This window comes from Lynx canadensis, chromosome D1 (genome assembly GCF_007474595.2).
Source record: "Lynx canadensis isolate LIC74 chromosome D1, mLynCan4.pri.v2, whole genome shotgun sequence".
Classification (NCBI taxonomy): domain Eukaryota; kingdom Metazoa; phylum Chordata; class Mammalia; order Carnivora; family Felidae; genus Lynx; species Lynx canadensis.
In genome coordinates this window covers 107,919,799-107,988,079 of record NC_044312.2, presented here as the reverse complement: position 1 = coordinate 107,988,079, position 68,281 = coordinate 107,919,799, and the positions used below count along the sequence as shown (strand labels likewise).

The following is a 68,281-nucleotide window of genomic DNA, read 5'->3' as shown; positions in this document are numbered from 1 at the left end:
TTCAACCCACACGATCCGCCACTTTGGCTGCACAGATCTAGCGAGCTGCTCTCTCGGGCCAGCAAAGAAAAGCGCCAACCCCCAACCCAGCGGGAGCAGGGGCTTCGTCTGCTCTCAGCACGAAGGGACGAGGCCTCAGCCATTTGATGAGAACGGCCGATGGGGTGCACACAGCACACAGAGCACACAGAAGGAAGGCTTCTGCGAACTCAAAAACACAGACGTGCGCGGGACTTCCACAATGAAAATTTAAGAGAGGAAGTGAAAACGGGAAGGGTCCTCTGAGAACAAAAGCAGCATTCCAGAAGATCGATGGAGGGGCTCACGCACCACGTAAAGCCAAAATGCAGAGAGATGAGAGCACGACTAAAGACAATTGGCCGCGAAATCGGATTCAGGACCCCAGATCATTGGGTCGGTCACAGGGTTTCTAAAAGGAGGAAAATGAACAAAAGGAGATGTTGTAACTGAAGGAGTGTAGAAGGGAGAGAAGAACCTTGAGATCTGAAAGGGACGTGGGCAGAAGTGATAAATAAAGAATTACACACCGCGATGCAGCCCAGTGAGACGTCTGAGCTCCTCAGATTAGAGGCAAGTTCTTTGGAACCTTCCAGATCGAAAGAGCCCTTGACAGGCCCCTCTTCCATTTCTGCATCCCTGCAAGTGAGAGCGGAGGGAACCCATTTACAAACCCATGAGGGAAGGCAGCCCGGGAAAAGGAAGGCTCCTTCAGAGTAACCAGGAAAACAGAGAAAACAGACCAGAGCCCTGAAAATCAAATCAGACGGAAGTCTCACCAGAGGAGAAGACAGAGTGCGAGAAACAGGGGTGAGCCTGCCGGCCTGGTTAGTTACATGTCAGCAGATGATAAGGTGACTGAGGATAGGGTGGGATCATTTGGAAGGGATTCTCCAAAGCCAGGAAACAGACTGTAAGAGACAAGTTAATACTAAATAGCCTAATGGGGCACCCAGGGTGTTCCATTGGTTGAGTGTTGGATTTCAGCTCAGGTCATGATCTCATGATTCGTGGGTCCGAGCCCCATGTCGGGCTCTGTGCTGCTGCTGCCCTGCCCCTCTCCCGCTCACCCTCGCGTTCTCTCTCTCTCTCAAAAATGAACAAGCATTTTAGGGTGGCTCAGTTGGCTAGGTCTCTGACTTCGGCTCAGGTCATGATCTCACGTTTGGGGAGTTCGAGCCCCACATCAGGCTCCTTGCTGACAGCTCAGAGCCTGAAGCCTGCTTCAGATTCTGTGTCTCCTTCTCTCTCTGCCCCTCCCCTGCTTGTGCTCTGTTTCTCTCTCTCTCTCAAAAATAAATAAACATCAAAAAATAAATAAATGAAAATAAACTTTAAAAAAATGAATAAACGTTTAAAAAATGATAATAATAAACAGCCTAAAAATGGAACTAAAATTTCTAAATGACATCAACAAAACCCAGGAATTGAGTTAAGGGCAGCAGCAAGGCAGCAGGAGAGGGGAAGTGAAGTGTTCCAGAGTTCTCTTTCTGAGGGGAGTGGGGGCCAAGTGGGCAAGTAAGACGTCAGGGGGTTGGGTATTTGTAACCTTTAACTTGAATACGGCAAGAGGGTATTAGAGATTTTTTTTTTTTAATCTTAATGTTTATTCTTTGAGAGAGAGAGAAAGAGAGAGAGCACGAGCAGGGGAGACACAGAATCCAAAGCAGGCTCCAGGCTCTGAGCTGTCAGCACAGAGCCTGATGCGGGGCTCGAACCCACAAACTGTGAGCTCATGACATGAGCCGACGTTGGACGCTTAACGGACTGAGCCACCCAGGCGACCCTGGAATTAGAGATTTAAATAAGGTTATTTAGGGCTAAAGTTAACCACGAGCAGAATCCAGGAGCCCAGTGGAACCTCTGAACCTGGAGCAAACAGGGTGGAGGAGGCCGGAAATAAAAGTGAAGCTGTTCAAGCCAGTGAAAATGAAGAAAGGAAAAAACACAACAACAAAGTCAAGTCATTGGAAAAGCCGTAGCATTCCACCCCCCCTCTGCAGAGCGCCTTGCTGTTTTCTGGAAGGTGGAAAACACAAAATACGTTTCCCAGACGCAGCCCCGTTCTGCCTGTGACCTTGCTTCCCCCCAGCAGCCGCACCTGAGGGACATCTGAGGACAAAGGCGGGGCCAGGCCTGGCTTCTGCTTTCAGGCAAACGGGGTGTGTGTGGGGGGGTGCTGGGCTCCCCGGGGCAGAGGCAGCATAGAGCAGCCTCTGCTAGGGCGAATCATGGCCAAGTCATGCCATCTTGGAGCCCAGAGTCGTGGCAGCCATGTCCCGACCCCTGTGTCCAGCAGAGACAGTGTGGCCCTGGGCCAGCCTCGAGCTCGGTCCCCAGTTTCTGGGTTGTGCTGGAAACAGCGGCTCCCTTTCTGGCCAGTTCTGTGGCACCTCTCAGGCAGTCACTCCTGAAAGTTCAGCCCCAAACCTGCTCGTCCCGTGATTTCTAACCGTTTTGTAAGCACCTGATTCCTTGTATAAACCCCTCTCCGCTTGGGGCGCCTGGGTGGCACAGTCGGTTAAGCGTCCGACTTCAGCCAGGTCACGATCTCGCGGTCCGGGAGTTCGAGCCCCGTGTCGGGCTCTGGGCTGATGGCTCGGAGCCTGGAGCCTGTTTCCGATTCTGTGTCTCCCTCTCTCTCTGCCCCTCCCCCGTTCATGCTCTGTCTCTCTCTGTCCCAAAAATAAATAAACGTTGAAAAAAAAAAATTTAAACCCCTCTCCGCTTAAGCCTGATGATTTCTGTTACTTGCAACTGAACTGTGACTGATACGAAGAGAAGCATGGACAAAAAAGAAATACATCAATTATCACAATAAATGTGAATGGGCTAAATCCTCCTATTAACTTTGAGGTTCGGACTGGGGAAGAAAGAAGGAAAGAGAGAGAAAGAGGAAGGAGGAGGAGGAGGAGGATGGAGGAGACAGGGAGGGAAAGAAGGGTGGAAGGGGGAAGCGAGGGAGAGGGAGGAGGAGAAGGGAGGAAGGGAGAGGAGGAGGGAGAGAAGGAGGGAAGGGGGAGGAGGAGGAGGGAGGGGGAGGAGGAGGAGGGAGGAGGAAGGGAGGGGGAGGAAGGGGGTGGAAAGGGGGAAGGGGGAGGGAGGGAAGGAGGAAGGGGGAGGGAGGCCAGAAGAAAGGAAGAGAGAAAATCCCATTAAGCACAACCACTTTGGGGGGCGCCTGAGTGGTTCATTCGGTTAAGCACCAAGCATCGGCTCAGGTCATGATCTCACGGTTTGTGAGTTCAAGCCCTACGTGGGGCTCATTGCAGTCAGCGCAGAACCCGCTTCGGATCGTCTATCCCCCCTCTCTCTGCACGTCCCCTGCTTGCACGCTCTCTCAAAAATAAATAAATATTAAAAACACATACACACACACACACACACACACAACCCCTTTGGAAAACCATTTGGCCCCCTTTATAAAGCTAAACCTATGGCTGTCTACCCTGTGGTCCAGCAATTCCTTGCCTAGGTAAATTCCCAAGGGAAATGAATGCATATTTCTGCCAAAAGGCGTGTACAAAAGTGCATATCACAGGGCTACTCATAACGGTCCCCAAACTAGCAATAACCCAGATGTCCATCAACAGCAGAGTGAGTAAAGAATGGTATATTCATGCAGTGGGCTGCCCCAAAGCAAAGGAGCATTGGGAGCGTTGCCCCCCCCCCAATAATATGGCTGAATCTCGCAAACGTAACATTAGGAGGAAAAAGGCCAGACAGAAAAGAGCACGTACTGTAGAATTCGATGTGTGTGAGGTTCAGGAACAGGCAATAGAACACACGCCAGCAATAGAAGTCAGAATAGTGGTTACCTCTGGGAGGGGAACGAGAGAGACTGGGGGCGCGGGGGGTGAGGACGAGAAATGTCCTGTCTCCATCCGATCAGGTTGCTGCCTGCCTGGGGATACATCCGCCTAAAGTGTGCACGAAGCGGGACTGATGGCAGGACGAAGCTATGCTTCGGCCGACGGGGTGGCCACACAGGAAGAACATAGTTCTCGATGACCTCGTCTGACCCTGCATCATCTCCAGACTCTTGGCTGACATTTTCCCATTTTCTTGAGAGCATTCCAAATGATACCGCTTGGTAGCTGGGGTGGGCCATTCCCAGGTCAGGACCCTCAGCCCCCCAGGCCTCTGTGGAGCAGCTGAGGCTCATTGTCAAGGGCAAAAGTCTCCCTCCCAGGGTGGATACTGTTGACTGGTCATTCCCCCCTCCTCCTTCCTTCTGAGGGGACTTCTGTCCTGGCTGGGCCACCTTCCCCACCCCGGCCTTTGAGATGAGCTTCGTTTTTGCCAGGTCGGTCCCGGGGTTCCTCGATGCGAAGTTGGGAGCATGGGAACGAGGGTCAAGGAGAGAGCGGGTTTGGGGGACTTCTGAGTGAGCTGGACTGGAGAGTCCAGGGAGGGGAGAGAGAGCCGGGGCGGGGGTGGGGGGTGCCTGGGACCCGACAGACCATGAGAAAATAGGAGGAGAGATTTCACACGGTACGATTGGGGTTCCTTTGTCGTTTCTTGGAACTATTAGCGGAGGATATTGTAACACCTTCTGGAACGCGAGTCTGGCCCCGCACAGAGGCTGGACCGGAGGGCACGTCTTATCTAACCTCCGTTGACGTCCCTGCTTCCCAAGGAGCTGAGATATCCGAGGCGGAGGTGGGATTGGATGCATCTGGGCAGCTTTCTAGCTTATTCTCCTGGGACATGCCCAGAACAGACATGATGGACCAGGTATGTAGGGGACAACGATTCCACAGCTATGGAAGCCAAAGCTGTTTGTTTGTTTGTTTGTTTGTTTCCTTCTTCTTCTTCTTTCTTTCTGGGAAATCTCCCAACCCTATTCATGTACTTCAGTTACCTTTTGTACCAAAAAGTGTGGAGCGAAGCAGGATGTAGTAGCCTGGAGAAAAACGGAGGAAACAACCCAGGTTAGGGACATTTCTGGAAGGAATGGAGAACCGTGTTGGGTACCGTATGGCACGAGTTCAGCGTGCTGGGCAAAGCCGGAAGTTCATCCAGACAGCCTTCAGGCCCCTGGGTCTGAGCCCTCAGGAGCTCTTTCTGGGCTTTTAAAAACAAAAAAAACCTTTGCAGCTTTTTTTTGGCTCCCCTCTTTCGCCAGCAGCATCTGTTGGTGTCCCTCCCTCAGGAGACGAGGCTTCTCGTGACCTCGAGGACATTTCTGTCTCTCCCCTGGGGGTCTCAAACTCCAGCGTCCAAAAGAAGCCAGGCAGGTGATGTCGATGAGTGGCCTGGGCCAGGCCTGAGGCCGCAGAGAGTGGGCGGGGCGTGTGGTGAACTGGGTGCCCCGTGGGGAGGGCATGGGACAGCTCAGCCCTGGCCGACACTTGTCACCGGCGAATGAAGAGGTATACACAGGACGTGAGATGCAACAGACTGACGGTACGCGGAGCTGCCCTCTCTGGGAAGCTTCTTGATTCTTCTTCCGCGTCGATCTCGCCCTCCTCTTTTCTTTAAAGTGTTTTTTTTTTTTTTTTTTAAATTTACTTATTTTTGAGAGAGAATGAGACAGAGCACAAGCCAGGGAGGGGCCGAGAGAGAGGGAGACAGAATCCGAAGCGGGCTCCAGGCTCCGAGCTGTCAGCACAGAGCCCGACGCGGGGCTCGAACTCACAAACTGCGATATCATGACCGGAGCTGAAGTCGGAAGCCCAACCAACTGAGCCACCCAGGTGCCCCCCCCCTTATTTTAAATTTTTTTTTTTTTTGTATTTATTTTTGAGGATCTCGCCCTCCTCTTAATGGTTGAAGAGCTGCCCTGCCCCTCGTGTGATCCTGGTCGCATAGTTCCTGAGCGACAGGATGCTAGCTACTGCCACCACAGTGTCGTGTAACACATCATCCCCAAAGCAGGGGGCTTAAATGACAATGATTTGTGCACGGGACTTCTCGGATTGGTTGGGGCTTAGCTGATCTGGCTGGGCCGTGGCTGCTCGGGCAGCTCAGCTCACGTGTCCCTTACCCCCCTGAGGCTAGTGGACCAGCTGGGACGTGTGTCTCGTGACAGAAGCACAAGAGGGTGAGCAGAATGTACTAGGCCACTCGGGACCTGGCCAACTGTCCCTTCTGCTCCTAGGCCATTGGCCGAAGCAAACCACACGAACAATCTCAAAGTCAGAGAGCAGGAAAGTGTCCCCCACTCGTGGCCAGGACATAGCAAGGGTGGGGACACTCAGGAGGTAGAATCGGGGCCAACATTTCAGTCTACCACGTGGAGGGGGCACCGTCTGTTTCTGGTCAGTGCTTTTCACGTGGCTGACTCATTGGGGCAGGACGTTTCCTGAGTGGCCCCTGGACCCCACTGGGAGCCATCGCTGAAGGAGGGGGTCCAAGGAGCCCAAGTGAAACGTATCAGCAAATGCTTAGGTCCAGCTTTTCTGTGCAGAGGAGAGGGCAGGGGAGAGAAGGACACTCCTGGGGGCACGGGGCACACAGCAGGTGGCTTCTTGGTGATTAGTGAGGGGGCTTAGGGGTCTGTCTTCTGTCCAGGAGGGAGGAATTAGATTTTCCTTGGGTGGAGGCAGGAAGGAAACCAGAACGGATGGCAGGGGACCTGGGGGGCTTTGACATCCCTTCTTGAGGACTTGCGGATTCCCCTCCAGAGTGCAGAAGCGCTGTCCAAAGGGACGGGCAACAAAGCGAGTCTGTATTTGGTCTTGAAATGTATTTCTTTTGTTTTATATAATTTTTTTTCACGTTTATTTATTTATTTTGAGAGAGAGAGAGAAAGAGAGGGTGCAATCAGGGGAGGGGCAGAGGGAGAGAGAGAGAGAGAGAGGGAGAGAGAGCATCTCAAGCAGGCTCCACGCTGTCAGCACAGAGCCCGACACGGGGCTCAAACTCTCGAACTGCGAGATCATGCCCTGAGCGGAAACCAAGAGTCGGACCCTTAACAGCCTGAGCCACCCAGGCGCCCCTTGAAGTGTATTTCTTTAGAATTCTTTTTTTCCCCTCGAGCCATTTCGTTTCTTTTCAGCATTTCTTGGCGCTTTGTTTTAGATGCATCTTCTTTATCATCGAATGACTGGATTAAAACCTTGAGGTGTAATAAACATCTGGTGTCGTGAGCGAAATGCCACCATACGGTGGCCGCCAGCAGCGGCAACGGCTGGTGGGCTGGTAAGCTAGCTTGGGGGGGGGGGGTCGGGAGGGAGGACCCTTATTGATAGCCTTGGCCAATTTCTGTGGTGGTAAGTGCTCCCACGGGGCTGATTTCAATTGAGCAACTTGACGACACAGTTGGAAAGAAATGAACCTGGTAAATTCTCGGAAGCCAGTTCTAACCAGCTCCAGTGCGCTACTGGGGATAGAGAAACACCCTTCTCCTGAGCAAGTGAAATCTCCATGGAACGGAGGATGGGATTACATGGATTGGTTTAGACCTGTCAGGGCTCCCCCGCTCCCTCCCCGCTGCCTCCCCCTGCCCAGGTCACCTCCACCCAAACCCGGGGAGCTGGGAGAGACAGCCATGGTAGGCAGCTCCCGTCCTGCCCATCCTGCCAGTGTTCTCTCCCCCAACATTCCTGCCCCGGCTGGCAGCTGCAGGCCCCACGGTGGGGGGGGGAGGGAGGGGGGCTGGGAAGGAGAGGGGGGATGGGCAGTGGCTGATTTGGAGACCATGACGCTGTGAGACCGGCAGAGAGGAGGACCTCAGGGAGAACTAGAAGCAGCAAAAGCCAACATCCCCTACAGGGTCCCAGGGACCACTTTGAGGGACTTCATCACGCCAAGTAGCCAGACTGCCCGTGGGACAGTAGCAGCAGCCGTGGCCTGATGCGGGACACTTCCAGGCCAAAGGGGGCAGCCGGGACCCCTCACTCCCGGCCTGCAAGCTCTGGGCCTCATACTCCCATCTCTGAAACCCACTGGGGGTGGCAGAAGGCGCAAGGCCCACAGCCCCGACCCTCTCTGTTGTGGCTCACCACCCGTGTGGTCAGGTGGCTCATTTTTCTTACAAGCTATGCCCGGGGGCTTCGGGAGGCCAGAGAGACAGCTTTGTAAAGACATTGACACGGTCCCCAGAGTTGAAAGTTTCCGCACTTGCTCCAGGCTGAGTCTGAGGATCTGAAAGCCCTCCCTCCACCACCCGGCCCAGAGCCACGGGGGGCTGGGGTGGGGGTGGGCTCAGAGCGACGCTTCCCGAATCATCTGCGCAGAAACCTGCTTCTCCTTGCGGCCAGTGAGCGTATAGTTTTTATAGTTTTAAACTTATAGTATTTATTCTTGAGGACAAGGAAATAGGGTGTGCGTGTGTGTATGTGTGTGTGTGTGTGTGTGTGTGTGTGTGTAAATGTGTTAGAGGGTGCCTCTCTGTGCTAATGTAAATGGACACAGGAAACAAGAATGAAGCGACTCTGCCCCCAGGGGACATTCGGCAATGTCTGGAGACATTGTTGGCTGTCCTACTCGCGGAAGGTTCTATTGACATGTAGCGGGAAGAGCTCAGAGACGCTGTTAGCCATCCTGCAGCGCCCAGGACAGACCCCACAACAGAGAATTATCACCCTAAATGTCAGTAGCGTGGAGGTCAAAAGACCGTGCTCTGGAACAGCGTCCCACAGTGGGGTCCTGTGATAAGTAACACCCGTGTCGCCTGGGAACTCATTAGAAATGGAAATTCCTGCCCCTGTCCCCAGCCTCCCATCTACCGAATCAAACACCCTGGGGTCGACCCAGGAGGTCTCTGCTTTTAACAAGCCTCCCACGTGATGCTAACACGTGGTCCACTTTGAGACTCACTTGGCCTGAGACTACACAGAGCATCTTGGAACAACACGGACTTGAACAGCGCGGGTCCACTTACGCTGACTTTTTTGTCGATAAATACAGCACAGTACTGAAGATGCGTTTTCTCTTGCTTATGATTTTCTGAATCACATTTTCTCTTCTCCAGCTTACTTTATTGTAAAAATACAATATATAGTCCTTACATAAAATACGCGCTGATCGGCTGTCTATGTTGTCAGGAAGGCTACCCGTCAACAGCAGACCGTTAGTAGCTCAGTTTGGGGGGAGCTGGAAGTTATACGCGGATTTAAACAAAAAATGTTTTAATGTTTATTTGTATTTGAGAGAGACTGTGTGCGAGTGGGGGGGAGGAGGTAGAGAGAGAGGGAGACACAGAATCCGAAGCAGGTTCCAGGCTCCGAGCTGTCAGCACAGAGCCTGACGCGGGACTCGAGCTCACGAACCATGAGATCATAAAGTCGGACGCTCAACCGACTGAGCTACCCAGGCGCCCCGAATACGCGGATTTTTGACTACACGGGGAGGGGGATGCCCCAACCCCCGGATTGTTCAAAGGTCAACTGTACTTATTTTATGACTGGATTTGGGGGACAGTGACTTCATGTTGTTTTTTTTTTCCCCTGCATCCCCTCCGGAATGTAGATCCTGGCTCAATTGAACAAATAACCTGTGTGACCTTGAACGGGCAAGTTTCCCTGAGCTTCAGCTTCCTCGCCTGGGAAATGGGTGTGAGAATGGTCCCCCTCTCTCAAGTTTATTGAGGGCACGAGATGAAATATCCCAGACAGAAGCCCCCAGAGCTGTTCCAATTCGCGGGAGGGGATTAGCAAGCTCCCTGCCCCCGGGGGTGGTGTGAATAGCAGGTGGCTGGGGACAGGAAGAGCCCAGGAAGAAGGCAGCTGTCACCCCACCCCACGAGGGCAGGGCTGCTGGATGGAGGTCAGCTGGGCTTTGTTCCCCTCTGTGTCTGCTCCCAAGTCCTGGAGAGAAGCCAGGCAGAAGCTCTTCTTGGGAGGCCGCTGGGACAGAGTCAGAAGCCGAAGTGCCCCCCAAATGGTCTCTTTCTGTAAAAACCCAAACGAGGGGGGCAGATTGTGCCAAAAGTCCGGGAGGGGCGGGGAGAGGAAAGCCAGGGAAGGGCAGGGCCCCCACGTCTTCTGGGGAGTGAGCTCCCGGAGCCGCTGCCTCATAGAACCCAAAGAAGAAGATGGCCATGGTGTCCTCGCGAGGGTGGACCCGGGTCCCAAGGGGCCACAGAAACCACAGGACTCCAGGAGACCACAGGGCATGGCAGAGGACATCACCACGGTAACCGTGCAGACCGGAGACTGGTCTCCAAAGCTGTGAACTGTACAAAGTCTCTGTGGCGGGTTTGGAGACCGGACCCTGGGGACCCATTTCAGCTGCGGCCGCGTCCACTACTCATCCCGGAGTCAGCCTCGACTAAATGTGGGTAAAAGGCTGTCCGGATTGCCACCAACTTCAGTTTGTGGCATACGATTCTCCCCCATTACCGCGCGCACCCCATCCTCTGGGGGAGGAATCACTGTGCCCATTTCACAGGTGACAAAGTGAGACTCACAGAGGCCGGTCGCCCAAGGTCATGCACCGAGCGGGCCCTGGCCTGAGCGCATAGCCCCCAGGCCGTGCTGTCTCCAGCCTCAAGAAGGCCTCAAGAAGGCTGCTTCACGCCTCGGAAGCCCCTCGCCCACCAGGGCCGCCCGGGGAGCTGCCAGGCCCCCGGCCCCTCCCGAGGAGGGCTCATTTGCAGAGACGTGAAGACACATCGAACCGGCTCCAAAGCGCCCCCTGCCCACACCGCCAGGCCACTCTCGGGGCCACGCTTCCCCAGAAGAGGAAAATCGATGAAGGGGCAGATTTCTGGACCCCAGAAGACATCCGTCTTCTATTTGTAATGGGGGCCAGGGCTGGCAAGGCTGTGGACACAGCAGGCTCCCCAAGAAGGCAGCATAGACGGCCCGAGGGAAGACGCCGGGGCAATTCTCACATCGCGGCCACTTCCGATCAGAGCACTGGACGCAGGCTCATTGCTCATTTTCTCTCTGGAGGGTTCAGAGCTCAGGCCTGCCTCCCTCCCCAGGGCCAGGCAGAGTTCTCAGTCTCAAATCCACACAGATAAAGCCCAGGGTGGTCTCTGAGCAAGGACATCCTGTCCCTCGGGGCTCCAGGAAAGGCCACTTTCTGTGGGTCCCTCACCCACAACTAGGCTCTACTCACCGCCTGCGGAGATCTGAGGGTAAGGGTACGTGTCTGAGAGGAGGGGAAGGCCTCCTGAGGCCTCCCCGGGCCCCGGGGACAGAAGCAGCCACCCCCATAAGCTCTCCAAGCTGCTCATCTCCTTCCCTGGGGACCCATTTCAGTGCCTGCTCAAGCATCTGAGCTGGCTTAGAAGGCGACAGCATCTGGCTTTTAGCAGGACAAAGAAATAATGATCCTCAGAGGCTCTGATGATTACCTTGTGGTTTCCTTGGAAACCAAGTCCCCAGCTCACCTTCCTCAGGCTTCTTCTCTCTCCTGCCTTGATCTGGGCCACAAATCCAAGAAGGGCCAGGTCACCGCCGCCAAAGGCGGCCACCAATGAACAGGAGAGAACCCCACCGTCTCCCTGTCTTTCGTGTAAGGTCCATACTTCAGGATCACCAGGGATGCCTAGCTGCCGATGAAAAGCATTCTTGCAGATAAACGTGGGAAGAGTGATAGGGTTAGATCAGCACCACTCTAGCTTCTAATCAGGTTAAGTGGTCCAGGCAGCGATCACCATCGCTTGAAACGTTTAGAGGGAAAGCCGATGGCTGTTCGGTCAACCGCGAGCCACGCCAAAGCGTAGTGGCCAACAATTTCGTAGGATGTCCCTTAGTCAGTGGGCCGATCCCACGAGGGCCTATCAGACAGCTGGGTTTGGGTGGAGGCCGGGGCTGGAGACGCCAATCCTTACCTCCTCCATCATTCTTGGGTCCCATGCCTCAGTGGAGATGACCAGAAGAGTGGGGACTGGGAGGGCATCTCTCTGGCTGTGTGGCCTCTCCACACGGCTGGCGTGGGGTTCCTCACAGCACGGCAGCTGGCTTCCCCCAGAGTGAGTGTCCTGAAAGACCAAGGGGGAAGCTACGGGCTTCCTGTGACTCAGCCTCGGAACTCGGACTCCCTGTCGCCACATTGTAGGGCGGAAAGTGAGTCTTAGAGCCAGCGAGGCTCAAGGGTCCTTGACGGCATGAGGGTGCAAATATCAGGAAGCACGGTTGCTTGGAAGGACATCTACGGAGCCGACCTACCAAATGAGGAATCTTACCAGGGAGGGGGCAGTCCTTCACCACCGGAACCCGGGGATCCTTTTTAATGCCACTAAAATATCGGCAAGCTGATCTGGTACAGTCGCAGGCCCAGCGCCACCCACGGAGTGTTCTTGTTTAAAAAAATTAAAAAATGGAACCTCACTCTAATTGAGCCTCTAACGTGAACCTCCCTTTCTGGGAAACATACGGGAAGGAGGTAAGCAATAGTATGAGGAAACCAATGGAAGGGTCCAGAATGTGGAGCAAGCCTCAGGAGAAATGACTCGGTTTCTACAATAAGTCAATGGCGTTGAATTAAAAAAAGAGAAGGGGGCGCTTGGGTGGCTCAGCCGGTTGAGCGGCCGACTCTTGATTTCGGCTCAGGTCACGATCTCACGGTTCGTGAGTTCGAGTCCCGTGTTGGGCTCTGCGCTGGCAGCCTGCTTGGGATTCTCTCTCTCTCTCTCTCTCTCTCTCTCAATAAATAATAAATAAAATAAACTTAAATAAATAAATAAGACACCTCTGAGGCAAACAGGGAAATGTGATTATGGACTGGATGTTAGGTGATCCTAAGGGGTTATTGTTTATTTTGTTAGGTGTGACCGTGGCTCCGTGCTTATGTGTGAGTGTGTGAGTGTGTGTGTGTGTGTGTGTGTGTGTGAGTGTGTGTGTGTTCAGAGAAACACATAGAAACGAAGTCGCATTATGATTGACATTTTATTTTATTTTAAATACTCGAACAGAAAGAAAGAAAGGCAGCGAAGGGAGGAGATGAAGAAAAATGTGACAGAAATCTTGCTAATTATCAAATCTAGGAGGGTGATGGGCATTTAGGGCCTTACTATACTCTTCGTTCCTCTCGTGCGTACGTTGGAAAGAGGTCATAATAAGAAGAAAAATGTGGGGGGAGGGGCGTTGAAAAGGAGCCTCCCTCCCCCCCCTCTGCTCCTGGCAGCCTCCCTCCAGAATCATCCGTCACAGCAGAGCGTCGCTGCCCACACCTCATCAAGAACAAATGCGGCCGTTCAAAGTCACCTTTCACGGAGCCAGAGGCTGCGTTTCTATGCCGCTGCCTCCCACCCCTCCTGTCGTCAAGTGGGGGCTCTGCTCAGCGAGACGGCAGGTTCCCTCCCCACCTCAGGATCGCGTGTCCCCAGCATCCTGGCCCCTTTGGTAGGGGGTGACTCCGGCAGACCACTCACTGCGTCAGAGAAGGTTTGAAGCAGACAAAGAGAAGGTCAAACACATGGCGTGGACAAGCCCACGTGTGCACATCTCCCGCAGCACGTAAGAGAGAGAGAGAGAGAGAGAGAGAGAGACTTAATGGGGACTCACTGGCCATAGCCAGTCCTTCTTCAGGCTGGATGATATGATGCATCTCTGTAAAGAGGGGCTAAATCAGGAATGCCCCCCACCACCACCACAGGAGACGTAGGTTTGGAACCTGCCTGTTTTTGAAATTCCCTGCTAATTTCAAGGTCATGGTCCTCAGATCATCATTTGGGAGCTCCAGGGCCTGAATGTATGGCCCCGTGGGGCTTAGATAGGCTGACTCAGCCCTCCCGGGAGGGAACCAAGTGTGGAGAGAAGCTTGCTGGCCTGAAGGTCAGAAGCCCCTGGCCAGAAGGTCAGAAGGCTCAGCCCCCGACAGGCACCGCTGGACGTCTCTGCTTCTCTGGGCCGCATCTGTAAGCCGGAGTGGGGGCCCGATGCTGGACGCCGACCTCTGAGATTCTGCCAAGTACAAAACGGGGAGGAATAAAATACAGAGCACTTGTCCACCTGGGCACCGGGCCAAGGCTGATGGCTTGTTTGACGTGCAGTAACGCGTAGCAACCGCAAGGGGGTCTTTCGTCTACCTGTCTACCTTCTAGCTGGATGACGACGTGCCAGCACGCGGGTGGGAACACACTGGGACACGCACTCAAGCAACACGGAGTTCGACTGAAAGGCATCAAGCCACCCAGAGAAGTTTTCATAGGTCCCACCTGCAGACAAACCAGGTGCCCTGCCCTGGCTGTCCTCACCTGCCAAGGACCGTCCCGTGGACATTGGGCATTTCCCTGTCCCTCTCCTCAGGAAGAAGGAAAGGCACATCGACAGGCTGGCCAAGAACTGCTGGGCACCGAAATGGCCCTAAACACATTATGTCACATAAGCAAGTCGGCAGTATAACCGGGGAAAATTCAAAAGAATCAGGATATGTTTACTCTACACACCTTCCTGTGTTTTAAAAACTATTCTTTCCATGTGGCTTCTGGGTGGCTCAGTCGGTTAGGCGTCCAGCTTCTGCTCGGGTCATGATCTCACGGTTGGTTCGTGGGTTCGAGCCTCGCGTTGGGCTCGGTGCTGTTAGCTCGGAGCCTGGAGCTGTTTCGGATTCTGTGTCTCCCTCTCTCTCTGCCCCTCCGCCACTCACAGGCGCGTGCTCGCTCGCTCACTCGCTCTCTTTCTCTCAAAAATAAATAAACATTAAAAAATATGTATATACAGTCTTTCCGAACTGAAGTTCGTTCAGTGTGACAGAATTACAGGGAATCATTCCTTTTGAGTTTTGGTGGGTTGGGTTTTTTGTTTGTTTGTTTGGGTTTGGGTTTGGGTTTTTGGTTTATCTGTATTTTCAACTCTTTTCACAACAATCCTGTAGAGCTGTTTCCATAGAAACCTCAACACCATTGGCATTACTTGAGGCCAGATAGCTCTTTGCTGCTCTCTCCCCACTAGCTGCCACGAACATCCCCCCCAGTTACGACAATCAAAAATGTCCCTTGACATTGCCAAGTGTCCCCTGGTGGGCAAAATCACCCCCCGCTGAGAATTATTGTTCTAAATTATACCTGCTAAGACTGAGAGCGGGTGGTCAAAAAATTGAAGGAAGACCAGGAAAGAATAAGGAGAAGAGGTATCAGTGGGGGCGCCTGGTTGGCTCAGTTGTGGAACATGTGACTCTTGACCTCAGGGTTGTGGGTTCAAGCCCCATGTTGGGTGTAGGAGCTTACTTAATAAAAAATAGAATAGAATAGAATAGAATAGAATAGATAAAATAAAATAAAACTACAAAACCGTCACAAGAAAACTATGTACCAATGTCTCCTGTAAATACAAATGCAAAAATCCTTGACAAAATGCTAGCAAACTGAATCCAGCAACATATGGAAGGGATCATACACCATGACCACGTGAGATTCAGCCCAGGAATGCAAGGTTGTTTAAACACCTGAAAATCCGGTAACGCAATGCACCTTATCAGTAAAATAATGGTAACACAAACATGATCATTTACCTGGGGTTTTTACATGCAGAAAGAGGCACTGACAAAATTCACCCCCTCGTGATGGGTATCTAAATACAATGGAGTATTACTCAGCAGTCAAAAAGAATGAACTCTTGCCATTTGCAACTACGTGGCTGGAACTGGAGGGTATTATGCTAAGGGAAATTAGTCAGTCAGTCAGAAAGACAAATATCCTATGACTTCACTCACATGAGGACTTTAGGATACAAAACAGGTGAACATAAGGGAAGGGAAACAAAAAGAATATAAAAGCAGGGAGGGGGACAAAACAGAAGAGACTCTTAAATATAGAGAACAGGGGCGCCTGGGTGGCTCAGTCGGTTAAGCGGCCGACTTGGGCTCAGGTCACGATCTCGCAGTCCGTGAGTTCGAGCCCCGCGTCGGGCTCTGTGCTGACGGCTCAGAGCCTGGAGCCTGTTTCCGATTCTGTGTCTCCCTCTCTCTCTGACCCTCCCCCATTCATGCTCTGTCTCTCTCTGTCTCAAAAAAAAAAAAAAAAAAACGTTAAAAAAAATATAGAGAACAACCAGAGGGTTACTGGACGGGGTGTGGGAGGGGGGAGGAGCTAAATGGGTAAAGGGGCATTAAGGAATCTACTCCTGAAATCATCGTTGCACTAGATGCTCACTAACTTGGATGTAAATTTTAAAAATAAATAGATAATCAATGAAAAAAATTCACCCCCTCGTGATGAAAACATTCAACAAACAAGAAAGAAAGGGGAGTTCCCTCAACTTAACAAAAGGTATCTCTGAAAATCCCACAGCTAACATCACACTCAGTGGAGAAAGAACAGACATTTGAGGAACAAGACAAGGATGTTTGCTCCTGCCGCTTCTGTTGAACATTGCACTGGAGTTCTAGCCAACGTGATTAGGCAAGACAATGAAATAAAAGGCACCTATATTAAAAAGAGAACTATTTCTTTTTTTTTTTTTAATGTTTATTTATTCTGGAGAGAGAGAGAGAGATCGAGCATGAGCAAAGGAAGGGCAGAAAGAGAGAGAGGGAGATGCAGAATCCGAAGCAGGTTCCAGGCTCCGAGCTGTCAGCACCGAGCGCGACGCGGGGCTGGAACCCAAGAACCGCGAGATCACGACCTGAGCCCAAGTCGGCGCTTCACCAACTGAGCCACCCAGGCGCCCCAAACTATTTCTATTTGAGGATGACATAATCTTATATATAAAGAATACTATGAAATCCACCAATAACTATTAGAACTAATAAATGAGTTCAGCAGGGTTGTGGGATATATGATCATATATAAACATCAATAGTGTTTCTGTATATTTGCAATAAATACCCCCCAAAAAAGGAATTTAAAAACAATTCCCTTTACAATAGCATCTATTTTTTTTCAATAACTAACTTTTTTTTTTTTTTTAGTGTTTATTTATTTTTGAGACAGAGAGACAGAGCTTGAACGGGGGAGGGTCAGAGAGAGAAGGAGACGCAGAATCCGAAACAGGCTCCAGGCTCTGAGCTGTCAGCACAGAGCCCGATGCGGGGCTCGAACTCACAGACCGTGAGATCATGACCTGAGCCGAAGTCGGCCGCTTAACCGACTGAGCCACCCAGGCGCCCCTACAATAGCATCTAAAAGAATAAAATACTTCATCATAAATTTAGCAATGGAAGTGCAAAACATATACTCGGAAAACTACAAAATATTGTTGAAAGAAATTACAAGAAGAAGCAAATGAATGGAAAGACATCCACGTTGGTGAATCGGAAGACTCAACGTTGTTAAGACCATAGTACTTCCCAAACGGACCCATAGATTTAATGCCATCGCTACCAAAATCCCAGCTGGCATATTTGCAAAACAATTGATAAGATGATTCTAAAATTCCTATGGAAAATCAAGGGACCCAGAATAGCCAAAATGATCTTTACAGAGAAGAAAAAAGCTGGGTTTGCACGTCACAATTTCAAAACTTGCTACAAAGCAACCGTGGTCAAGATAGTGGGTGTGATGCTGGCATAAGGATAGACATATAGAGCAATGGAATAGAATTGACAGTCCAGAAATAAACTCCCACAATTATGGTCGAGTGATTTTCAACAAGGGTGCCAATATCATTCAGTGGGAGAAAAATAGCCTTTTCAGCAAAGGGTGCCGGGACAACTGAATGTCCACAGGCAGAAGAATTAGGTTGGACTCCTACCTCACACCATATACCCAGTTTTACTCAAAGAGGATCAAAGACCTAAACATAAGAGCTAGTTTTTAAACGCTTAGAAGAAAACAGACGCATAAATCCGCACGATCTTGGATCAGGCAAGGAGTTCTTAGATCCGCCACAAAAGCACAAGCAATAAAAGAAAAAAAAATCGTTACATTAGACACCATTAAATTAAAAACGTTCGGGCTTCAAAGGGCACCGACAAGCAAGTAAAAAGACAATCCACGTAATGGGAGAAAACGTCTGCAGATCACATATCTGATAAAGGGCTGGTATCCAGACTGTATAAACTTAAACCTATAATAAAAAGACAAGTAACCCAATTGAAAGATGGGGAAGGGTCTCAGGAGAACATCCGTTCTTGGAGCTAGAATGTGCTTCTGAGCCAGTCACCTTACAGACTGTCCCTGAGCGTCTGATCGTGCTTCCTGGGCTCCTACACGAACCCTGGGAGGTTAGCGCTTTTATGGATCCGCAGAGCTTCCTCCAAAAGCCCCGAGGCCAGATGTGATGCAGAGATGAGACTTCCTCAGATTTGAGAACGGCAGTCTGATGCATCCAACCGTGTATTGTGTGACACCCCCACTTAGGCCTAGGACAGCACCCCGTAATCAAACGCTAATATTTCCACGGTGAGGCCTATGAATATTCACACTGAGTGAAACAAATACTAACTATAAATAGCTTTTCATCAGCTCAGGACGTTTTGCGGAGTGGAGTCTCTCTCTCAGTGGCTCCGTCTGCTCTGAATCCTCCTGCCTTCCACTACACCTGCTCTGGAAACTTCGCCCGCGTTGATTTTCCTCTTCCCTCTTTCCGCACGAAAGCCTGTTCTCGCCGTGGTCTGTGGCCCCCAACCTACGTGCCCAGCCCTAGTTCGGTGCTTGGGGGTCCATTCTAAACCTCTGGCCAACCGCTGCCCCAGACAAACCCTTCGTAGGCTGAGTCGCGGACCAGAGGGGCGCCAGTGTCACCCGCTGAAAAAGGAAACACCCTCTTGCCCCCGACTTCCGGAAAGAGTCTCAGACGCCCAGACCCGCGCCAGGTCTCACCTCCTCTGGGAAAACCAAGGCCTCAGATTTGGCAGAGTAGGCCCTGTTTTGAGTCCGAGACCTGCCATCAACATCCTTGCCCCAGAACCTACTGTGTCATTTATTCATTCATTCAACAAACACTGCCAGGCACTGCGCCAAGCAGTAGGGGTTGTTTTAACTTTTTTAAAAATTTTATTGTTTTAAATTTACATCCAAATTAATTAGCATCTAGGGCAACAACGATTTCAGGAGTCGATCCCTTAGTGCCCCTGACCCGTTTAGCCCCTCCCCCCTCCCACCACCCCTCCAGCAACCCTCAGTTTGTTCTCCATATTTGTGAGTCTCTTCTGTTTTGTCCCTTCCCTGTTTTTATATTCTTTTTGTTTCCCTTCCCTGATGTTCAACTGTTTTGTCTCTTAAAGTCCTCATAGGAGTGAAGTCATATGATTTTTGTCTTTCTCTGACTAATTTCCCTTAGCATAATACCCTCCAGTTCCATCCACGTAGTTGCGAATGGCAAGAATTCATTCTTTTTGATGGCCGAGTAATACTCCATTGCGTCTATATCCCATATCTTCTTTACCCATTCATCCATCGGTGGACATGTGGGCTCTTTCCATACTTTGGCTGTTGTCGATAGTGCGGCTATGAACATGGGGGTGCGTGTGTCCCTTCAAAACAGCACACCTGTAGCCCTTGGATAAATACCATTGGATATTGGATAAATACCATTGGGTAAATGCCATTGCTGGGTCGTAGGGTAGTTCTTAGTTTTTTGAGGAACCTCCATCCTGTTTTCCAGAATGGCTGCACCAGCTTGCATTCTCAGGCACCAGGGTTTTAACAGTGAATAAAACAGACAAGGTCCAATCTCTCTCTCTCTCAAAAATAAATAAACACTAAAAAAAATTTTAAACACAGACAACGTCCCTTTCCACTGGAGCTTGTATGCTAATGAGGGTGATCGACAATAAACAAATAGACGTATATGATAACACCAGGTGGTGAGAAGGGGCTGTGAAGAAACATAAAGCAGGACAAGGGTCTCAAGAGAGAATTAGGATGCTATTCTAGAGAGAGCAGCACAGACAGCCTCTCTAAAGGCGGGGGGGGGGGGGGGGGACACTTGAGCGGCAATCTGAATTAAGCAAGAGAGGGCGCCATGAGGGTATCTGGAAGGAGAGCAGTGGAGACAGGAGAAAAACAAATTCAAATGCCCTGAGTAGGAGATGGGCTGGCATGAAGCAAGGTAGGGAAATTGGGGCACAAAGGAGTCACGACCCCTAGCAATTCTGGTACTTAGTGAGGAGTGTCAGCAGTTGGTTGAAGCCTGATGGCCTTGGAGGACGCTGCGAGGAAGTAGTTAGAGGAAAGTGAGAAGGTGACTGAGGGGGCACCTGGGTGGCTCTGTCGGTTGAGCGTCCGACTTCGGCTCAGGTCGTGATCTCGAGGTTCGTGAGTTCGCGCCCCACATCGTGCTCTGTGCTGACAGCTCGGAGCCTGGAGCCTGCTTCCGATTCTGTGTCTCCCTCTCTTTCTGGTTCTGAAAATTCCCGACTTCTCTCTAGAGGGCAAAGGATGGGTGAAAGGAAGACCTGGTTTCCGGGGAAAGAGCCAGTCCGGAGATATATCAGGAAAATGTGATCTAAAGACGAAGTTGAGGGCAGGACTGTCAGATCTGTCGCTGATATCAGAAAACGCAAGGGGGTGCTTGGGAAGACCACTCACTTAATAAGGCTTCTAAATAAGTTTAAAGGGGTCACTCCTTAGCAGCCTCGGCAGGGTCCCAAGGTGGAGAAGGGTTTATCGCAAAGAGATTTGTCTGACGGAGCAAACCCCAGTAAGATTCATAGGACATCCAAAAAGGGTTTAGGAGAACGGTATTGGCAGAAACACTCCCCTCTCCCCCTTGAATGGATAGAGACAGAGAAGTTCAAAGTGAAAGGAAGTCTTTGAACTTCCAAACTTTTTTTTTAAATGTTTATTTACCTATTTTGAGAGAGAGAGGGAGAGAGCATGTGCTCACACACTAGCGGGAGAGGGACAGAGAAGAGAGAGAATATCCCAAGCTGTGCTGACAGCACAGAGCCCGACACAGAGCTCAACCCCATGAACCATGAGATCGTGACCTGGGCTGAAACCAAGAGTCGGGGACGCTTAACCGACTGAGCCACCCAGGCGCCCCTGACTTCCAAACTTCTACAGGCAGGAAGAAGGCTGGGAAAATCAATCAGTGGCCAACATAAGCTGCCTTTCATGGAAAAGGAAAGATGACTCTGAAGGCAAAACCAAGATCCCATAGGGCAGAGCCAAGAGCCACGGAGAATCATTCCTAGCCGTTGAGTTCCGATGAGAGAACTCCCAACACTGAGGGTTCTGATACATGCCCCCATCGCTATTGGCCAGTGATTCCTGTCTGCCTCCTTTTTTGAGTGGGGAGGGTCTCCTCTGGTTACACCTCTCATACAATTGCAGGTTGTATGGGCGGGTGGGTGGGGGACACATCACTGCCTCTTCAGTTGACGTGCCTTCAGACCAAGGGGAACTGTACTCAAAGAGCAATACTTGAGGAATCGCACCCAAGGAGACTCATCTGTTCCCGATTTGGATGATGAAATTCTAAATCATGAGCTGTAATACGAGACTTTGGGAGACCCTGGGAGGAGGTAAGAATATTCACATGTAAGAGGGACAGGACCGACTGGGGACCAGGGGACAGATTACAGTGGATGGCCCCATACGATCCCCTCCCCCGGTGTCCACACTTCCTCCCACACTGAATAGGGAGTCCTGTGTAACCAGTAGAATATCGTAGAGGTGACGGTGTCTGACTTCTGAGACCAGGTCATCGGAGACGTCGCAGCTTCTGCCCTCCTCTCTCTCGGATTGCTCACCCTGGAGGAATCCAGCCACCACGTAAGGACATGCAAGGGCCCCTCTGGGGCAGTCCGCTCGGCCAGGCACGGAGGCCTCCTGCCAACAGCCAGCCCCAGTCCACCAGCTACATTAGTCACCCATCTTGGAAGAAGAGCCTCTGGCCAGTCCAACGGAGAGACGACCGCAACCCCCACCAACATCTTGGCTACAACATACTGAGAAACCTCACTCAGCCAAGTCACGCCCGAATTCTCGACCCACAGAAACTACGCGAGATAATAAATATTTATGGTTGCATTGAGCCGCTGAGCACGTGAGCAACTTATTATGCAGTGGGAGATAATTAATGCACCCGTATCTCCCCACCCTCGCCCTCACGAGTGCGGGGCGCGGTCACGTGACTCGCATTGGCCAATGAAGCTTGAACACAAGTGACGATGTGTCCCCTCTAAGCCGAGGCGTCAAAGCCGTTTCATGCTGCCACCTGCCGCCACACGTTTCTCCCCTGCCTCAAACACAGCGCTTCCCTCACGGATCCTTTGCCTGGATCCTGGAATGAAGGGGGTGTGGGGCCGAGCATCGCCGGCAGCCGGTACCGTTAACCGGGGACAAACCTTTGTTACGACAGCCACCAAGTTTCGGTGGTTGTTACTCAGCACAGCCCAGCAAAAGCTGACTGATACAGTCGTACTGCGTCAACACCTTGCGCGACGCTGTTTTCCAAGACCTCTTATCCTTGGGTCTCCTCCTCGGAATCCGTCCTGGCTCACCACGACTCCTCCCAGTGCTCAACACAATGGAGTCTGAGCAGACCAGGGCCTAGTGGCCCTGTCCCCGCACCCCCCCCCCCGCCAGAACCAGTGTCACCGATCACTCCACAGCTGCCTGGCAACCTCACAGTCTGGAGCACAGACACCTCCCACCTAGCCCCAGAAGAATGTCTCCGGGGACCAAAAAGACGTCACGAGTCCACATGCTGAGGCTTGAGAACTTGACCCCTACGACAGCCTTCCAACCTCCTCGGGGCCTATGACAGCCTGACAAGCTTGGTGATATGATCGCCAAGCCCCCAGCAGAGATGAAGGGGCAAATCAGAGGTAAGTCGACATGCTAGGTAACGAGGCAGAATCAAGGAAAGAAAGGATGGAAGGCTGGATGCCTGCCCCAACTCACAAGCACTCTGCAGGGTCGGTACTGAGGTGCCCGTTTTACAGGAGAGGGAACGGAGGCTCAGATAGGATAGGAAATTGCCAAGCCGCAAGCTTGTCGGTAAGGATTCGAGCAGGCACACAGTGGGTCTCCATGAACAGTAGCTCCTGGTGCTGATCTTGACCTGAGGAGGGGCGGAGAAGCGCCCCAAGCGTTCCCTCACCCCCGTCCCCGCCAGGGAGGCGCAGTGGGATTCACATCTCCCCCCTCGGGAGAAGTGACGTGTGGACCAGCGGGTGGGCACCAACAGAGCCCAGAGGAGGAGGCTGGGGTCACGCAGCAGGCTCGGTCAGGGGACGCGGGCTGAGACCAGAACCAGAGTGTTAGCAGCCTTGATGAACTCCCTCGCGTTAAGTACACCCACACGTCACTACCACTCGTCTCCAGACCTTTTTCATCTTCCCAGATTGAAACCCCATACCCATTAAATGTTTTTTCGTGTTTTTATTATTTATTTTTGAGAGAGAGGAAGACACAGCACGTGAGCAGGGGAGGGGCAGAGACAGAAGGAGTCCCAGAATCCGAAGCAGGCTCCAGACTCCGAGCTGTCAGCACAGAGCCCGATGCGGGGCTCGAACCCACGAACTGTGAGATCGTGACCTGAGCTGAAGTCAGAGGCTTAACCGACTGAGCCCCCCCGCCCCCAGGCGCCCCCACTGAGTGTGGTTTTGATTTGCATTTTCCTCATGATCAGTGATACTGAGCATCTGTTCATGTGCTTATTAGCTGTTTGTATATCTTCTTCAGAGAAATGTCTGGCCGAGTCCTTTGCCCATTTTTTTTAAATTGAGTTGTTTGGTTTTTTTGTTGCTGAGATGTAGGGATCGTTTATACATTCTGAGTGTTAACCCCTTATCAGATGTATGGTTTGCAAATGTTTTCTCCCATCCAACGAGTTCCCTTTTCACTCCATAGAGAGCGTCCTTTGACCACAAAAGTGTTTCATTTTGATGAAGATCTAATCTATTTTTTCTCTTATCGTCTGTGCTTTTCGTGTCGCATCCAAGAAATCATTGCCAAATTCCATGATGTGAACATTTCCCCCTATGTTTCATCCTAAGGATTACATAGTTTCAGTTTGTACGTTTAGGGCTTGGATCCGTTCGGAGTTAATATGGTATACGGCGTGAGGTAAGGGTCAAACTTCATTCTTTGGCATGTGGAGATCCAGTTTTCCCAACACCACTTGTTGAACAAATTATTTTTTGCATGGACGAACGCACAAGCTATGTTCCCAGTTCTTACAGAACTATAAGCCAAAATGAATTCTATAAATCAAACACGAACCAAATAAACGACCGGTAAAAGTCAAACGGCACTAAATTAACATACAAGATGATGTTATTTTGTTAAAACGAAACCACGGGCTGCCCAGCGATTTCAAATCCGTTTCCATGGGGTTGTGTTGATGCTGTTCTACGTTGGAACCACTGCCTGGATGCGTCTGCCCCTTATTAGTCTGCCTCTGTTCTGTTCCCATCAGCTGAGACATTTAATACTCCGTTGCGGTCACACACACACACACACACACGGTGAGTGTGAAACCACACGGCAATGCGCATTCACGTGTGGTCATCCAGGTGGGCCAGGATGGACTGTGTTTAGGTCATTACCAACATGAAGACCCCAAATTTAAGAATTCTTGTAAAGAACTCGTGCATCTTGAAAATATGTCTGAGGACTCCAGGGAATCACGGACGCCGAGTCAGAAACCCTGAGTTTTGCAACAACGTGAATGGAGCCAGAGAGTATAATGCTAAGTGAAATAAGTCAGAAAAAGACAAATACCGTACGATTTCACGCCTACGCGGAATTTAAGAAACAAAACAAACAAGCAAAGGGAAAACAAGAGAAAGACAAGTCAAGAAACAGACTCTTGGGGGCGCCTGGGTGACTCGGTTGGTTGAGTGTCTGACTCTTGATTTCGGCTCGGGTCATGGTCTCAGGGTTCCCGATATCGAGCCTCTGCAGGAGGCTTCTCGGGATTATCTCTTTCCCTCTGCCCTGCCCCCATTTGCCCCTATGCACACTCACTCTTTCAAAATAAATAAACATTTAAAAAAAAGGGGGGGGCGCCTGGGAGGCTCCGTCAGTTAAGAATCCAACGCTCGATCTTGGCTCAGGTCACGATCTCACGGTTCATGAGTTCGAGCCCCTAGTCAGGCTCTACACTGACAGTGCACAGATTGTGATTCTCTCTTTTTCTCCCCCTCCCCCACTTGCACTAGTGTTCTCTCTCTCTCTCTCTCTCTCTCTCTCAATTTCTGTCTCAAAATAAATAAGTTAAAACTCAAAGAAAAAAAAAAAAGAAACCCTGAGTTTGGTAGATGTAGCACAAAAGCCTAGAATAGAGGGTTAACAGGGGTTTTTCTAAGGAATTAGAGGGTTCCATTTGCAAGTGTAAGCAATCGACTTTACAGTGAGCAGAGATGCGTGTCTGCAGATTACGCTTGCATAAGACAAATGTGTCTGAGGCGCCTGGGAGGCTCGGTCGGTTAAGTGTGGGGCTCTCGATTTCCGCTCAAGTCATGATCTCACGGTTTGTGAGATCGAGCCCAGCACTGGGCAGCATGGAGACTGCTTAGGCTCTCTCTGTCTCTCCCTCTCGCTCTGCCCCCCGCCCCGCCTCCCCCACTCAACGCTCTCTCTCTCAAAAATAAATAAACATTAAAAATTAAATCAATAAAAAATAAAAAACAAAAAACAGACCTAACGAGCGTTGACGAGGATGTGGAGAAAGTGGAACCCTCCCGCGTCGCTGGTGGGGATGTGAAACGGGGCAGCCGCTGTGGAAAAACATTCTGGCGAGTCCTCAAAAAGTTGGACACGGCACGAGCACATGACCGCGATTCCACTCCTGCCTGTGTACCCAAAGGAACTGAAAACAGGGGCGCCTGGGTGGCTCAGTCTGCCAAGCGTCTGACTTCGGTTCAGGTTATGATCTCACAGTGCACGAGTTCAGAGCTCGCATCGGGCTCCCCACTCTCAGTGCAGAGCCTGCTTCGGATCCTCTGTCTCCCTCTCTCTCTGTCCCTCCCCTGTTCTGCGCTCACTCGCACGTACTCTCTCCCTGTCAAAAATAAATAAACGTTTAAGGAAAAAAAAAAAAAAAAGGAACTGAAAACCGATGTCCAAAGACTTGTACCTATATGTTCACAATAGCACATGGGGCTTGCATAAACTAGCTGGTGTGGCCCCTGACCCGGGTGTACCTAGAACTCTCTATCAGGCAGGATGGCCCGAGGGCCCAGAGGTTAGCTCCTGGGAGCCGGTTCAAGGCGTGCACAGGATTGGAGCAGCCCAGTTACCCCTCTGCTGCTGAGTTAACCCCTACGGCACGGGGCCCCTGTGGTTACACGCAGCCACGTTCCAAAGTGTGAATCAAAACCACGTGCAGTTGGTTACCCTTGGAAATCCTTCTGGAAGATGCTCTTTCGGAGCCCTGATCTCGGGGAGCTCAGCACAGCCAGGCTTCCCTCCAGGGCTGTGGCCGGCTTACACTGAGGCTACACCGTGTGGAAATTCGGGTCTGCCGCCCTAGACTGGCCCTCAGCTGGCGTGGGGTGGCCTCTCATGCCCACCCAGGGCTCGTGCCCATCGATAACAGTTGACGCTTGACGGGCACTTACTTTGGGCCGGGCACGGTTCTTTGCTTTCCTCGCATCAGCCCGTTTGATTCTGACACTGCGCCTCGGAGCCTGAGTGAGAGATCGCCTGCATTTACAGAGGGGGACACGGAGACCCAGAAAACTTCCATAACGTGCCCAAGGTCGGAAGGGGCGTGGCTGTCACCTCGGGCTGTCCCGTCCACGTCTGCCACTTACTACTACCTCCCGCCGCCTCTCACGAGAAAAATTAAGGGAATCGCTGGACACCCGAAAGCTAAGAAGGCCCCACAACTGTGTGGCTGGCTACGAGCTGTGCGTAGACACTCAAGGGGGAAGCGCAAGGGCTCAGAAACAAGTCTTCCAGCCAGAACAGGGCTGGAAGAAAGGGACGGGAGGACAAAGAAAGGTGTCCCAGCTGAGCCCGAGGAAGAAGGGGTGTCCTCAGGAGGAAAGCGGAAGGCCCGTGCAAAAGGGGAAGAAGGAGGGGCGCCTGGGTGGCTCAGTCGGTCGAGCATCTGACTTTGGCTCAGGTCATGATCTCACGGTTCGTGAGTTCGAGCCCCGCGTCGGGCTCTGCGCTGACAGCTGGGAGCCTGGAGCCCGCTTCGGGGTCTGTGTCTCCCCCTCTCTCTACCCCTCCCCCACTCACGTTCTCTCTCTCTCTCTCTCTCTCTCTCTCTCTCTGTCTCAAATAAGTCTTGAAAAAATTAAAAGTACATAAATAAACATCTTTTAAAAAGTAAAAATTAAAAAAAAATAAAAGACAAAAGGGGGCATCTGCTGGGTGGCTCAGTCAGTTGAGTGTCCCTCTGTTTTCGGCTCAGGTCACAATCTGGCGCTTCGTGAGTTCGAACCCCGCATCGGGCTCTCTCTCTCTCTCTCTCTCTCTCTCAAAAATAAATAAACACTTAAAAAAAAAAAGAAAAAGAATTGCTAACTAGGCATGGAAGAACTGAAAAGGTAGAAAGGAGAACTCTAAGGGGTCAAGGCGTCAGTCAGCGGGTCCGGAAGTGAGCCCTAGGCTGGCTGGATCAAACCCAGAAGCTTGGGGGAGGGGCCTGGGGGCCTGGAAAGCAGACCTCCCAGGGGCACGACGGGGCTGGTTCTGCTGCCAGAACCCCGACCCCCCACTTCGCACACCGCGCCCAGTGGCCCCTTCCTGGCCGGTGGGATTTCGTGGGCACGATGCTTACAGGGACAGGAAGGGGCGAGACCCCTCCTGCTCCTCCAGCCTGGGAGTGACTCCCTCCCACATCCCCTGTTGTCAGATCCCAGCAGGAAGACCGCGGTTAAAGCAGAAATACGCCAGCCAGCGCCAATGTCACAAGGTAAACTGTCCAGGAAGGGATCGGAAGCCCAAAGACAATCATTTTTTTCCTTTTTTTTTTTTTTTTCAAGGTTTACTTATTTTTGAGAGAGAGAGAGAGTCAGAGTGCGAGTCGGGGAGGGGCAGAGAGAGAGACACACACAGAATCGGAAGCAGGCTCCGGGCTCCGAGCTGTCAGCACAGGGCCCGATATGGGGCTCGAACCCACAAAACGTGAGATCATGACCTGAGCCGAAGCCGGACGCTTAACCGACTGAGCCACCCAGGCGCCCGAAAGACAATAATTTGAGAACTGTCCAGCCCTTGTCTACGCAGCTTGCGTAACATAATATGATGATAAAATCAGGGAAAGAGGGAGAGAAGAAAGAAGAAAATACAGCCCAGATCCCCTGTCTCCACCTGGGAGCTCACCAAGGGCCTAGCCCAGATCCGGAGCTGCCTGGGGAGGGGCTGAGGCTGCATTTCTTCGGCTCCCTCTGCCAGGTTCTGTCCCCTGCACTCCCTCACTGGAGCGATGTCCCAGGGCACTCCCCCCAGAAACCTCCTGCCCACACATCCCCACCCCAGAGCCTTGTTTCAGGACCACCCGACCCTGGGTGCCCAGGCTTCGGTCTCCACGGGGCCCACAACCAGCCCGGGGTTGCTCCACGCCCATTCGATCCACACGCGCGCACACACACACACACACACACCCGGGCGTCACTGGTCGGCTGAGTCTTAAGGCCTGGGCTTGCTGGCCCCGACTCAAAACGGGCACCTTCCAGGCTACTCGGTAAGTGGACCGTGGCTCAACCCACTCAAATGTAGAGTCCGTGGCCTCCAGACTTAAGAAAGGCAACCTCGGTGGCGCCTGGGTGGCGCAGTTCAGGAAAGCGTCCCACTCTTGACCTCTGCCCAGGTCATGATCTCCCTCCCAGTCGGCCTGCGCGCTGGGAGGTGCAGAGCCGGCTTGGGATTCTGTCTCTCCTCTCTGCCCCTTCCCCCGCTCACACTCTGTCTCTCTCTCTCTCAAAAATAAATAAACATTAAAAGGAAAGATGGGTCTCCCAGGCTTTAGCAGGGGGGCTAGCCAGGGCCTGAGTGGCCGGGGATGGTGGTGCCCACGGGCGCTGGGGTCCAACAGACCTTGCTTTGAGCCCCAGCCCCGCCCCCTGCGGCGAGAGAAGAAACCTCCCCGGCCTCAGTTTTCTCCTCTGTGAATGTGGTCTCGGGAGGCCCATCACAGGCTTGGGGATGACACCCGTGAGGTACTTAACACGCAGGAGGTGCGCTCACCGCTTTTCGCCAGCAGGTCGTCATCGAGGTCCCCGGTGACGCCACATGAAGAAAGAGTTGTAAGAAAACCTTGCCACGAGGCGTCTGTGTAGCTACTGCCTGGCTGGGGACAAACAGACTTTCTAGAGAATATCCGTCCCTTTCTCCTCCTTGGGCTTCCTCAGTCAACTTCTAAGCCACTGCTGGCCTCCACATTTAACTCCCCGCCGGGAGGGACCGCCTCTGGCAAATTCCTGCCACCGATGGATCATGGATCGATTCGGCAGGCAGATATGGCTTCCCTGCAGATTAATGAATTGGCTCTCCAGCTCATAAATCATCTCCCGTAACAAGTCTGGCCCGTCTCCCAGAGAATGGCCTGGCTCAGAGTACGCAGCATCCGATAGCGTTTCCCAAACCGCGTTCCAGAGAATCCTGGTGACCCCCACAGGTGCTCGAGGGCGTGCAGTGGGAAAGGCTGAGTCAAACAGACATGGTGCTGTAGGACTTCTCAGAGCCTTTAACATACAAATGGGCCTTCTGACCTTCCGAGAGGCAGCAGAGAAGCTACAAAGCATCTATTATGCCTTGTAAACACCTTGAGCTCCAAGGAATGCAATTTACAAAATGCTCATCTAGGGACACTGGTTCCCACCTCCTGCTGGGAGCCACAGGGAGCTAGCCTGTTCCCGCAAACCTGGGCTCTCGGCAGTGGCACGGAATTTCAGAGGCCTCTGAGCCAAAACCCAGACCTGCTTTGTGAAGTAGCCAAGCCTCCGTCTCCTCCCCCCCCCCACCCCTTTCCTTCACCCCCTTGCTCCAGCAAGACCCGTGAGGCACAGAGCCCCAGGCTTCATGGCCACCCACCAATATTCCTTCTCCTTCTCCAGGGAAGCCCACCTTCCCATCTTAGCCCTGCCCCCTGGGAAAGACCCTCCAGCAGCACCCACTGAAGACTGGAAAATGAAAAGCGCCAGCCCCCTGCAACATCCCAACATGAATTGGAGGGGTGCCTGGGTGGCTCTGTCGGTTGAGCATCCGACTTCGGCTCAGGTCACGATCTCGCGGTTCCAGAGTTCGAGCCCCGCATCCGGCTCTGTGCTGACAGCTCGGAGCCTGGAGCCTGCTTCGGATTCTGTGTCTCCCTCTCTCTCTCTCTGCCCCTCCCCTGCTCACACTCTGTCTCTCTCTGTCCTTCAATAATAAATAAACGTTAAAAAAATTTTTTAATAAAATAAAATAAAACAAAATAAAATAACAAACTGCAGAGATGTAGCCGTTGTAACGCTTTCAATCCTTGTTTCACGTTTCCGATCTTTATTACAGGCATCGATTGGCAAAGGGATGTTTCCGAGAACGAAGTCTTGGGGTGGATAGCTGCGGACAGAGGTGTTTAGACAGAGGTAGAAGTTTCTGTTCTTTCAAAAAAGGTCGCTCAGCTGCCTGGGGCTACAGATGAGGTCTCTCCACATCCACGTTTAAATTGCCAGGCTTCTTAGAGCCCAGCTGCGCACCCACAGGGCCTCGGGGACCACCGCAGCACCCCTGGGTGTTTCACGCGCGCTCAGGTACAAGCCCAGACCTGTCTTCCGCCCTGGCCTTGTCTCATCTGTGTCCCCTGCCTCTGCCGGCCGGCCCTCCAGGAAAGCAGCCCCCCATTCCCACCCCTTATCCTACACCCCATCTCCCCCCTGCCTCGACCCCGGAGCGCACCCCCCACCCACCCGCCCTAGCCATCAGGGCCACCCCTGGTGCTCCCCGCCTGCCGATCCTCCCCAATCAGGATTAGGCTGGGGTGGGGGCAGAAATGCAAGGTGCTGGGCCCACCCCATGACTGTGCTGTCCTGTGTCACCCGGAGGCTCACAACCTCTCACCCGGAGGCTCACTACCTCTCATGGAAGCAGGTCACAAGCCCCAGCCTCACGGCCCTCTCTTCCCTCCGCCCTTCCTCTCCCCGGCACCTCTGCGCCAAGCATCTTTACCCTCGGCCTCCAGTCCTAAGAGAGGAAACCACCGTGTGTGTCCAGCCCTGCAAAAAGGACCAGGCCAACACGAGGCCCTCAGCCTGCAAACAGCAGACTCTGCCTCCCTTCACGGACACCTAGGGACACCCTACGACATCCACATCAAGCTCTTCTTTACTCGGGAACAGAGGCGGGAAGGCTGCGCCAGCCGTGCTCAACGCCTTTGGCGTCAGTTAAGAACTGCGCCTGATTACGAGTCCCAGAGAACCAAAAGAACAGTGGCTAGAATAAGATCGAGGTTAAGTTTCCCTCTCACGTACAAAGAAGTCCAGTCCAGGGTGAACACGGCAGCTCCACCGCCACCGACGACCCAGGCTCCTCTAGCCTGCTCTCCGCCACCATTAACATGAGGCTTCCGTCCTTGAAGTCACCTCATGATGCCAAAACGGTTACTTTAGCTCCAGACATCGCATCCGCATTCCAGGCAGCAGAGCGTGCAAAGGGGTAAAGGACATGCCTCCCCGCGGAGTCAGCCTCCTTTGAAGAGCTTTCCCAGAAACTAACCCCCCCCCCTCCTCCCCGCATAGCTTTTGCTTGCATTTCGAGCCCTTTCTGAAAGCTAAGGAATGTTTCTTGGCGGGGGAGGGAGGGGACACAAATGACACAAGCATATAAACAATGATCACGGGCGGGGCCGGTGGTGGAGAGGCAGAGCGTCAGGTGTTCTCAGCCCTTCCTCCATCTGAGATGCGATATTCGCCGTAACAAGCCCACTATCAGACTCCACTGCTAAGTGGTATTTAAAACAGCAGCCCGTTGACTAATCCTCAGCTGGTGGTCTCCTGGGACCTCCGGGTCTTTGTCTCCCGAGTTTCAGGGCTTATTCCTCCTCATCCATCTTTCGGTTTGCTTTTCTCCTTGGGACAATTCACTCTGTAACCCTGTGGTTTGTCTTTCGGGATCAGAATCTTCCCGCCGGGGGTCGGAATGGAGAGCCGAGCTAAGAGGAGGGACGACACCCCAAGACCACGTGATGACTGACAGGCTCGATTTCATAAAAAGGCCGCTGGCACGTCTGTCCGCCTCCCGTAAAGAAAGCCCAGAGGTGGCATTTCTGGTGCTTCGGGCTCCTGCGCAGGTCGAGGCGAGCTCCAGACCCTCGGGGGCCAAGAAAGCTAACACTTAACAGAAGAAGAAAACAAAAACACGCCTCTGTTGGGGGGAGATGTCTTCAAGGTAGGAGATAAGGTGGTGGTGATGGAGAGCCCGGGGTCTGGACCCCAGAGACCTGGGTCCTAAGGCTGGCATTCCTGGATGCCGCTGTGTGACCCTGGACAATTTACAGCGCTGACCCTCATTTTCCTCATCCATAAAATGGAACGACAACGGACAATAACAATGTAGAAGCTACTCATGAAGTGAAATCATCCCTAGACAGGGCTTGGCCCAGCGCCTGGCTCCTGGCCCAGGCAGGGCAAGTGCCCAATAGCATTAAGCAACTGCTGATTTTATCCAGCGACAGCAGCTCCGATAACGGCATTGACATGGGTCTGCCTGGTGCGTGACAAATGGGTTCTAAATAAACGGGTTCAACATCCTTATCGTTTTTTTTTTTTTCACGTTTATTTTTGAGAGAGAAAAAGAGAGACGGAGTGTGAGCAGGGGAGGGGCGGAGAGAGAGGGAGACACAGAATCGGAAGCGGGCTCCGGGCTCTGAGCTGTCAGCACACAGCCCGACGCGGGGCTCGAACTCGCGGACCGCGCGATCACGACCCCAGCCGACTGAGCCACCCAGGCGCCCCAACATCATTATCATTCTTGCTGCTGTTGAGGGAAATCTCCAGAAGGTGCTTCCTCTTTCCACAGGCGACTAAAGGCACTTCTTCCGGACCTGGCTCCCTCAGACAAGAATCCTCCGTTGTGAGCCTCCCGGCCTCAGCCAGGGGAGAGGCAGGCAGGGGAGGCCCTGCCTGGGAGTGCCCCTCCAGGGAGAAAGGTCTCCCCCCTGCTGACCCGTCAGTGCCCGCTTGGGTTCTCCCCGCCCCTGTCCTGTCCTGTCCTGTCCGGTGTTCCCCCAGCAGTCTGCCTTGTCGCAGGTTTACGGAGACGTCTGTCCGCAAGCAGGCCCAGCTGGGCCGGAAGGGACCGTGCGGGGGGGGGGGGGGGGGGGGGGGATCTGGGTATGGGGGGAGGAAGCACAGCAGACACCCCTCACTCCAACAAATACCCTCCCCCCCCGTAGACGGACGCTGGCCCGAATCTCTGGCTCCCAAAAGCTCCTACCGTAACTATTGGATCTGGGTCCCTGTGGAAAATTCCGATTACAGAAAGCATGGCCCCACGGGGAGGAAAACTCAAGCTGGGAGCGTGGGGACACCCGGCCCTGCCGTCCTGCAGCCCTGTGACCGTGGGTAGGCGCGCCTTCCGGAGGTCAGTCTCCTCCCTCCGCCTGCGGAAAAGTCCGTACCTGTGAGCTTTGCGGAAATCTGGAAGGAAGAGTTGTCTGGGCTCCGTGCACCCTCGAAGCAAGGAAGAAGCCAGGGTCCCCTTTCCCCAAAGATGTGGTACAAGACCAGCGCCCGCGGGCGGGCACGCGCCATCACGAGGGAGCCAGCCAGGGTCTGCCCATTTAGACGGCAGCGGCCTCCTGCCTCCCCCTCAGAGGCCCCGCCACCCTCTGCCCCCTCCTCAACCGCCACTCTGCACTGTCACCAGCACTTAGGGACGCCTGGCAGGCAGGCGTGCCTAGTGCCCGGTATGCGTCACTCCATCCAGCCCTCAGCCGACCCCACGAGGTCGCAAGTAGCATTCTCCCCGTTTCGTGGATAAGGTTACTGAGGCACAGAGAGACTCAGTGATTTGCCGGTGAGACGTGGGGGAGGAAGGCTCCCGGAGGCTGAGCTCCGAGACCCCGCTGGGTCCCCTAGCTCTTCTCTACAACTCCAGACGTGCCTGGCCCCAGCCGGGGCCCAGAGTCCGTCCCTCCTGGCCCCGTCTGAATCCCACAGATCCCCGTGGTCAGTAAGGCTCAGCCAGGACCCTGGTCCTCCCTCGTGGGGGCAGGGGGAGACCCTAGAACAATAAAGTATTCGCTGCCAGGCTCTTACCCAGGGGCTCCCGCAGGGAGGTGACAACACCATCCTGGAGGCAGGGAGGGCCTGCCAGGCAGGGAGTTGGGGAGACCTAGCGGAGGGAAGAGAATTCCCGAGGTCCCGCCTGGACGTGGGTCTCTGTCGATGGCATGCCTGAGCCCATTTTGATTTTTCCATGGGTTCTCTTGATTTGATTTGATTTGATTTGATTTGATTTTTTTCCTATGTGAGCTGCATTTGCGGGGAGCTCACGGTGTGCGGGGCACCTTGTCGGCACCCTCCGGCTCTGCCGGCTGGGCACCGCCCTCTCCCCACTCCCCCCGCGAGGATTGCAGACCCAGGCCCCGCTGGATTGTCACGGTGACAAGGCCACTTGGCGCCCAAGGGTTCCCACGGGTGCCTCACCTGCCCTCGCTGCGGGCCAACTCCCTGCGGACTCCATGGGGCTCACCTTCTACCTTCTCCACACAGACCCCCCCCCCCAACCCACCCTGGCATAGAGGGGAGAGAGGGAGCGGTTTCCCCTCACCTGCTCACGGGCCACATGCCCCCCCCCAACCCCCGCATCACAGTCCAGCCAGACACCGGGGCAGGAGAAAGAGGGGCCCCTTCGCCACCTCCAGGACCTCTGCCAAGAGAAACGAGGCCGCCCAGGCAAGGACACACTGGGCTGCTGAGATGCATTGTTGTGTTTTGAAGGGGACAGCGCGTCTTGGATCCCCCCCCCCCCGCCCCACGCTGCTGTAAGTCATATAAAATGATGGGACCTTTTGGAAGGGCAGCATGATCACAGACACCGAACGCCTTTAAAATGTGCATGCATGAGCACGTCCTTTAGCCAGAGAACTCACCCAGGAGAAATGTACCCTAAGGAAAGAGTTGGACCGGTGAGCAAAGATAGAGGCAAGAGGATGTTCGCGGCAACACTTTTTAAAATGGCAAGAAATTAGGGGCCCCTGGGTGGCTCAGGCGGTGAAGCGTACCCAACTCTTGATTCGGCTCAGGTCATGATCTCAGGGCCGGAAGATCGGGCCCCGCGTCAGCCTCGACACCGGGCATGGAGCCCGCTTGAGGTTCTCTCTCTTCCTCGCTCTCTGCCCCTCCCCGGCTCGCACGTGCGCACAAGCACGCTCTCTCTCTCAAAAAAAATAATAATAATAAATAAAATAAAATAAAATAAAATAAACACATTTTTAAAAATAATAATTGGAAAAGGGGCGCCTGGGTGGCTCAGTCGGTTAAGGGTTCGACTTCGGCTCAGGTCGTGATCTCACAGTTTGTGGGTTCAAGCCCTGCGGCGGGCTCTGTGCTGATGGCTCGGAGCCTGGAGCCTGCTTCGGATTCTGTGTCTCCCTCTCTCTCTGCCCCTCCCCTGCTTGCATTCTGTCTGTCTGTCTCTCAAAAACTAAACATTTAAAAAAATAATAAAAATTAAATTAAAAAGCAAGAAATTAAAAACACCCCAAGTAGCCAAAAACAGAGAACAGTCTAAATAAACCATAATATACTCCCCGAATTTTTTTGAACTTTATTTGGGGTGTATCTGGGTGGCTCAGTTGGTTAAGTGCCCAACTCTTGATTTCGGCTCAGGTCATGATCTCAAAGTTCGTGAGGTCAAGCCCCGAGCTGGGCCCTGCGCTGAGGGCTCAGAGCCTGCTTGGGATTCTCTCTCTCCCTCTCTCTCTGCCCCTCCCATCTGCGCAAGCATGCATTCTCTCTCTTTCTCTCTCCCTCGAAATAAATACATGAACTTTACTTAAAAATAAAATCTTTGGGGCACCTGGGTGGCTCAGTCGGTTGAGCGTCCGACTTCGGCTCAGGTCACGATCTCGCGGTCCGTGAGTTCGAGCCCCGCGTCGGGCTCTGTGCTGACAGCTCAGAGCCCGGAGCCTGCTTTGGATTCTGTGTCTCCCTCTCTCTTTGCCCCTCCCTCGCTCTTTCTCTCTCTCTCTCTCTCTCTCTCTGCCCCCAAAAATGAATAAACATTACAAAATAAAATAAAATAAAATCTTAAAAAAAGTAATATAACAAAAGAAAGAAAATCTGAGGGCAATCTGGTGACTAATGCCACCAATGGTGTTTCATGTTTTCCTTTTAGTATTTTCTGATTTTGTTTCTAAAGTTAACATTCAATGAAGGTGAATTTTTTTTTTTTTCAAAGGAGGCTCCGCGCCCAGCACAGAGCCCAACATGAGGCTCGAACTCACGACCCTCAGATCAAGACCTGAGCTGAGATCAGGAGTCAGCCGGGGGGAGAAATGAGGGACAGAGCTGGTGTGAGCACTGGGGAGCCGGTCTCTATGGGAACCACGTGACTCTGCACGGCCGATCGGACCATGGGGGAAAACCTCCCCAGGGCTGCCGGCCCTTCCAACGTATCAATAAAAGTTAAACATCCAGACTTGCGTGTGCATTTCATTTTATTTCTTTAGGTTCTTTTTCACTGTTTATTTATTTTGAGACAGAGAGAGCACACGTACAAGCGCGCGGGGAGTGGGGCGGGAGGAGGAAGGGCAGAGAGACAGAATCCCAAGCAGGCTCCATGCTGCCAGCACAGAGCCGGATGCGGGGCTCGATCCCACCAACCGTGAGATTATGACCTGAGCCGAAACCAAGAGTCGGATGCTTAACCGACTGAGCCACCCAGGTGCCCCTGCATTTTCTCATTTTAAAACATGTGCTGGCCCCCCTAAAAAAACAAGTCTCTAGGCACAGGCACAGGCACAGGCACAGGCAGTCCGTTTGCAATCCCTCCTCCCATTACTGTGGAATATTCTTGTTGAGAGCCCCGGGGAACGTTAAGGAGGGCCAACTTGCCCAGAGTCAAACACGGGGCACTGATGAGACACTGGAACCCTGACTTCAGTTTCGACAGTAGTTCGTGAAGGGACGCTTGGGTGACTCAGTTGTTTGAGCGTCCAACTGTCCAACTTCGTCTCAGGTCATGATCTTGCTGCTTGTGGGTTCGAGCCCCGCGTCGGGCTCTGTGCTGACGGCTCCGAGCCCGGAGCCTGCTTCGGATTCTGTGTCTCCCGCTCTGCTCTCTCTCTGCCCCTCCCCAGCTTGCGATCTCTCGCTCGCTCTCTCTCTCAGATATAAATAAAACATTAAACATATTTTTTTAAACAGTAGTTCGTTAATAGTGACGTGAAGGGAAATGAATGCTTATGGGGCTCTCAGAGATATGAGCACATTAATGGAGCCAGGAGCCCGAGTCTGCTCTGGAGGCCATTTTAAGAGTGGAATAGAGGGGGTGCCTGGCTGGCTCAGTCCGCGGGAGTGCGACTCTTGATCTCGGGGTTGTGGGTTCGAGCCCCATGTTGGGTGTAGACATGACTTAAGAAATAAAATCTTCACCAAAAAAAAAAAAAAAGAAGAAGAAGAAAGGAGAATAGAGGCCCAGAAGGATGAGCCCCTCTGCTCTTCTCATTCGGCATCCACATTAAGGCTGGTCTGGTCAGAGGCCAAAGTCAAGGTGTCAAAGCAGGCTGCCAGACCACAGGTTCTGATAACCTGCCTCTGGCCTCCCGACCTCCCTGCTTATGGTCGCCACCCCCAACCCCAGCCCACTCTGCCGGTTCACCCCCTGCCCAGGCGACAACTCAAGTCACATCTGTCTCCCCTGCAGATCGCCCGACCACACGGGGCAGAGGCAGAATTCAGATCAAAGCCGGCTCATTCCTCTGAGCCCCAGCCCTTTCCAGCCCCCACCAGGCTTCCCCCTTTGGGGTTACCCCCATCCTCTGAACCCTGGTTCCTTCACCCAAGAAAAGAGGCCAAGAAGACCTCTTTCTTAGGGTGAGTTACAGAGGATAAAAGGGGAAGGACACTGAAGATGATTCTCAGCCATGAAATTAGCAAAGGTTTCTAAATAATGCTCAGTGCGTAGTGCCAGTACAATATTTATGGTTATTTAAAAGTATGTTTCAAAATGTGTATCAAAATATGTCGCAAACCTATAGAGACGGGGCTTAGACGCGGGGCTGTCTTGGGCTGGAGGGTTGAGGGGAAATGGGGCGTGACTGCTAATGGGTAGAGTTTCCTATGGGTGAAAAGTGTTCTCAAATCAGACTCCTGTCACGGCTGCACAACTCTGAGTATGCTAAAAATCACCGAACTGTACTCGTCAATGGGTGAATAATACGCGATCTGAATCATACCTCAATAAAGCTATTTTTAAATGCACAGATTTGTGTACAGACGTGTTCGTCTCTACATCATTTGTGATGGAAACAAAGTTTTCGAGGCGCCTGGGTGGCTCCAGCTGGGTCGAGCTCCCAACTTCTGCTCGGGTCAGGATCCTCATGGTTCACGGGTTCGAGCCCCACGTGAGGCCCTGTGCTGATGTCACAGAGGATCTACTTTGGATCCTCTGTCCCCTTTCTCTCTCCACCTCCCCCACTCGTACTCTCTCTCAAAAAATAAACAATAAAACATTCCAAAAAAAGCATTCAACAACGGAAACATCCAGCACTGGGGTAAAATTAAAGCCCGCGTTCACAGTGGAACTCCTGGGGTCGAAGGAATCCTGGAATCCTTCCACCGGGACGGAATGCACATCTACCTGAGTGACCTTGAGCTGACCTTCACTGAGGCTCGCTTTTGTCACCTCTTAAATGAAGGTGATGCCTTTCTCATAACCCAGTTGTGAGGAATCTAGGACATAATGAAGATAATCCATGAAGAGTGTTCAGGACCGTCCCTGCACATTGAACACGTCCGTAAAACTCAGTGAACTGTTCGTAAGTGACCACAATGTCACATCTGTTCCTTTGCTGCTCTTAACAGTCATGTGACTGGGTCAGGTCCTGGGGACCTTCTCCTGGGCCCTTCCCTCCTCTCAGACCTACAGGATGGGACAGTCGGATGTCCCCACGCCACCCAACTGCGCTCGATCCACACTCACGGGGCCCCACCTGCCCCCGGAACCATCTGGCTTTGCCCCGACTTCAGCATCTCCGGGTTCCTATCTCCTGGGTACCTCCCCCTGTAAGAGGCAAACCTCAGAATGGGAAGGGACGGTCCACCATGAGATGACCCCACAGGGTAATATGGGGAGATGGCCTGGAGGCATCTAGAGTGGTAACGTCCAGGCAACCCTGGGGCAGGGCTCTCTGCACTGTGCAGATGAGTAGCCCTGACCTAGGGCACCCAAAGATGCTGGGGCCACCACTGCCCTATGGCCACAACCACCTAGCAGGGATCACACAGCGGGGGTGGGGGGGGTCTCCTGCTCTGCTGGAGGGAGGTGCCACGCTGATGGCCTCGAGGACTCACTCCCTCTCTGACAGGCACCAAGCTCTGTCCATCGGACCTCTAAGGACCCACCCCTTCTCTGGCTCTCCACCCAATGAGCTTCCAGAGGGGAGTCCAAGATCCAGATCTAAGGCAAGCAGCACCCTGTATCCCTGGCCACAGTGACTGGTCCACGGAGGACACGTGACCTAAGTGGCTCCGATGGGAGTTCTTCTTGGGATTTCCACAGGGAAAGCTAAAACACTCTCTATCACATTTCAGTCTGTTGCCCCTGGAGCACCCGGCACCCATCCTGGGGCCAAAAGGAAAATGCTCCAGGCCGCCACACCAAGAAATCGGAATAAAAAAACTGAGTCTGGGAAACTGGGTCCCGGCCATGAGTCTGTGTCCAGATCAGACCTTGCCTGAAGCCGCCACTGCACCGCGTGGTTACAAGGGCCCAAAAAAATCCCACTCTGAAGTTAAGTTCAAGTTGGGTTTTCTACTACTATACCCAAGAGAATCCTAAGTGATCCATGGCAGAGCTGTCCAAATATGCAGCCAAGAGGATTGTTTGGCCCTCCTGCTGCTGGGTTCAAAAGTCAAGGACAGAGGGTATGGACAAAGGGTGTGCCCTGTCCCTCCTCTCTGGGGCCCCAGGCCCCACTGGCTGGAAACGTTTGCCCCACACACCCTCCACGCACACACAGACTTCCCACACAGCACTGGATGGACTTTTATTTTAAAGTCAAAGGCACAGCCTGGATGGGCTGAGGCAGTGACTGCAGATGCCCAGCCCAGACCCTCAAGGCCCTGCCCCCAGCCAGGGGCAGCTGTGCCAAGGGGGGTGGGGGGGGGTGAGAAGGGGCCTCCCCTTCTAGGGGTTGCCTACCTCCTAACTTAGCCCCAATAGGGGAGAAGCGGGTGACATAAAGTGAGGCAGAAATGCTTCAGGGGTCCCCCAGGACCTCTCCTTGAACCCCCCTCCCCAACACAGGTCTTTGGTGGACATGATTGCACAGACAGTCCATAAAGTGACAGCGAGAGGGGCGCCCCCTCCCAAGAGCAGGGCCTCAGGGGAGGGCAGGGGAGAGGTCCCAGTTTCTCCCTGCGGCAGGCAACTCAGTGCGTAGAAATGCGGGAGGAGCCCTTCCCTGCAGGAACAGCCCCCTGGGGGAGAAGTGACTTCAGCCAGATGAGGCGCTGTCTTGGCAGAGGCCCCTCCCTCCCTGCATCTCGAACTCTATCTGGTAAGACATAAAAAATTCTCTGCTTATAAAAATACTTCTGCTCTGTCTGGGAGTGGGGTGGGGGGGGGAAGGGGAGGGAAAGGCAATCCCTGGGGATGGGGCGGAGCCGATACCGGAGGCTCCCAGGTCACAGCCCCTGCGGGGGAAGGGAGGTTACGGGGTGGGGGGGGTGGGGCTAGGAGGGGGGCAGGGGGCCGTTGGCTCGTCTGGGGGCTCCTTTGGCGGCGGGGGCCCTGCCCGGGGCGGCGGGCGCGGGGGAGACGCGGCGGGAGGTGGCGGCGCTCCGCAGCTTCTGTTTCCGCCGCTTGGCCAGGGGCGCGTTCTCCACGCTCTTCAGGAAGAAGCCCTCGCGTTTGCCCCGGTTGAAGGCCTGGCAGAAAGGCGGGTGAGTCCCCCATCCCCCACCACCTGCCGGGCCCCTCGGCCCCCAACCCAGCCCCTCCCTCCCATCCCACCGGATCACGGCCATCAGGTGGCCGGCCGCAGCCTCTCCCAAAGGTCAAGGCGCCGACCGACCACCGGGGGAGGGAGGTCAGTACTCGGTGCGCCTCACCTCTCCGGGCTCGGAGGCCCCGCCTCTCCAGGCCCCGCCCGCCCACCGCCCACAGGCCCCGCCCCTCACCATGAAGGTGGCGTTGAGCCCGGAGCGCACAGCCGGACCCGAGGATTCCAGCACGTCGGGCGTCCGGAGTGGGGGCGAGGAGCGCGCGCTGCCGTCCTGCAGCCACGTGCTACCCCGCAGCCCCTCGAGCTTCAACCGCTTGGCGGGGTCCACCGTCAGGAGCCCTGGAGGCAGGGAAGTGTCGAGGAGGGGCCGAGTGTGTGTGTGTGTGTGTGTGTGTGTGTGTGTGTGTGTGTGTGTAGGCTGCGCCCCAGAGACCTCCCAAGAGCCCCACTCTCCTCCCGGCCCAGTTCCCCAGACCAAACACTTAACCCATCGAGACCCCACGGCCGCCGCCTCCCCAGCCATGATCTGTGACCTTGCCCCCACCCCCACCGGCTCCGCACCTCGGACCAGCTCCTTAGCTTCTTCAGACACGCCCTGCCAGGCCTCCCCGTCAAGGGAGAAGCGCCCCTCGCGGATCTTGCACATGATCTCTGCCGCCTGGCTCTGCCCGCCCTGGCCTGAAGCCCCCTGGAAGGGGACCTGCCCCGACAGCATCATGTACTGGGGAGGTGGAGGGAAAAGTGAGACCGGTCCGGGCTGCAGGGCCGAGACAGGCCAGGAGGCCGACTCAGCCCACCCACCCACAGAACCATTCACCCTCTCCATGAGGGTAACTCCTGAGGATGAACCCTGACCTCCAACCCCTAATACTTGGGATGCCCTGACCTCAGCACCGGAGCAACCCTGCCTGTGTATGAGGAGGCCCTCTAAACCCAGCCTCCGAGCAAACGCTGCCACCCCCACCATGACGACCCCTGTCCTCCGCCTCGGGGGCGTCCCTGTTGGCCCGCCTCGAGAAGCCCTCGGACCCCAGGCTCGGGGCACCCTGAACCCTCCTGGGGACCCCATCTCATACCAGAATGACGCCGAGGCTCCAGAGGTCGCAGGACTCATCGTAACCCTGCTGCGCCAACAGCTCGGGGGCTGCGTACTGCAGCGTGAAGCAGGGCGTCTGCATGGGCCCCGCGGGGCTCTGCGGACGCAGCCGCGCGAACCCAAAGTCGATGATCTTCACCGGGGCTCCGGGCGTGTCGTCGGCGTACAGGATGTTCTGTGAGGGCGGCGGGGCGGCCTGTTAGGGACTAAGCCCTCCGCGCCTCGGCCCTCCCCGGCTCCCCCAGCCCCGCGCCCACCTCCGGCTTGAGGTCGCGGTGCACCACGCCGGCCTCCTCGTGCATGAAGCTCACGGCCGACACGAGGCTGCGCAGGATCTGGCTCGCTTCGGACTCGCTGAAGTGCCTCTTCTTGCGAATGTGCTCCAGCAGCTCCCCGCCCCGCAGCAGCTCCAGAACCAGGTACGTGTGCAGCTGCGGGGCGGGGAGCGGCGGGCCTAGGTCACCATCCGGGTCGCTGGGAACCTTCGGTCTCCGGCCAGGCCCCACCCACTGGCCGGGCCCCGCCCCTAGCCTCAGGCCCCGCCTCTATTCGAGCGAGGAACTACCATCACCCCCAAAACAACCCGTAGGCCCCAAGTCAGCCTCCCGGGCCTCCGCCCCTTTGCCACCTTAAATCCTAGCCCCCTCCACGTCGGCCTCAAATTCAGTTCCCTTGGCCATCCTCAGCTCCGCCTTCCGACCCTCCGATCTTCCTCCGGCCCTACTACCCTCCGATACCAGCTCCCTGGCCTGCCGTACCCCTCAAGGCCCCCGCACCCAGTCCTCAGACTCCTCCTCCTGCCCTCCCCGCCCGCCACCCCCACCCCCACCCCGTCTCCCGCCCTCCAAGGGCAGTCTCCTGAGTCCCTGCGTTGCGCCCCAGCCCAAGAAAGCGTCACCTGGTCGTGATGCACATCATGCAATTTCACCACATTGGGGTGCGACTGGCAAAGCCGCAGGGCCGCCACTTCTCGCTGCGTGTTCGCCTCCAGCCTGGGGGCGAGGCAGGCGGGGTCAGTACAGGCCGCCCTCCGGCCCCGCCCTCCCGGCCCCGTCTTTGCAGGCCCCGCCCACCCAGGCCCGCCCACCTGCGGCTGAGGATCTTGACCGCGAACTCCTGGCCGCTCTGGCGCTGGCGGCAGCGGCGACACACGGAGAAGCTGCCTTGGCCCAGTGCGGGCTCCCGCAGGTCTAGCTCGTACTGCTGGAAGAAGGGCGAGTCCTGGCGGCGAAGGAGGCGCGTCAGAGGTCGCACCCGGGAGCCTCGCGGCCACGTTCACATGCCACCTCGGAGAGGCTCCAAACCTCACCGTGGGCACACCTGGTGAAGCCAGGTCTGGAGTCCCTGAGCCCAGACTCCCCAGAATCAACTCCCCCCCCCCCCCCCCCCGCCCAACCCACCTGCATCATGGCGCTCCTGGCCACCGCTGCCCGGCCGGGCCGGTCTCCAGCGCCAGATGCTTCCAGCACATCTGTCATCACCGCGTTGTTATGGTCAAACAGGATGGAGGGCGCCACGAAGGAGTATCCCTGCAGGGGTGGGGTTTGTGTCAGAGGCTGGTGGGTATCGGGGCTGGAGGCACAAATGTAGTCCTAGGAAGACCCAGCCTGGGTGAGGGGCAGGGCAGGCAGAGGTAAGACCCTGGACCATAGTAGGTAGTGGAGGACGTTCCTTTGGCATCCCTGGTGCACATAGGATGTGTTGACATGTTATTCCAGCTTGTTCTATGATTACATGGGTCCGCATCCCGCAGGAATCTGAAACTCCGCCCTTCCCATCACAGTGACCGCCAAGTGCTAAGCGCCAAGGCCATCATCTGGCACAATGTAGTGACCCAGACAACGACGGACCCAACGCATAAAAGGGGCATGGCCTGGCATCACACACACTTAGCTTATGAGAATTCAAACCTACCCACTGAATACAAAAAAGTCATTATTCCTTCATCTCAAACCAAACATTGCCCCCCCCCCCCGCCTGCAAGGGGAGGGGCCACTGAGGAAATACAAAGAGGCAATTCAAGGGGTTTCTTAAGGGTCATTTTGATGATGTATTGTTTTCTGCTTAACACACAGCCCCACTGTGCACGAGAATGCAGGCTCTAGGCTTTTCTGTTTGGTTCATTGATCGGTCCCCGGGTGCCCCGGATCAGTGCCTGGCACATTGTAGGCACTCAATACATATTTTTGAATCATGAAATGGATGAATGAAAGTAACCGCTGATTCACCAGAAAGAACTGTCTCATGAGAACCGTGAGACAACGGATGGATGGTTCTAGCAAAGCCATCACTTGGGAGAGGGCTCACAGAGGGGACTCATCCACCTACGGTTCACATTGGCCTATTCTTCCTTCATATTTACGGACCGTGTCCTACAGGCCAGGCCCCCACACTGGGCAAAGGGACACAGAAATTAAACACAGTCAGTCCCTGCCTTCTGGGAGTTTCCAGACCAGGGGAAGCGGTCTCAGGAAGGCAGTTAGGATACAACCTGACACACTGCTCAGGGGAGGTGCCAGCTACAGAGAACCGATGCACAAGGAAAGGGCAGCCCGGGACTAGGGGAGTGGGGAAGAATTCACACAGGAGCAGCACGGCTTGAAACAGGAGTGGGAAGCTTGGAAGATGACTAGGAGCCTGCCAGGCGGGCAACGGTGGGGAAGGTACTCCAGGTGGAGGGAACTGCATGTGCAAAGGCACAGAGGCGTGTTTGTCGTAGGTGCTGGGACACCAAGTGGGACCACAGTGAGCACTGAGGCTAGAGCGCTGAGCAAGAATGACGTCATACGGGGCCTTGAATGCCGAGCAAGGAAGTCTGGACTTGTCCAACAGGCCTCAGCTTCTAAACTTGAGTGGAGGGGACCTGTGCTTCCACAAATGTGATACGGTTTGCCAAAGGAACATGCAAAGCCACAGTATAAACGTGGAATCTCTTTCTAGTTCTCCACTTAAGCAACTGAATAGTTAAAATGATGCTTTTAGAGAACAGTAAAGAGATGTGTGGAGAAGGGAAGTTAACATGAAATTTCAAGATACACCACGAGATTCAAAGACGTGTCCCGCCACGGCAGTCCGTAGGACTGACGACTCCGGGCGCCCCACCAGTGGAGAGGGTCTGGGGGAGACGCTGAGTCCTGATCAGAACACAGGGCCTATGCAGGGCCATGAGTCAGCCAGGGCCAAGGCTGGCAGCGAGGTCCTGTCTCCATGGCACCTGTGGTTCTGTGAGCTCTCACCTGGAAGATTCGAGGATCCCCAGGCGGGGGGCTGCCAGGGGGTGAGTAAACAGGCTCCAGCCGCGTAAATTCCTCTGCAAAGTTGCCCACATCCAGCTCCGAGCGGATCTGGGGCCGGAATGGGGCTGGGATTTTCCTGGCAGCCAACGCAGCCCAATCCAGACCCTGGAGAAAAGGAATAAGAGATCGGGCGGTCAAGGGTAGGAAGTGAAAACCCCGGTCCCCTCCAGGCCACCTTCCCTGGGCAGCTCCTCAGTGAGACAAGGGGCTATCTGGCATTTGGGTGGAAAGTTGTCCTTCCTGCCTCCCCGGCTTGTGTTTCTCTCCCTCTGATAACAGAATCCCAATTTCCCTCACAGAATCGCCCCTCCACCACACTTAGTCAATTCTGGGACTTTCAACAGCATTGACATGCAAAACAAATCTCTTTCTCCAACTGGGCTTGAATGGGGAGCATGTGGGCCTGGAACGGCCGGGGGGGACCCCTTCAGGGTCTAATGATGAACAGAAAAGCCAAGACACAAAGAAAGAAATTCTTAATGACACAAATCCAGCACCTGGATGCAGCCTTGCCTGAAGTCAGACCACTTTTCCTTGGGACTTTTCACTTACGGGAGCTAAAACATACCTTTTTATGTTTAAGCTAGGGTGGCAGAGCCCGCTCATTGCCTGCCCAGCCATCCATCGTCCCGGTCTTCCTTAGTACCACAGCCCCAACTTTACTCCGGGAAGCAATGGGCACAACTAACGTATTGCAGCAAACTTTGGGGCACTTGGGGGTGACCCATAACTTGTAAGCAGTAATTGCGAGGTAGGAATCCAGAGAAAGAACCTCAAGAGGAGGGTGACTAGTTGGCACGTGCCATTTTGCCCTTCTCCTCCTTTGTCCTCTTGATTCCTGCCTAGATAACAGGCTAGATGGCAAGAGCTCTGGCAGCCATTTTGGCCCACGAGGCAGCCCTGGGGATGGAGGCTAAGAATGAAGAAGCATTACAAAAAGAAGAAAGGAGCTTGTATTCACAAAACACCACAGCAGCCCTGTGGTAAAGCCAACCTTTATAAATAAATTAATTAATTAACGTCTATCTCATCTAGATTGTTCACTCCAATCTTCGTTCTTAGCAGCCAAACTCTACTCCAGGGATATCCCCATTCTGGGTTCGACTTTTTTGTCACTCACAGCCAAGAGGCCTGATTTGGGCTTGAAGGCCCCGGGGCTGGCACCAGGATCTCAGCATTGCTCTCATCAAAGGATCTCTTTTTTTATTTATTTTTTTTTTTAATTTTTTTTTTTTCAACGTTTATTTATTTTTGGGACAGAGAGAGACAGAGCATGAATGGGGGGAGGGGCAGAGAGAGAGGGAGACACAGAATCGGAAACAGGCTCCAGGCTCTGAGCCATCAGCCCAGAGCCTGACGCGGGGCTCGAACTCCCGGACCACGAGATCGTGACCTGGCTGAAGTCGGACGCTTAACCGACTGCGCCACCCAGGCGCCCCTTATTTTTTTTTTTTAATGTTTATTCATTTTTGAGAGACAGACAGAGCACGAGTGGGGGACCGGCAGAGAGAGAGGGAGACACAGCATCGGAAGCAGGCTCCAGGCTCTGAGCTGTCAGTACACAGCCCGACACGGGGCTCGAACCCATGAACCGTGAGATCATGATCTGAGCCAAAGTCAGACGCCCAACCGACCGAGCCACCCAGGCGCCCCACCAAAGAGGCTGTCTTGAGAGAAGGGGGTCTGAGGGGACCACCACCCCTTCTGAGCCCCAGGCCTCGAAGACCTTAGCGCCTCTCCAGTATGATTACTGGTCAACCCACTCCCAGCACCCGGGGCATGTACTCAGGGTGGGCTTGAGGAATTCACTTAAGGAAACTGACGCTCGTCAGCCACTTCCCCCGCGAAGGGACAACTTCACCACGGAGACTTGGATTCCTGTCTAAGAAAGCGTCTCCAAGGAACCTTCCAGGCAGGTAATTGGTGAGAAGATTTAAGAGGATAGCACTCACAGCAAGGATAACTGAGTGCCTGGCCCACGGTAAGTGCCCATAAATGGGTACTTCTGTTGCAATGTCAGACAAGTAGCAAATCTGATTCCCCTCCGGTAAACAGAACACACCAGTTAAGAGCATGGGCTTCCAATCACCCAGACCTGGGTTTGGATCTGAGCTCCATCACCCCCCGGCTGGGTGATCTCCGGCAAATTACTTAACCTGTCTGAGCCTCGGTTTCCTCATCTGTGAAGATGGGGATGATCAGAATGGTTCTGAAGGTTACATGACATAACGCAAAGAGCCAACACACGGCCGGTGATCGCCGCTTCAGGGTCCTGCTGGGCAACGATGCCGGCCATGCACCGCGCCCGAGCCAGCAAGGTCTCGCAAGGAAACACGATTCACTCTGCACTGCACTCTAACCTGTGTGTGCTCTTACCAGGTGAACAAAACCCAAGCGACTGACCGACTGTCCCTCTGAATTACAGGCACACAGATTGTACAGGAGCAAAGAACAGAATGCCTGGGAGGATGCTAAGAGCCAAAAGAGTGACTCTTAGTTCTGCTTCGGGCCGACAGGAGACCCGCGACCTGTTCCCAGCGCGACCGCATTTCCCGTGCGGTCTGGAGCGGGTCACCTCCCTTCTCTGAACCTGGCTGATGACGAATCCATGCTCAAGCCCCTGCCAGCCCTGCCCGTCAATGAGCCCAACATTCCTTCCCCCAGGAACCCGACCCATCCTCCAAGTTTCACTAGAGACGGATACGACAAACCCACTTTCTTTTTCTGGAGGTTTTTCTTCTTCTTTTTTTTAGAGAGAGAGAGAGAGCATGCGAGTGGGGGAGAGGGGCAGAGGGAGAAAGAAAGAGAGAGAGAGAGAGAGAGAGAGACGATCTTAACCAGGCTTCACGCTCAGCACAGAGCCCGACGTGGGGCTCCATCCCACGACCCTGGGGTCATGACCAAGGCCAGAATCAAGCCAGACGCTCAACCAACGGAGCCACCCAGGGGCCCCCGGAGGTTTCTCTAAATCAAGTGAAATCAGCTAGTCTCAGACCATCCCCCAACACGGGGCAGCAGCCTGGTCTGGGTGTGTGCAGGGAGGTGTGCGGGAGGGTCGGGAGCCTCACCTGGAAGAAGGGGTGGTTCTTGACTTCCTGCGCCCCCTGGGGCCCCGCGCCCAGCCGCTTCTTGGGGTCTTTGCAAAGTAGCCGCTGCAGCAGGTCCTGTGCCACGGGCCCGATCCGGGGGGGGAAGGGAGGGGAGCACTTCAGGATCCGTCTGGGAGGATTGGGGGGGCGTCAGGGGCAGCGAGCCCCCTCCCCAACCCTGCCCAGGCCCCTCAGCCACCCTCCTCGCCCAGCCCCGCTCACCGGGACACCTCCGCCTGCGTGTTCCTCTCGCCCTCCAGGGTGAAGGGCGAGGCCCCCGTCAGCAGCTCGAAGAGCAGGATACCCAGGCTCCACCAGTCCACAGCCTGCCAGGGCAGAGCCGGGGTCAGGGCCACCCCCGCCTCGCCCCGCCCCCGCTCCCCACCCGCTCCCCTGCCGACCCACCTTGCCGTGCCCCGACTTGCTGCGGATAATTTCGGGGGCCATGTACTCGATGGTGCCACAGAAGGAGAAGGTTCGTTCTTTCTGGGAGGGCAAGAGGACCCGTTGGGACACCCAGCAGTCCCCAAGGCTCAGAGTAGGACTCGCTGGACTTGTGAGGGTCGGAACAGAGGGAGCCTCCTGAAGGCAGGACCTGGATCTGTTTGCCTCTGCGCCGCGAGAAACGCAGAGCCGGGTGCGGAGCAGGAGGAGACAGGAAGGAGAAGGCTCGAGTGGGGGTGCGGTAGGCAGAGACGTGGCCCTGCGCTCACCTCCTCCGTCAGGAACTCCTTGCTGAGCCCAAAGTCTGTGAGGACGATGTGGCCCTCGGAGTCAAGCAGCACGTTCTCCAGCTTCAGGTCTCGGTAGATGATACCCAGCTGGTGGGAGCAAGAGGGACACTGAGGCTTCCTCCCCGATGCCCCCCCCCCCGCCCCCCGCTTCTACGGCTCGTGTCCGGGGCCGAGCACCAAGACCCAGCTCGGGGATCAGGACAACCCCCTAGAGAAGGGGTGTCCGGTGCAGGAGTGAGCCCGGGGACCGGGCCGTGGGATGGGAAAGGCCACTTAAGACGCCAAAGCAAGGAAGAGGGACGGCGCAGGGATGCCCCACGGAAACAGGTCCCAGAGGGAGGAAAGCCTACGAGAAGAAGGCCTTGGGAGCCAAGGCCTGAGGTCCCCATTTGAGGAAGTTCTGCAAGCGTGGCCCCGGGAGGTGGCCCCGGGTTCCCCGTCAGAGGAAAGCCCCTTCCAGGAGGTGCCGGAGGAAGGGACCCCCTCCCCAGGCAGCGCTACGGCCTTCCTTCCAGGAGGCCTGTGCGAAAGGCGCTCCAGTCCCCCCCAGGAAGCCCCAGACACAGCGATTCAAGGCTGCCACGGGGGTGCCACGTTCGGCAGCAGCCGGGCGGCCAGGCCCTCACCCACCTTGTGCAGGTGCTCTAGGGCCAGCACGATCTCGCCCCCGTACACGCGCACCTCGGCCTCTTTAAAGTGCTGGCGCTGGTACAGGTGGGTGAACATCTCGCCTCCGTTCACATAGTCTGGGGGGAAGGGGGGTGTGGAATGGACGTCGGGAAGCAACCCTGATCGCGCGGCCCAACCCGCCTCGGTGGTGGCCTCCAAGGCGGGCAGGTGCCCGCCCTTACCCAGGATGAGGTGCAGCTTGGCGTCCGTCTGGAAGGCGTAGTGCAGCGTAACCAGGAAGGGCGCCTGGCGCACCAGTTCCAGCACCGAGCGCTCGGTGCGCGTGTGCTCCTGGGTCTTGGCGCGCTGCACCAGCGCCGCCTTGCGCAGCACCTTCATAGCATACAGCTTGCCTGCGTCGTGCCCGACGGCTTTGCGCACCAGGAACACCTTCCCGTAGGCTGTGGGAGCAGTGAGCGAGCGGAGGGTAGACCGTGAGCAGAAGGGTGGTGCGGACTGGTGGGGGCGGCGGGGGGGGGGGGTGTGTGTGTGACGCCAACCCAGGAGGGTGTGCAAACTGGGGGAAGGAGCCGGAGTGAGAGGCCAGCGTGCAAAAAGCTGACAGAGCCTTCTGAGGAAAGGGTGTACGCGGCCCAGGAGGGTGCTCCACAAAACCAGGGAGAGGTGCAAACCAGGCTGGAAGGCAGGCAGCTCCAGGAGGCCTGCGGGGCAAAGTGGGGGCAGGACATGTGCAAACCCGTAGATCAGACAGAGACGCCAGGGGGTGCAAGGCAGAGTGGACAGGGGAGGGATGTGCAAACCCAGGCCGGGGCGCGTGCAAAGCTGGGAGCGAGCAAAGCAGGAGACCGGGCTGCCACATCGCCTGGGGCGGGGAGGAGGTGTGCAAATCACTTGGGAGGGCTGCCCCGGGAGGACCTTGCAGGGAGGGGCGGTGTCGATGTGGAGCGCCCCAGGAGCAGGCACGTCCCTGGGAGTGGGCATGCAAACCCTGGCAGGGCGGGGCGGGGCAGGCAAGGCGGGCTGTGCCGGGAAAGGGTGGGGGGCACTGCCGGAGGCCTGGCCCGGGCCCAGGCCCGGGCGGGTGCGCGCGCGCGAGGCTCAGGGCGCCAGGCCCGGGACACCTGCCCCGTGGGGGTCCTCACCTCCCGTGCCCAGCACCTTGAGCAGCTCGAAGTTCTCGACGCTCACCTTCTCCTCGTGCCCGGTCAGGTTGGCTGCGGGCGCAGCAGGCGAATGAGCGCGGCCAGTGCATGACCCCTCCCCGGCGCAGCCCCGGCGGCCCTCCCCCGGGGCCCCGCACCACCGGCCCCTCCGCGGCCACCCCTGCCCCACCTTCGGTGATCCGCAGCTCCACGGCGCAGCCCTCGTCCTCGTCCTCGTCCCCCATGGCGTGCGGGTGGCCGGGGCCCGCGCGCGGCTCTGCTCCGGGCGGCGCCGGTTACATGGCGGCTCCGGCCGGGGCGGGCGCTTCCTGGTGCCGCCTCCGGGGCCGAGGCGGGCGCCGGCGCCGCCTCCCGCTCCCCGCCCCGCGCGGCCTGAGTCAGGCGGCTGGAACGTGACAGCGCCGGGCTGCGGGAGGGCGGGCGGACGGGGGCGGCCCGGCTCCCTCGGGCGCGCGGGGCGGGCGGCGGTGCCGTGCGCTCTGGGACCCCGGGCGACCCTCTGGGGACCCGGGAGCACCGGGAGCCGGGCCCGGGGGCCTGGGGAGAACCCGGAGCCTCTACCGGGTGGACACTCCGCCCGGGTGCCTGCTGGAGCCGGTGGTGATGAGGCACCGGAGCCCGTGCCCCAAGGAGGGGGGCACACAGGTGCTTTTGAGCCCTCCCCTCCAGGGAGCCAGCCCCCCGGGCAACCGGGCATCTGTCCGCTTCCTAGCCACCAGCGAAAGGGAGGGGTCGCCGAAAAACCATCATCCGCTCACTCCTTGGCTCCCCTCGCGCGGGTGCTGCCCGCACAGCCTCGGCCCAGCCCCTCTCGCACAGGGTGGACTTGCTTTTGCAAGGGGAGGGCCTGGGGCTCAGACACCCTGAGGGCCCTGTCCCGGGGCAGCGGCTACCCCGGGAGCGCCTGCAGGGGGCGCTGAAAGGCCGCTGGGGTCAAGCCCGACCCTAGAGGGGGGCGGGGAGTGGAGCGGGGTGACTGATTTTGACCCCATCCGTTCGGAGCCGACCTGTGAAAGCACCTCAGTCCCCAGCCACCCTTCGCAGCCCAGCCAGGACCCCCGGCTGGCCTGTCCTCCAGAGACCCCCTGACAACCGATAGGAGCCACCAACAGGGTGGGACGGATGGCCATCAGAGCTCCCATCCTGAGGCCTGTGGGAGGGGGCTTTCAGCTCCTCTGCCCAGCTGGAGACCAGGGTGTCCACACCCACCCCACCGGACTCTGAAGCTTGGGCTGAGTGGAGGGCATGGCCATCAGTTACCCCCAAGAGGGGGCTGTGGAAACCCCAGGAGTCAGACTGCTGCAGACCATCCCGGGGAGGCCAGCCTGGCCACCCCTCCCGGCTTTGCCCACCCCCACATTCAGGCTGCCTCACCTTGGGCCTGCAGCCCCACCCTACCCTGGGCGGCCCCAGGTGCCTTGACTCACGTCCTGCCATCTAGCCTAATTGCCCCTTTCCTGGGCGTCATTCTGGAAGCGCTGGTCAGAGACCCCACGTCCTTCCCCCCCCTTGTGTCCCTCCGTGAAAGCCCGTGGCACTAGGGGACATCCCGCTGGGCTGAGAACTCACTAGGGAGGAGAGCAATTCTACGGGGTGGGGAGAGGATGAGGAGAGGAAGGAGAGGAAGAGATGAAAAGGAGAGGAGTTTGGGAAGGAAGGGAAGGAGCCTCTGGGGCTTCATGGGAGCCCAGAGCCCATCTCCTAGGCAAAGGCTTAGCTCGGACTCAGGCCCCATGCACCGCCGGCTACTCAGAACCCCCGCCCCACCCCCACCCCCACCCCGGGGACATCCAAGCAAGCCCGACTGGCCCGTCCCCTGAAGAAAGCCCTAGCAGCCCTGTGCCATGTGAGGAAGCCAATGCGCACAGATCCCCAGCCACACAGAAGGACTTGGGCCCGGTGGCGCTGGTGCCTTGGGACTGGACACTGCCCAAACTCAGGTGGTCGTATCCCAGCTTTATTGTCATGTCCGTGGCCCAGCTACAGCTCAGAGATCGGCCCAGGCCACCGTCCTTGGCGAATGGTCCTTGGCTCCCCGCCTGGACCTGGCAGGGGGCTCTCTCGGCCACTCCTGCCTGTCTCCTTCATCTGGGAGGTCACCCGGCGATGGCCTCCTCAGCGAGGGCCGCGTGGCAGAGCCAGGGCCCCGGGAAGGAGCTGCTCGTGGGGACCAGCCGTCCCCTCTGTCCACAGGCTTATCCCAGCCCCATCTCGGGGCCCCGGTGCGGGCCTCGGAGGAGCCAGGGGCCCCTAACGACTGGCTCCAGGTAACCCGGATCCCTGAATTCTGGGGCTGCCTGGGGCCCCCACGGGGACTCCAGCGGTAAGAAGGCTGCACTCTCAGGCCCCCGGTCCCTGTGGTGTCACTGGCTGAGGGAGGGTGTGAGAGGGCGTTTCTCCGGCTCCGGCACCTTGAGGCCTAAAAGGGAAGGTTCAGCTCAGGCCAGACCCTTCGGGAGCTCCCAGCACCCACGGTGGCCCACAGGGCCCCACGCCTTGTGCCCTCCCGCTGCCCCTTGGGCTCCTCTCCGCTCTCCCCCTCCTCACTGTGGCTGTAGCCCGTCCTTGAACTCGCCAGGCCTTTGTTTCAGCTGTTACTCCTGCCTGGAATGCTGTTCCCCAGGTACGTCCACAGGACAAACTCTCACCTCCGGGTCTTTGCTCCAACCTCACCTCCTCTCCACGGGCTACACCGAGCACCTAGTTAGAACTGCAGCCCACCCAGCGTGCCTGAGCTCCCTCACCCAGCTCTCCATTCTCCCCAGAGCATGATCACCTCCTAAATATTCTGGGGCCGAGCTGCCTAGTACCGGACCGAGCACCTGAGATGTGGCAGGTCGGAACTTCTATGTGCTTGGGTATAAAATATCCACTGGGCTCAAAGACGTGGCAGGAAAAAATCATATAAAATATCTCATTAAGGGGGCACCGGGGTGGCTCAGTCGGTTGAGCGTCTGACGTCGGCTTAGGTCATGATCTCGCGGCTCGTGGGTTCGAGCCCCGCGTCGGGCTCCGTGCTGACAGCTCAGAGCCTGGAGCCTCCTTCAGACTCTGTGTCTCCCTCTCTCTCTGCCCCTCCCCCATTCACGCTCCCTCTCTCTTTCTCTCTCTCTCTCTCTCTCTCTCTCCCCCAAAACTAAACGTTACAAAAAATTTTTTAAATAAATGACGATTGGGGCGCCTGGGTGGCGCAGTCGGTTAAGCGTCCGACTTCACCAGGTCACGATCTCGCGGTCCGTGAGTTCGAGCCCCGCGTCAGGCTCTGGGCTGATGGCTCGGAGCCTGGAGCCTGTTTCCGATTCTGTGTCTCCCTCTCTCTCTGCCCCTCCCCCGTTCATGCTCTGTCTCTCTCTGTCCCAAAAATAAATAAACGTTGAAAAAAAAAAAATTAAAAAAAAAAAATAAATGACGATACATTTTTTTAAATGAAACAGCTCATTAATGACTTTCCGCACTGAGTACATGGTGAAGTGGTCACAGTTCAGGTGTACTGAGATGACAAAAATATGCTATTAAAATTACTTTTACCTGTTTCTTTCTCCTTTTCTGATGAGGGCTCTAGAAGATTCTAAATTACACATGTAGTTCGCATCCTATTTCTACTGGACAGGGTTGTTGTAGATAATTATTATTTAAAAAAAATTTTTTTTAACGTTTATTTACTTTTGAGACAGAGAGAGACAGAGCACGAACGGGGGAGGGGCAGAGAGAGAGGGAGACACAGAATCGGAAGCAGGCTCCAGGCTCTGAGCCATCAGCCCAGAGCCCGACGCGGGGCTCGAACTCACGGACCGCGAGATCGTGACCTGGCTGAAGTCGGACGCTTAACCGACTGAGCCACCCAGGCGCCCCGATAATTGTTATTTTTATGCAAGCTGTTTACGTCTGTCTGTCTCCCATCCCAGAATGTTCCCTGCTCTATCCCCAGCCGTATCCCTGCTGTATCCCTAGCACATCACCCAGCACTTAGCGAAGGCTCACTGTCAAGTAGACGAATGCATGAACGGGGTCTGCCAGGGGCCCCAGGCAGGGCAAATACCCCCACTCACCCTCTCGGTTGACATCTGCTTCGTGTTCTGACAGGGTCTCAATGGAGCCATCCCATCCCACGCCAGGTCCTGGGGGTGCACAAGGAAGCCAGTGGGCCACGGGGACCAGAGCAGAGGCGGGCAGGGCTTGTGGGGAGACCCAAGGGACAGGAGGGAAGCCCCCTCAGCCACGGAGCTGGGGAGGTAATGAGAGCAGGGACCCTTGGCTGTCACCTTTGCCATGGGTGCTGGGTGCCCCCAGGGGGCCTGGCCTGCGCTGTCGCTGTCGGAAACGCTGCCTGGGAGTGTCCCCGGGGCTGAATGATTCAGAGCTTCGCCCCACGGGGAACCGTGAGCTGAGTTTCCGCCGCTGCCCCCCTGCCAGGGTCTCGTCCCGCAGGCAGAGGGAGCTCTGGGCTCTGCGCATGGGCGCCGGTGAAAGGGACCCTGCGAGAGGCAGGGAGGGTGTCCAGCCGGGAGGGAAGGGGCTGGGCAGAGCGGAGGGGCTGGCGAGGTGAAGCTGCCGAGGCGCAGGGAGAGGAGGCTGCAGAGGTGGGAGTGGGGGGAGGGGGTGTGGCGGGGGGGGTGGTTAGGTCTGGGTGAATGAGGGTGGGGACGGGAGGCCGGACCCTGTGCTGGCTCTGACACTGACTCACTGTGTGACCTTGGGCAAGGCACGTCCCCTCCCTGGGCCTCAGCTTCCTCGTCTGCTGACTGGGATAAATGATCTCTCACTAAAGTCCCCTGCTGCTCCGAGGTCCTAGGCACCGCTGTGGATGGGTGGGGACTGGGTGGGTGGCAGTGCAGGCAGGAAGGAGGTGCCAGCTGAGAGGGTTGTGGCAGGGCCAGGGGGCAAAGAGCCACATCTAGGCGGGGCCGGGTTGCATCAGGGAAGACCAGCGGGGGTGGGCGTGCAAGCCACACAAGATGAAGGGAGACGCCGAGGCGTTGGCAGGCACCAGGGTGGGGATAGGAGACACGGGGTAGGGACCATCACGGTCACCCGGCCCCCACACCCACCTGTCCCATCTGCCTCCCTGCCCTTGGGGAGCTCCGTCTCTGGGGGGCCCCCCAGGCTCTCGGTGCTGCCGGCCCCATCGGCCCCCAGGCGTGGCCCCCCATGGAGGCCCCCCTCCCGCCGGGGCCGCATCAGCCTCTTCACCTTGTCTGCCAACCAGCTGCCCTTCCTGGGGGCAAGAGGGCACAAGAGGGGGTAAGGCCAGGGAGCGAGGAGGGACAAGAAGGCCACGTTGGGGATGGCAAAGGCCCGGAGAGAGCAGGGCAGGGGCAGGGGTTAGGAGGATCCCCGGCTCCGGTGGGGGGGGGAGGGGCCCCTCACTTGATCCGGGGCAGGGGCCCAGGCTCCAGCACCCGGTACTGGTCCATGATCTTCTCCACCAGCTTCTGTTTCTCACGGCGCAAGGCGTTGAGCTGGTCCCTGGGAGGATGAGGCGGGGAGGAGGTGGGCGGGAGGCCCGGCAGGAGGAGGGCTCGCGCTCTCGCGGGTGACACACCGCCACACCCCCTGCTGCTTGTTCACACGCGGACACGCTCCAGGGCTCATAAGCTGCTGCGTTGCCAAGCCCGAGGCGGTCAGCCCCCAGCCCCTTCCCCACCACCTCCCCCACGAGCAGCCAAAGGGGTCTCCGGGGCCCCGCTCCAGCTCCTGCCACCGCCCCGGGGCCCGCTCACAGGTACTCCCGCTGCTCTCGGTGTAGGTGGTCCCGGCTCTCCAGGCTGCGCTCCAGGAGCTCCCGGTTCTCCCGGCTCAGCGCCTGCACCTCGGCCAGCAGCTGCCGGTTCTCCTCCTCCTGGGCGCTCCGAAGCTCGGTCAACAGCTGGGGCGGCGGGGCAGGTGGGGGATTTCACGGGGCTCGGGGTGGCTACCTTCCACCCCCTCCCCTCGCCCCCTCTCCAGCCCCCTCCCCCAGCCAGCGCGGGGGGGGGGGGGGCCCCCCCCAGCCCCACCCCCGGGCCCATCCCTCCCCACACCTCGCACTGCGTGGTCAGCCGGCAGGCGCTCAGGTCCAGCTGCTGGTTGGACTCCCGCAGTCGCTGACTCTGCACCTCTAGCTGTGCTCGCTCCAGTTCCAGCCGCGCCAGCCGGCTCCGCAGCTCCCCGCGTTCACCCTGCAGCTCGCCTCGCTCCCGGGACACCTCCGCCAGCAGCATCTGAGCCCTGCCGAGTCGGGAGGAGATGCTCTCCAAGGGGGCCCTCGACCCCCTGCCAGGCCCCGCCTAAGGGCCCCGAGAAGCCATGCTGGGGACAGGAGGCAACGCAGGCCCCCACGCGGACGGTGACGAACTTGCCACCGGCCCGCTTCCCAGAGGGGCACGCCGAGAACCGGCCTGGCTGGGCGGGCGCTGGTACCTGTCGTGCTCACTCTGCAGCCTCCGCAGCTCCTCCTCCAGGCCCCGCTGCCGATGCCCGTCCTGCATCAGGCGTTCCCGCTCTGCCAGCAGGGCCACCTCCTGCGCCTCCACGTTGGCCCTCTGGGCCTGCAGCTGCTCGTGCCTGGGATGCACAGGGACTAAGAGGGCTGCAGGGGCCTGGGGCCGGGGCGAGTGGGCGGCTGGACTATCTGGACCCCCGGGGTCTGCCATCTCCTAAGCACAGGCCTCTAAACAAAGCCCTGGGGCAGAATGCCACGCGAGGTGCCCCCCACTCCCGACGATGAATGAGCCTCAGGGCGAGAGCTCGCCCCGGAGCTCAGCCACGCGCAGGGCACGGCAGCAGAGGTGAGGGTGTTGGGGGGGGCGGGCGGTGCTTCCCCGCTGGGGTCAGACCGGCGGAGGGAGTCTGCTTCGGGCGGGCAGGGGGTGCTGGGGAGAGAAGCTGGGTGTTTGGGGGAGGCTCACCGGCCCTGCAGCTCCCGGTGGGCCAGCTCCAGCGCCCGCATGTTAGCCTTGAGGTCGCGGTGCCGGGCCAGCAGTCCCTCTAGCTCGGCCTCCTGTCGCCGCTGCAGCTGAGCCAGGGCCTCGTGGTCCCGAAGCAAAGCCTGCTGCTGCCCCCGGGTCTCCTCGTGGGACTGCCGCGCCGCCCGCACCTCCTCCTCCAGCACCCCCAGCTTCCTATGCAGCTCCTGGCCCTGCCTCTCCAGTATAGACTTTTCAGCCTAGGACAGAGGAGGCAGCAGGGACCGCAGGGGTGCGGTCCCAGGCCAGAAAGGGGGGTAAGAGACGGGGGTGGGGGCGGGGACCAAAAGGCAAGGGGCAGGGCAGAGGATACGGCCAGAACTGTGGACAAGGCAGAGGGCTGGAGTGGGGGCAGCAGGGAGCAGAGAGCAGAGGCAGAGGTGAATGGGCAAGGAGAGGGGAGGGTGCTGGCGTCAGGCCGTGGAGGGCGGGGCAAGAGGCACAAGGCAGGGATGCGACCCATGGGGCAGGGGTAGGGGCAGGGAGGGCAGTAGGGACTAATGGCTGGCTGTTGAGAGGGACGCAGCCAAGCCAAATGGCATGGATGTGAGGGCCGGAGGCAGGCGGGAGGGGGTAGGAGCCAGGGAAGAAGCGTCAAAGGGAAGGAGAAAGACGGGGGAAGAGGGGTGCAGACTGGGGCGGCTGGGATCAGAGGGTAGAGATAGCTGTGACGAGAGAGCAGGCAGGGGGAGCCGGCGGGGAGCTCAGGCAGGGAAAAGGGCAGGAAAGAATAGGAAGGGGGCAGGCGGCCGTGGTAAGTGGGCACGAGGCAGGGCAGGGGACAGGCCCCTTGGGGCTGTCACCCACCTGCAGGCGGCTGCTGTGCTCCTGGGCCCGCTGACTCTGCAGGAGGAGCTCCTGGGCCCGGCCCTGCAGGTTGCCCAGCTGCCCCTCCAGGTGCTGGAGCTGCCCCTGCAAAGCCACCTTCTCGGCCACCAGCGTTGCATTCTGCCGGGAAGGGGGTGGGGGGTGGTCAGCGGGGGCCAGGCCACGGGGGCCGCCCCTCCGCATGCCCACCGCACAGCAGTCGACACTCACGCTGCGTTCCATCTCGATGAGCCGCCCACTCTGGGCCCCCGGGATCCTCAGCTCATCGTGCCCCTCCGGCCCCCGTCCCACGGAGCCCTGGCGCAGCTGGAAGGACAGGCCCTGGGAGGTCATGCGGGGGGCGGGGGGGCGTGGAGGGGACCCTCACCCCCTCGGCAGCACTTGACACGGCCCCCGGCCCGCCGCCACCAGGTCCCGCAGTCCCACGCTCCTGGCTCCCGCAGGTGCATGGGTCACTCTCCTTGTCGCTCCGATCTGCAGCAGAGCCCAGCCTCTGCCCGGCCGCTTCTCCTGCCCAGAACACCCTTCCCACCCCTGCTCTTCCTCTGGGCCCCGCGGTCAACGCCACTTTGCCCCAACCAACCCTCTGTGTACCCACCAGGTGGCCTTCCGGGTGCCCACTGTCCCTCGGCACCCTGTGTCAGGGTGGCCTGTTTCCTCGCCCGGTGTGGGGACCCCACCCCACCCCTGAGCTGAGCCCTGAGCTGTAAGCCTATGCAAGCAGGGGCCTCAGAAACAACGGCCGACCTAGAGCGACGACAGGGACTGAGCTCACTAGGAAGGGAGAGAGACTCAGAGCAGAGCCGCTGCTGGGTGCCGTCCATTCCTCAGAATGGGGAAATCGAGGCCCCCCCCCCCCAGAGGATCACGTGGCCTGGGCAGAGTCAGCCTGACTCCCAGCACAGTGCTCTCCCCAGTAGGCCCAAGTTGGGCCTCAAGGCAAGGGAGTGGCCAGGACTCAAGGGGCCAGACCAGAGGGGCGGCAGGGACGGGAGCCCGGGGCGGAGCCTCACCTGGACCAGCTCCTGTTCCAGCTGCAGGGCCCTCATCTTGAGTTCCCTCAGCGCCTCCTCCTTGCTCGTGGCCGCCGCCCGCAGCTCAGCCTCCAGCCGCTGCTCCAGGCCCTGGTACCTGCCGGGAAGAAGCCTTGGCACCCACCCTTCCCCGAGCCCTGCCCGCCCCTCTCTGCCCCCTGGGCGATGACCCCACCTCTGTTGCTGGATCTCCTGTTCCCGCAGAAACGCCTGTCGCTCCAGACCCGCCTGTTCGAGCTCACTCTGCAGGTGTTCCAGCCGGGCCCCCAGCTCCTGGCCCCTCAACCAGGCCTTCTCTAGCTCCTGAGGGCGGGTGCGGCAGAGCCAAGGTCAGGCCACCATCCCCGTCCCGGATGGGGGGTGGGGGTGCAGAGGAGGCCTCGATCCCAAGGCCTCAGGGTCTGGAGACCTAGCTTTCTACCCTTCCTCTGTCACCCTGCGCAAATGTCGGTTTTGGTTTTTAGGCTCTCAAGGCCCTGAGATCAAGAGTCCCTGCTCTACCGACTAAGCCGGCCAGGCGCCCCGCCCCGGGCGAGCATCTTTAACCCTTTGGGCCTCTACCCCCGCCCCCCCATCTGTAAAATGGGAGCCAGGCCTGGCTGCCTTGCAGAGGGACTACAGAAGAGCTGGGGACTGTAAGCCTGGCAGTGGGTGAGGGAGGCCTCTGATCCGGGAGTTAGAGACACTCGCCGGTCAGGCGTCTTTACCTCCCTGAGCCCCTGGCTCCTCATGCGCCCAGGAGCAGCTAGATGTGCCCTACGTGATGAGGCCAGGCTGGCCATGTGAGGGCAAGAGGGGCTTGAGAGAGGCAGATCTGAAGAGCGCCCTCAGCCACACGGAGATGGCTGCAAGGATAGGGATGTGGCCGACGTCAGGCCCAACCACAGTGGGGACTGGGGGGGGGAGTGGGGAGAGCCGCCGCAGGCCCGGCCAGGACAGGCATCCTGTGTCGGTTGGGCCGCACCATTGTGGAAGGGGGCAGGAGGCCCACTCTGGCCTGTGGGCCTCGGAGGACGATGGGCCAAACCATTCTGGGAGGTGGGGGAGGGCCTGTCAGGATGAAACCACAAGGAAGAACCAACTCCGACCAGCAGCCTACCAACCATATCCTTGCTCTGGAAACCAAGTCTACGGCCTTTGCTCTGATCTTCTAGGCTTTGCAGCCCCACCCGGTCTCCCCCCGCCCACCCCCGGGGTTGGCTGGAAAACTACAAGTCCCATGAGGCCCTGCTGCCTGTTGCCTCAACCCCCCCCCCCCCCAACACCACCATTACAGCCCAAGGGCTAAGGGTAAGAATAACAGTGACACAGATTAAAAGAGGCTTGAACCTCTGGCCCCTCCAGGCCCCGGCCACAGCCCTCAGTGCCCCGACCTCTCTACCCAGCCCGCCTGGACAAGCCCTTTGGCCCCTGGTTCCCTGGCTAGCCACCTCCTCCTACACCACACCCAGTTAGCACCAGGAACCTCTCTGCCCAGGAAATCTCACAACATTCCCCTGTGTCCTCAGGCCCTTCTAGCCCTGCCAGCCCTCCCCTCCCCTGCACTGCCCACCTGCCTACATTCACTCCAGAGCTGCCCCCAGCCCTCTACGTTCATTATCTAACAGGATCCCGTAAGGCGTGCCATTTTTACTCGTCTTATAGGTGAGGAAGCAACTCGCCCCTAACCACACAGCTGGTAGGCGGGGGATCTGGGCTCTAAGCCAGGTCGGCCTGAGAGCATCTCTCGGTCACGTCCTACAGAGTGGACCCCGCAGACAGCTTCTCGGCCTTGCCTTCTCACCCACGCCCCCGTTCTCACATTCCCCCGGGCCTGCCCTGCGCAACGCCTAGCCCTGGGCGCGCCCCACAGTGTGTTCCCCACTCTTCTCCTTCAGAGGGGTCTCCCAGCAAATCACTCCTTCTCTCTGAATCCCAGCAACCTCTGTACAACAGGGATGAACCCGGACACTGTGCTCAGCTGGAAGATTCGATTCCTCGTCCGCAGCCCACCCTCCCCCGTGGCACGGGCCCCCCGCTGGCCCGAACACCCTTCTCAATTGCCTCCTAGCCTCCCCCGCTTCCCCCGAGGGGCCTCTCAACACGAGTACCCGAGTACCCGACTACTCGGCTCGCCCTCAACCCTCCACCGGGTTTCAAGGTCATTGGCCTCCTGTAAAGGTCATGGAGGTCATCTCCTTCACAAGCACAGCCGCAACTCGCAACTCGTTCCTTAGCTTGAAAGGAAGACAGAGGCCCTGCCAGCAGGAACCCGGCTTAGTGAATTCTCTGCCTAGGTTCCTTCCACTTCCCACCTCACACCCCACCCCTACACGGTCACGCCTGCGCCTCCTCCTGGCTCACTGCCATTCTCTCTCCTCCTCCAGGAAGCCTTCCGGGACATGCCGCGGCCTAAGTCCAGTGTGCTTCCTGGACTCCCACAGCTCCCTGCACGGTCCCATCGCCACCCTAGACTATGAAAGCCCCTCCCCCCCAACCAGTATGGGCACACTGGCTGCCTGGTACAGCATCTAGTGGCAAGGTCCCGTCAACACGCTTGGGCACACAAGTGAAGACGTTTCCAGGTTTTCTCTCTCCTCCATGCCCCGTCCCAGCCCCAGCCGGCCTCACCTGCCACCAGGACCACCGGCACCACCTCCTGAGGGCCCGAGGGAACACCAAAGGGACACACCAAGGGGACCCTCCCCAAACCCAACATCACAAAAGGCTTGCCCACACGCTTGGGTGGCTTTCCCTGCCCGGGGCCAGAGTACTGACGCCCACAAGGCTGGCCCAGCACGCCTCTCTGGCCCTGCTCCCCCACCTCCCAGGCCCCTCAGCATCATTAATGCCTTCAGGTCTCTGCACATGCTGTGCCCTCTACATGAAACGTCCTTCCCACCTGGTGGAACCTTGACCACTCCTCAGAACCTTCTCCAAAGCCTCCCTGCCCCCACCCCGGCACCCTCTCCCACGGACTCCTGCCCACTTTGCTCTTAATAATGACCATGTCTCGAGCCTTTGTCAAGCAGGAACTAGGCTGGGCACACCGTGATCTCCCTTGATCTTCAAAAGACCCACTGAGACGGCTATGCAGAGCCGCCCCCCCGTTTGACGGAGGAGGAATAGGGCAGAGGGGAGTCAGCTGCCACAGTCAGAGAGCCAGGATTTGCACCCAGGCGGTCGGGCTCCGTACCCATACTCTCATCCCCTGCTACAGCCCACCCCTCCAGAGGGAGGGGACATCCGTCCCGTGACCCAGGTCAAGCGCACCTTTGGAAGGCAGAGGTGGGCTTTTACCTTTCGGTCTCCGGCCCCGGCCAGGTGCCGGGGCACTCGGTGGCTACCGATGGGATCGATCACCCAAACCCCAGCAAGTGACTCAGGCCCCCATTTCCCATCCCAGGCCGCGAGCCCCAACATACCTCCTTGAGGGCCTGCCTCTCCCTCTCGGCCTCCTGCAGGCGCTGACGGCCCTCGCTCTCCAGCACTTGCAGCCGCTCCTCGGCGGCCTCGGCCCGGGCCCTCAGTCTGGGCCCCTCGCGCTCCCACTGCCTCCGCTCTCGGCCCGATGTCGCCAGGGCCTCTGCCAGCGCCTCCCGTTCACGCGCCGCGGCCTCCAGCTCCCGGCCGGCTGCCTCCACTGCCTCCCGCAGCCGAGCCTGCTCCCCGGCCCGGGCCTCCACTTCCCGCTGGGCCTCGGCCTCTGCCTTCCGCGCCTGAGCCAGCTCCTCGGAGAGCCGGGCGGCCTCCGTGCCTCGGGCCTCCAGCCGCCGGGCCTGGGCCCCTAGCTCCGCTCCCAGTGCCTCGGCCTCTCTCTTCAGCTGGGCCACCTCCTCCCTCAGGGCCTCCTGCTCCGGGACACCACCAGCCAGGATCTCCCCCGGGATCGGCCCCTCCCAGGTCTGGGCCTCCGAAGCCCCTTCCGACTTCTGCTGTGGATTTTGCTGGGCTGGGTCCCCAACCAACCCCTCCAGCTTCTGTGCATGTTCCCTGCCCTCTGTCTGCCCCTTGAGTAGGTCCAGCCCTTGGCCTGGGGTCTCCTGCTCCTCCGTTTGGGCACAGAGGCTAAGCTCCGAGGCTGCAGGCTTGCTCGCAGGGCCCTCCTGTCTCCGCACCTGGGCTTCGGGCCCTGACTCTCCAGTGTCTCCTCCCGACAGCTCAGCCTGAATTTCAGTCTCTGGATCTTGAGATGGGACCGAGGAGGTGGGAGTCTGGAGAAGGGCTCCATGGCCAGCCTTCTCCAGGGACTCCTGTGCTGCTACAGCAGAACCTGATTCCTGGAGGGTCAAGTCTGAGGTCTGAGGGCTCATGGCAGCCGTCTGGAGGGGCCTCTCTATCACCTGTGGGCCTGAGTCAGATGCCTGGGGACGCACAGGTAATCTCGCAAGGGCCGAGTCTGACACGGGGGAAGCCAGGTCCGAGGCCCGGGTGCCTCCATCCCCCACCTGGCCAGCCAAACCCTGGGGGCCACGGTCTGAGGTCAGGCAAGTCTGGGGAGCCACATCCAGCTCTGGAACCAAGGAGTCCTCGCTCTGCTCCTCCAGCAGGGGGTGCTGAGGGCACATGAGAGGACCCGTCAAGCCCAGAGGAGGAGGCAGGGAAGGACCTGTTGGCCGGTTGGGGGAGGGGACTCACCTGGCCTCCAGGCTGCCCCTGTAGCACCTGTAGCAAGCCCCGAAGCTCCTGGTTCTCCCTCTCCAGGGTCCGCAGCCGCCGGGCCTCTGCCTCTCTCACTTCATCATGAAGTGAAGGGGCTGCTCCGGGCGGGGGTGCTGGGACATGGGCGATGCGGTCAGGGCCCCTCTGTACCCTCTGCTGGGATCCCCGGCTCTTCACATCCACCCCTACACCCCCCCCCCAACACCTTGGGGAAAGGATGAAGTCAGCAGCCAGCCCCACTAGAGTTGCAGGAAACCACAGGCAGCCCCCCTACCCCCGCCGTCCCCAGCCCCTCTTCTGGGGCCCTACTCACCCTCCCCAGGAGAGCCCAGGGGTGGCTCCAGGCTCCGCTGAAGCTCCAGCTCCAGCTCCACATTCTCTTCGGCCAGCTGGTCCACCTGATGCCGCACAGAGTCCAGCTCCTGGGGGAAGGACAGGGTCAGACAAGCCCTCCTCACCATGGCCGGGCCAAGCGTGTGGGCTAGATCACCAGGGGAAAAAAGGAGTAGGGGGTCACAGGGAGCACTGGAGAACCCTGGGGGGCCATTGGGGTTACCAGGGGTCACAGATGACAGAGTGACTGGGGGTCCCTGGGGCAGTCTCACCGCGCGGGCCTCGCCCAAACGAGTCCGCAGCAACAGGTTCTCACGCTGGGTCTCATGCAGCCGAGCGCAACGCTCTTGAGCGGCCTCCAGCTGCTCCTCCAGTAGCGCCTTCGAGGCTTCCAGAGCCCCCGAGAGCACCCGTTCCTCCTAGTGGGGGAGCAGAGACGACCTGTGGTGTGAGGCTGCCCCCAAGCACTCCAGGCCCCACCTCTCCCTTCCATCTGCCCCGCCCTCTCCAAGGTCTTTCCAGGGACCACTTCCCAAGCGCCTGGCCCCGCCCCTTCTGTGTAGGCCACGCCCCTCCTCTCCCAGACCCTCCTCCCAAGGTGGCGTCCTTCTAGGATCCACAGCGAGGGGCTCACTCCAGACAGCTCTTCCCCTACACTCATCCTCTCCAGGACCTACCCCTACCTACGTCCCCACCTCTCCCTTCCCTCTGTCCCATCCTCCAGAGGGCTTTGCCCCAGACACCACCTCACCCATTTCTCCCGGCGGTGACTGCTCGGTCCCCAAGACCAAGCCCTCCCTTCTCCAGGCCAGTCCCCAATTCGCTCCCCCCCCCCCCCCGCCACTCCCCGGCCCACCCCGTCCCCTGCGGGCCCCGCCTCCCGCCTCACCTCCAGCTGGCTTTTGCAGGCCTCGGCCGCCTGCAGCCGCTCGCGGCAGCGTCGCAGCTCCTCCTGCAGGCGGGGCAGGCGGCCGGCGCGCTCCCGCAGCGCCTCTACCTCCTCGCGGTACAGCTCGGCCCGCTTGGCCTGTCCCGACAGCGCCTGGGCCTGAGCCAGACGGTGCGGAGCTGGGGACGGCCAGCCGCGGGCCAGAGGGATCAGGGAGGGGGAGGACCCCGGCTGGCGGCAGGCTGTGGGGCAGAGGGGGTGTGGGGAGAGGGCTGGGGAATGCGGCAGCGGCGGGGAGCATCTGAGCGCACCTCCTGGCGGAGCCTTCGGATTTCGGCCTCCAAGCCCTGCACCTCCGCCTGGGAGTCTAGCAGCAGCTCGGCCTTCTCCTCCCTGGAGAGAAGAGAAGGGACGCTGGAGGGGCGGGGGAACCCGGAACCCCCAGGCCTGATCCCACCCATCTGCATCGGCGCCTAACCTGCCCCTCTCCCTCCAGGTCCGCCTCCCAGCCTGGGGCACTCACAGCTCCTGCCGCAGGCGCCGCAGCTGGGCCTTGGTGTTGGCCAGCTGCAGGGCCAGGTGGTGTGAGGGACCCTCTGGAGGAGTCCTAGCAGGAGCCTCCGGCAGCAAGGGGGCCGGCTGTCTCTCCAGCAACAGTTCGGCCAGGCGCTGTGCAAAGTCAAGGGTCGGGAGCCAGAAATAACCCACCCCATGCGCCCTCCCCCCGCCCCCGCCCCCCAGCCTGGCTCTTGCAGCTCTGCTGGTCCAAGACCCCCCATGCGAACCCCACATCCGGCCCCAACCCCCAGTTCCTCCCACATCTGGGTCCCCAGGGTCCTCCCAGCCCTCCACGTGGGCGGTGCCATGCCCCCTACCTGGGCCCCCACGTCGCGCTCCCGCGCCAGCCTTAACAAGGTCCCCATCAGGCTCCGGAACAGCATCTCCAGCTCCGGAGGCTCCAGCTCCCCAGGCTCTCGCCCAGCCAGTGCCAGCACCACGCCTGCCCCAGGCTGGGTCACCTGGACCAGGTAGAGAGAGCAGTTCAGCGGAGGAAGTGGAGGGGCAGAGTGCCCCCCGGTGGCAGGGCCAGTCCCAGGCTGTGGACCAGCCCTAGTACCTCCTGGATAGCAGCAGCCAAGTCACTCTGGACCTCGAGGCTGAGGCCCTGGATGTGTCGGATGAAGAGTTCCCGGTGCTCGCACTGCAGGCAGACAGAGTGGAAACGCCGGCACCAGCTGTCTCTCCCACCTCTGCGGCCAAAGCTGAACCCTCCCCTCCCCTCCCCTCCCCCGCTCACCTGCACTGACGCCCCCAGCAACAGCCGAAGGATGCCTTCCAACTCCTCCACTGCCTCCTCTGCTGGGCACAAGCCACAAAACGTTAGGGGTGGAAGGGAGGGGGTAGAGGCAGGAAGGGGTGGTGGGAGAGAGCACCTGAGAAGGGGTCAAAAGCCAACGTCTGGAGGTCTGGGGGTGGCGACAGGACCAGCAGCTGCAGCTCCTCCTGGGGGCAGAGGGGACAGGAGGTGGGAGACGGGCCGTCCCACGGGTCTGAGGCTCAGCCTCCCCTCCCCAGCCCCTCACCTGGTAGAAGTCCCTCAGGCGGCCCCACAGGTGGTTCAGGTTCCGCACTCGCCAGGCTGCGGGACCATCAGGGCCCCTGACCGTCTGAGGTCCTCCTCGGGAACTGGGAACTCTGTGGGCACAGGGAGCCGGGTGGGAGGGGCAGTCAGGGACCCACCTGCCCCGAGCAAGCTCCACCCACCAGCCCTCAAGCTCCTCCCAGCAGCCTGTGGAGGGAGGGGCCACCTCAGACCCCCCGGGCTGGCGGGCTGCTGCTTACACGATGCCCAGCACGCGGAGCAGCAGGGCCCCATCGATGAGATGCAGGAACCTCTTCTCCGGGCCAAGGGGCCCCTCTCCTTCCTCCTCCTCTTCCTCCTCCGGCTCCTCCGCCTCTCCCACTAGGCCGGCCAGTCCCAGCGCCTGTGGGGGAGTGGAGACGGGTCGGCCGGCCCGGTTGGGAACTCCCCTACCAGCAGAGTGAGTCCCCAGCCCCTCTGACCTGCCCCCTGAGCCCGTGCAGCCTCCTCCTCTCCTTTGCCCTGAAGGCCTCCGGCCCCAGGGTCCGGACCCCTTTTCCTGCCCGAAGCCTACCTGGACCTCACCAGCCCCACATTTGAGCCCACCCCTGCCCTCGGGGCTCCGACTCTACCGGACCCTCCCCCAAACCCGGCACTGGCCCCTCCCCCGCTCTCACTTCCCCTCCCCACACCCCTCCCACCTGCCCCCTCACCCAGGTGGCCAGGCTCCCACTCAGGAAGTCTCTGAGTCTGGGCCCCTTGCCCCCATCCATGACAGGGTCAGGGTGTTGGTCCCGCTGTGGCAGCTACACCTGCCCCAAGAGGAAGAGGAAGTCCCCCGGTCGGGGATCCCGGCCCGGCCACAGACACCCTGTGCAGCTTCCTCCTTCCGGGTGCACGCGGGCCTGTGCGCCCCCACAGTCCTGCCTCAGCCCCCACCTCACCACCCCACATCCTCCCAGCATCTCCGCAGGGCCGGCGCAGGGGTTAGCAGGGGAAGGTGGGGTCAGGGCCGCGCAGGGGTAAGGCCCCCAGCTCTCCCGGCCCAAGGAACAATGGCCGGTGAGCCCTCCGCCTCTCTGGAAACTTGAAACCAGAGAAGGGGACCTCCGCCTTGCATCTCCCAGGGCCTCTGGGAAGCCGGTGGCAGATGC

The 68,281-nt window shown here is 57.5% G+C and overlaps 2 protein-coding genes across 8 annotated transcripts; both read right to left on the bottom strand.

The window, feature by feature from the left end:
- Window positions 1–39,883: 39,883 nt before the first annotated feature.
- On the bottom strand, window positions 39,884–51,170 carry RPS6KA4 (ribosomal protein S6 kinase A4). Of its 3 annotated transcripts, none has more exons than XM_030332690.1 (17): window positions 51,046–51,170; window positions 50,856–50,927; window positions 49,935–50,153; window positions 49,714–49,829; window positions 49,063–49,170; window positions 48,755–48,835; window positions 48,572–48,675; window positions 48,329–48,479; window positions 45,201–45,365; window positions 43,365–43,493; window positions 43,052–43,185; window positions 42,863–42,956; window positions 42,222–42,395; window positions 41,945–42,139; window positions 41,430–41,589; window positions 41,044–41,207; window positions 39,884–40,791 (listed from the first exon to the last, which is right to left on the bottom strand). In XM_030332690.1, the coding sequence occupies exons 1-17, from the start codon at window positions 51,098–51,100 to the stop codon at window positions 40,597–40,599; spliced, it is 2,316 nt and encodes a 771-aa protein (XP_030188550.1). In that variant the 5' UTR covers window positions 51,101–51,170; the 3' UTR covers window positions 39,884–40,596. The 3 variants fall into 3 exon arrangements, with proteins under 3 accessions (XP_030188550.1, XP_030188552.1, XP_030188551.1); XM_030332692.1 differs by having other exon boundaries at window positions 50,902–50,927; window positions 51,046–51,089; XM_030332691.1 differs by lacking the exon at window positions 50,856–50,927.
- Window positions 51,171–52,812: 1,642 nt separating this feature from the next.
- On the bottom strand, window positions 52,813–67,967 carry CCDC88B (coiled-coil domain containing 88B). 5 transcript variants are annotated; one of them, XM_030333939.1, is made up of 28 exons: window positions 67,841–67,967; window positions 67,388–67,530; window positions 67,129–67,240; window positions 66,979–67,048; window positions 66,843–66,901; window positions 66,663–66,746; window positions 66,421–66,564; window positions 66,069–66,214; window positions 65,857–65,938; window positions 65,546–65,704; window positions 64,929–65,075; window positions 64,637–64,745; window positions 64,300–64,436; window positions 63,087–64,217; window positions 59,858–59,985; window positions 59,662–59,779; window positions 58,859–58,969; window positions 58,628–58,768; window positions 57,764–58,020; window positions 57,276–57,419; window positions 56,897–57,083; window positions 56,597–56,742; window positions 56,244–56,342; window positions 55,925–56,091; window positions 55,561–55,674; window positions 55,139–55,351; window positions 54,926–54,994; window positions 53,154–53,295 (listed from the first exon to the last, which is right to left on the bottom strand). In XM_030333939.1, exons 1-28 carry the CDS (start codon window positions 67,898–67,900, stop codon window positions 53,240–53,242), a joined length of 4,533 nt encoding a protein of 1,510 aa, XP_030189799.1. In that variant the 5' UTR covers window positions 67,901–67,967; the 3' UTR covers window positions 53,154–53,239. The 5 variants fall into 5 exon arrangements, with proteins under 5 accessions (XP_030189797.1, XP_030189798.1, XP_030189799.1 ...); XM_030333937.1 differs by having other exon boundaries at window positions 52,813–53,295; window positions 55,139–55,674; window positions 67,841–67,966; XM_030333938.1 differs by having other exon boundaries at window positions 52,813–53,295; window positions 55,139–55,674; window positions 58,859–58,954; window positions 67,841–67,965.
- Window positions 67,968–68,281: the final 314 nt, after the last annotated feature.

What these genes read in the sequence shown, in the direction of transcription:
- RPS6KA4 (XM_030332690.1), bottom strand. Translation starts at nt 51,100, where the DNA reads ATGGGGGACGAGGACGAGGACGAGGGCTGCGCCGTGGAGCTGCGGATC. An exon ending in CCCTAGAGCACCTGCACAAG is followed by an intron (nt 49,171 to 49,713) that starts GTGGGTGAGGGC and finishes TGCTCCCACCAG; the next exon opens with CTGGGTATCATCTACCGAGA. An exon ending in GGCTCAACGCCACCTTCATG is followed by an intron (nt 40,792 to 41,043) that starts GTGAGGGGCGGG and finishes CCTTTCTGCCAG; the next exon opens with GCCTTCAACCGGGGCAAACG.
- CCDC88B (XM_030333937.1), bottom strand. Translation starts at nt 67,900, where the DNA reads ATGGATGGGGGCAAGGGGCCCAGACTCAGAGACTTCCTGAGTGGGAGC. An exon ending in GCCTGAGGGACTTCTACCAG is followed by an intron (nt 67,049 to 67,128) that starts GTGAGGGGCTGG and finishes CTCTGCCCCCAG; the next exon opens with GAGGAGCTGCAGCTGCTGGT. An exon ending in CGGCGCCTGCGGCAGGAGCT is followed by an intron (nt 65,939 to 66,068) that starts GTGAGTGCCCCA and finishes TCTTCTCTCCAG; the next exon opens with GGAGGAGAAGGCCGAGCTGC.